The sequence below is a fragment of the Dermacentor albipictus genome, chromosome 9 (genome assembly GCF_038994185.2).
Source record: "Dermacentor albipictus isolate Rhodes 1998 colony chromosome 9, USDA_Dalb.pri_finalv2, whole genome shotgun sequence".
Classification (NCBI taxonomy): domain Eukaryota; kingdom Metazoa; phylum Arthropoda; class Arachnida; order Ixodida; family Ixodidae; genus Dermacentor; species Dermacentor albipictus.
The window spans coordinates 68,237,672-68,309,760 of NC_091829.1; the positions used below are offsets into that span (position 1 = coordinate 68,237,672).

The following is a 72,089-nucleotide window of genomic DNA, read 5'->3' on the forward strand; positions in this document are numbered from 1 at the left end:
TGTATTTTCTTTGTGGCAACTGCTACGATTGGGTGGATGTCTGTTTTTGTCAATTCATATATGATCTTCTAGTACAAATCATTTCCTTGCCGCGCACACGCACAAGCAAAAAAACCACGCCATAACGAACAAACCCGTGGAAGACAACAATAAACAAACCGGCCTCCGAACTCCGCCCGCCATTTTTAAACGCCAGGGCACATGGCACGCTTCCGCACGTCATTTGAACCGCTTTGAGCGGGCGCTCGAGGTCCTGCCTCCGCAAATTTGTTCCTCATAGTGCAGTCGATTTTCCTGTGCCAAAAATGCAAATTGAATTTTTTGAGGGGGTTTGCCCTACCATATACGTCTGTCGAAGTCTTATGTGAGTTCAAGCAAATGTGTGTATCACGACTCTGCTGAATGAAAATAGGAATCATCGATCTCTCGCCGTTTCCTGGGCGTTACGAGTCGTTGCCATGGTTGCGGTGTTTTTCAATTAGGTATTTTTAGCAATTTCTGGGTATTTTGATTACAACCAACGTATCTTCCGGTTTAAACATAATATCCGTACAAAAAGTATACATGTGTGTTCATCAAAGCAATTCATGGCTGTTTTTACAGACCATGGCGTGCAGAACAACGTCCAGATGATTTTGGTTCAGGTGCACGCTAACGACAACAGCACTATGTTGAAGCCTGCAACAGGGGATAGGACAGAAAATATTGGCCAGTGCTGCGGTGGTCATATCGTGTGCACACAGTGAATCAAAGTGCTCGAAAGGAGGTCAAATATAACGCAGCTCTCTAATCGGTGTCGTATACACTGTGCAGTGTCTCTCCTGGACGCCGTCTTTCGGCAACGATAAAGTCAAGACGGTGTGTTGCTGCGTTTCACCGACTCTCACTATCAGGTTTCAATAGGAACGAACAAGAGACGACAGCGATTGGGCGCACGTGGTAGGAGGGATATACTTGAAACTATTAGCGGCCTAAAGCTATAGTGTCTAGAACAAGTCTGCACCGACGTAGTGCCGAGGCCCAGTACCGCGGCAGCGGCATCACAAGCAGGAATGCGTCCGTCACTGATGCTTATAACTGTTTTCGCCATCATTGCAGCTACCGCCGATGCGACACTAAATAAGACCGAGCAATTTAGCCTGTTATCGCTATCAACCCAAAATGCAGATGTCATGCTTGTATCTCTCGAAAAGCGGGGGAACGAAGCAAACACCCAGTTTTCCCGACTACTTGGTGGAACAGTGAGCACGTGGCGTGTCCCAGACGATGAGCTCCTTAAGCAGGCTTCCAGAAACTTCAGACAAGGGAAGCGATCCGTACTGGTTGGCGCAGATCCCACCACGCCTTTCGGAGATATACCGAAGCTTGTGAACGCCACTGGGCTAGACCACCACTGCGTGTCCTGGCTTTTCGTACGACCACGTTCCGAGATCCTGTCGCACCCGCTCAGCCCTTGGCCGCCTGTCTTAGCCTGCCAAGCGGTCGGTCTAATTGCCTCGAACGACACCGTCATACATCAAGCATTGTGGCCTAACACATCGTCTGGTGTTCCAAATCCTCAGCGGAGAGGGGTGCTCCAGGATGCGGAAGCTCATCGAGCAGGAGTAAAACGGCTCGCCGGGCAGAAACTGGCGATAGTGTGCGCCAAGGGCAATTTTTACGGGCACAACCAAGATTCCTACCACCATACATCAGCATGGGCTATTTTTCGGCTGCTCAACGAAAGAAACGTCTCAATAGACTTTCACAAGGTGTCGTCACACGCAGCAATGACGCGCGGAGCATTCACTCACATCTTTGACATGCCGTACGGGTTTATTTACATGCAAGGTTACCACGTCTTCGGGTTTGATTTCCCTTTGATTCAGTTACACCACGAGACATTCTTCTCACGAAAGAGCGCCCATCGTACCGTCACGCTCTCGGAAGTTAGCCGGGAATCTTATAGACTCGTGGTTGCCACGGTGACACTCCTCGGCCTGGTCGCTGCGACCCAGACACTTGTTACGGAAGGAGTACGCCCCAGTGCTCGCTGTGCCGTCGGCACAGTGACGCTTCTACTGGCTGCCGTGCTTGGGACTTCAGCTGCCGAACATGCTGCCAGCACTCGACGTGGCAGAATCGTTCGCAGGGCTTTGCTCGGGCTGTGGTTCGTGGCCATACTGCCTCTTTCGGCCTACTTCCGCAGCGAGCTGACCTCTATTGTGACCCTCAGACGCCCCGTTGACCGCATCGACACGCTGGAGAAGCTGGAAGAAGCCCTCGACAGAGGTGAGGTGGCGCCCTGCGCGTACAAGCATACGGCCGCTCACCAGCAGCTCAATAGTCACGTGGGCGGCGAGGCGCAGGGATCACTGATACGCAAGCTTCGAGCCGCGTTCGTCCGTCACGATCGCGACGGACTAAGCAGGAGAAGCTACCAAGACTGCCTCGCCTGTGCTAACAGAGACGACCGAGTATGTTACACCACGCTTGAGCAACCCTGCGCCCTACGCGAGAAATTTCCGGCCGTTCGAGAGTTCAAAGAGCACTTCAAAATGCTTCTGACCGGGATACGAGTTCGCAAGTCTCTGCCAGCATACGGACCTCTGAGGCGATTCTTTCTTGCCACTGATGAAGGCCGCCTGCTTTGGAGAGATGAGATTGGATGTAGTTACACATCTACGACTGAGACCTTTCAGTTCGACATGAGCAGTTTCTTTATGCAGTATGCCATGTTACAGGCGGCAAGCGGTATCGTTTTGGTGGTTGAAATAATGGTGATGGGATGGTCGCGCTTTACCGAACGCCTCATGAGTGCATATAGATAAAGAGTTTATTACTCAGACCATTCTTTTAAGAAAAAAACTAAATTCACGTTAGAGAAATAGGCTGGATGAGTCGGGCACGAGCCTCTGTTCTTTGCTATAAGCAGAAGTGGTTTGCTGGCAGGTGATAACTGTGATTTCGCTTGTCCTCCGCAATTTACCGCCATCAAGCTGACTTTGACTTGCCAGAATCTGAATGCTGTGTTAGTGCTAGCTCTCTCAGTCCTTTATAGGCAGGTATGATTTATAATACACCATGGTGAATGGCAACACACAACCGCTTCTTACGATCGCCGAGCACTGTTTTCATGCCAGCAGGGCCAGCCTCTTTTTCCTCACGCTAGTGTGTATCTTTTAGTTCCGTGTCTGTATAGGCACCTCAACTACTTCATTTCTGAAGCTGGTTACTTTTCACTGATTTCTGCGAGTCATGACGATACTTATTGGCGCTGCCGCAAGAAATAGTGCTGAAGAAAACCTTGAACTCTTTACACGAGATGTCAAGAATTTTATCTCCTGCAGCAAGTTTAGGAGAGAGGGAACACTCAGGCAGGTTAACGATAATGTCAGCGCTTTCCCACACCGTACGAGTATACAAATGGAGAAACGTGAATCGCGCGCACAAATTAAACGTATTTCCTGTCGCCAGCAGGTGAACGCAGCAAATGGTCTTTGCACGCTGCCACTGCGTGTACGTTGAATATTTTAATCCTACAGTAGCACCTTCATATATTAGGGAATTCCAAAGTTGCGATAATATTTACGCAATTTTCTAAGCATATCAGTTAGAAAATACTGTTTAGCTACTTCTTGTTTTACCGAAACGAAGCGTTACGAGGAAAGCGCTTCTTATAATTTCAACATCTGTCTGCGGGATATTTATTTTAGTGCTCGTAGTTACGAGAAATTTTGCACCACAAGTTACCCTATGGCCGTTAACGGCAGAGTGACTGGAACAGCTGGCTCCACGAGCACACAGTGGGTCAAATGCCTTATGGGGGAGTAGGCACTAGTGAAGGCTATGATGTGGAACGTGTATTCTTCAGTAAGCATGAAGAAAGCGCAATCCTACTTAACTTTTGAATACTTTACACATCTCTACCACTGCGTAAACTTCGTAGACACTCCCTTTTTCCTCAAAATGTGAACCTTTCGCAAGAATCAATAAGTTATATGCCATAGTGGCTGGCGCCTCTTGCTGTTGTGACTGCGCGATGTGTGCACGATTGTGTTCTTTCTCGAAGTCGAAGTGTAACACACTTCCGTTCACTGTTTTTGAAAATAAAAGGTTTCGTCGGTTGCTCGTCCTTTCAGCTCACTGACTATGTTTCGTTGTGTTGCTTGATGCTTGTGATTCAGCAGCCTTTTAAAAGAGAACTTAGATGGACGATTGAAGCTTATGTGTGTGCTACGAGAGTAGCTGGTTGCCCAAAGAGCTTACGGGAAGAAGCCACGGAACAACGGAAGAAAAAGAAAGCAGCGCAAGGGAAACCGACAGAAGATGTAGGCAAAACAAATCAAGCTTTTTTTGTAACGTTTCACCCTTCAAGCGTGCGTTAAGCCCAAGCTCTTTGTGAGAAACCTTGGTATGCTCCCCACGATGACATGTAGTTTACGTGTGAAAACTCAATCGACAGAGAACCTTAACCAGAGGGCCACCAGTACCTGGTGTCAAAGGTTTGCAAACCAAAACCATCCGTGTCCGCAGATGCTATAATTAGAACGCCAGCGCCTCTCATAAGGCCTACAGACGCCAGAATGATAGGATCACCGAAATTTGTTCGGTTGATCCGCTTATAGCTTGCGATTCAGGAGCGCAGAGAGTAAAACAAAACCTGAATTCATTATTTACTTGCCATTAACGAAGGCGAGAATACCACCGTCGGATCAATTCGCACTATATGCGAAGCAATCGATGACGACATGCTCGACAATGCTATTTCTCAGCATGTGCACATAGACTTTATTCGGGTTAACGCTTTTTTAGAACTGTACAATGTGTTACCGTACTTAAGCCACAAAACCCCAGCAGCGTACTGAGCATGCGGGGTGAGGAAAACGCTATTTTGTTGCGTGCGTAAGACGTTTACGTTTATTTATTACGAAAGTACTTCAAATCACTCTAATGGCTTTAGAAGAGACACAAAAGGACTAGCAACAGCAGCACGCAAGAGACGCTTCAAGACAACACTTTCAAGAATACACGTTCTATAAATAAAAGGTTGCGGTGCAGTTTGGTGAACAATATGTAAACTGCACATGATCTGCGCGCTCTCGTCTGTCGTTTAATAAAGAAAAAATATCGATGCTGAAGACGTGACCCTAAGGTTCATTCCCAAAGCTTTCTCCTGGAGACTTTCGCTGTTTAGTTTCGTTACTTGATTGTCGAAAATTGCGTGGACAATATTGCTACGGTGAGAAGCAAGGTTTAAACTATGTTTGCAGGGTATTCACAACGCGTCTACTGGCATACAGGGCGCACAACATGGAAACCAGTCCGCGCGACAGCAGCGAGCGTCGTCGTCTTCTGTACAGTTCTGAGCTTCGTCTCTGGCACTGCTTGGTAAAAATATTTCGACCTCTCGCGAGCAGGTTAACTGACCGTACAAAACCAACTGCATCCATAGTTAAGCTGCAAATGTTGGTTCTGGTGGGAGAACCAGCCCCACCAGCGCGGCTTCACGCGATCTATCACATTACCTCTTTGAATTAATATAGTGTCGCGCAGCTGAGCACCAAGTCGCTGGTGGGAGCGGAATGCAAAAGCGTTCGTGCACCATGCATAGTACGAAAAATATTTTTTTTTCACTGAGCCTTTTCATGAAAACCTATTGTCGTGATTTAAGTATTTCCCTGCGGGATGCTTTTTTAAAAGCTTGTAATTATACCCTTTTCTGCGTCACAACTTTCCTGAGGGTAAGGGTATCAATAAACACTGTATTTCTGAGACCAAGCTGTTGATGCCCGAAGTTAGTCGGCCACCCTATTCCAGGTAGCTGTGGCCCAGTTTGCCTGCCGTAGCTGGTTCGAAGGCTTCAGCTTGTCAGCGGGGCGTCCCGCTGGTCCTCTGTTGGTGCCTGGATAGGCGTTGTTTATGGGTTATTTCTTTAATCCCAGACCATGTGGTAAAGGGTGTCTGGCGTATTGTTTCCTCATAGCAAGAAAATTAAGGAACCCCCTGCGGTCAGGACTGAACCAGAGTCCACCACTACGGCGTGCCTCATAAGCAGGTCATGGTATTGTCAAACAAAGACTCCCGAGTTTAATTAAATTAAAAAGCTTCACAGCAATTTCGAGCGTATCCCATGAAAATGTATTTCTCAATTTCGAATTGAGGTGCAGATTTGACACATTGTGGTAATCGACGTTATGCGAAGAATTTTGAAGGTTGGGCACCGTTTGGAGTGCCACAAAGCGTTACCAATGGTACGAACGCATTTGTGCGATTAGAGTAATTGTGTGTTTAATGTGAGTGCGTGAGTGAGGACACCAGCTTGACGACGACAACAACACTGAGGATTATCGTATGACAGCAATGGCATGATTTCTGCTGTAGCCGTTCGATGTGAGTTTACGACAAGCCGATTGTATGGTTCTGCGTAGGTGGAACCGCGGGTGTAAGATGGAAAATACGCGGATTGCAACATCTTCTTCAAGTAGGCTTTATAAAGTCGTTTGTACCTAGATCTATGCATGTTGAATATGAAGAAACGACGATGGCTTTTGTGCTCCTGTGAAGAAATGTGTGAACATATTGTGTGCCAGCAGCAACATATGTTGCCATAGGTGAGTGCTGTACCTCGACATCTGCGTGCTAGTTCACGCTCTTTTGTCTCGATGGTAACATATATGCTACATCGGCGCTTCGATAGAGTGCACGTAGGTTGTGAACAGTGGCGTAGCTAGGTCGTCTGGCACCCGGGGCCCTTAGCTCTTCTGTCACCCCCCTCTCAGGTGTAGTCGAGGAAGGCGACGATATCGACAGTTTTCGGGTGTCCTCAGACGTATATGACACCCCCCCCCCCTCCTCCTGGCCCTGTGCACCCGGGGCCCACGGCCCCCCGGCCCCCCCTGTTGCTACGCCACTGGTTGTGAAACATAAGGAAGGGTCGTGGTTAGGGTGGTAGAAATTATGGCGCCTGGCAGGGAGCACGTTCTCCCGATATGAGTGGTTTTAGCTCGCATCTTGTTTTATTTCCTCAACGTTTTAGTGTTTGCGCCCACGTTTCGAGAAAGAAACCTCCAAACGAACATTTACGCAGCGTTCTTTATGTAATAGCGCAGTAGCGACTTTTTGGACCCTACTGAATAAAGCAACGTCCACAAATGTTACCACAAAAAGCCGAACATGTCAAGGCGGTTTGTCGAACTCGAAAACATGCGTAGCATCGGCTGCGACGCCAAATAAACAACCAAAATCCAGGAAGCCCTCATGTCAAAGTGAGCTGGTTCATTTTGTTAGCATTCGGAGAACGGCAGTGCTAAGGTCACATTCCAGTGCTACAATAAATATATCCTATTGCGGTCCAACAAATAAAAGAATTAGTAGAAGAGTGTAGTCGCCTTCGCTGTAAAAAAGCAACATGTTTATTCAAAACTTGAGGCTCAACTTCAACGCCTACGAGAGAGTGGGTGGTGCAAACGAAGTGGACTGACTCAAATTCGTTTCTTGTAGAAGAACTGCTTGAAGTTGAAAAAGGTCATTCTCGATATGTTCAACTGCCCGGAGAAAAACTACAAAATTCTCTGATCATGATCATCAGCTTAATATTAACTGCTGCTTGAAGGCCCCACTAAGCGATCTCCAATATTCTGCTGTCTTGCGTCCGCTGACTCCTCCAATTTGCGTCCACCACACGATCTTCTGCTGTCCTCGACGGCGCTTTCTTTCTCATGACAACCAGTTTGTTCTTGAATAAATCCATCATCTGCTCTGTGCATTACATAGCCTGCCCCACTCCATCTTCTCATCTATTCTCAACTTGAATATACTAACAGGAACTGACGTCTGTACATCGCTCAGATATGGTCTAACATGCAAAAAGAGCTTTCAGGGATCTCGACCTGAGGCTGGCTATTGGGTTCACAGAAGCAGGACGCGCCATCGAAATGCAATTCGAGGACGGTGGAGTGTACAAAATTCTAATGCGAAATAGTAGTTTTATCAGCCAAACAAACTTGTAAACATTCGCGCACTAACAAAGTTAACAAGCATGGTGTCATGTGCGCACAAGCAAACATCAACACATCTCACTCGATGAGCGCGTACACTCGCTATAAAAACGCTGAAGTAAGAAAGTGCAGCAACAGTAACGAGCGAACTAACTGTCCTAAATGATGACGTCGTATATGTAATTGGCATAATAAACGAGGTCACCGTAATAGCAACTGCTCCGTCAACGAGACGGTAGTGTTAGACACTGCCAGTTTGTTTGGTCAGCGAATTTACCACATTCTCTTTTCTTTTGTTCTCTAAGGTTACTCCGGTTATTACACCTACAGATGAACTCTGCACGCCTGTGTAGCACGGGTAGAAGGGGGCGAGAACTGACATTTTGCTCGTGCAGTAATAAACCACGCATAACACATTCAATGAGCGCCAGACTCTTGTGTCATTCCAAGCAAGAAATGTCAACCGCGCCGACGTTTTCAAGTGGTTGTCAAGACACTAGTAGGAAAGGTTGCAGTCCTGTAGCGCTTGTTTGCCCCTTTCGCCGGCATCGGCGAGAAACGTTCGATCACTGGCTGTTGTTTTTAGCGTAGGCGGTCGCTTTCGTTACGGATATTCGACCAGCGATTTCAGTTTGCGTCAAAATTTGGAATTCTGAGGCTTTACGTGCTAAAACCACTTTCTGATTATGAGGCATGCCGTAGTGGAGGACTGCGGAAATTTCGACCACCTGGGGTTCTTTAACGTGCACCTAATTCTAAGTACACGGGTGTTTTCGCTTTTCGCCCCCATCGAAATGCGGCCGCCGTGGCCAGGATTCGATCCCGCGACCTCGCGCTCAGCAGCCCAACACCACAGCCACTCAGCAACCACGGTGAGTTTCAGTCGGCGTTCTGCACTGTAAGGGAATACAGGGTTTTCCTCTTCCGTTCATGCTTACCACGCGCGAACTATATATAGCCTTAGCTCGGGACTATTCAAACGCATGTAAAAGGCAGAAATGTTTTTAAGAGACAAGCAGCGCACCGATTTGAATGAGATTTGTTGCATTAGAGAGAGAAAGCTAAATTCTAGTGACTTCATCAAACCATATTTTAGCTGTAGCTCCAACATTCTTTTAAGATTTCTTTAAGTTTACAAATCTCTAACTCTGCACCAAAAGCAGACATCGCAGTCCTGTAAAGCGCAACCATTAGAACTTCTAAAGCCCACAAAACTTTCATATACGAAGTTACAGCTTGCTCAAATTTGCTACAATATCTAGAAGGGGTTCCGGAAAAGTCCCACTCCGATACTGACGGTACATTTGGTACGCTTCAGATTTATTACTAGGTGTAGCTTACAGAATCGTGGTGTCATGTTTCAATGCTGCCCTATCAATTTGTAACCGTGATAGACCACATTTTTTTTTCAATTCTCAGGAACATAAAATAAAAAACTCATGGCGTAAATCAGAAATATACTCGCTACGGACTGTATATTTTATCGCCTTCTTTTAAATGAAATAAACTGCCGCAATTTCTAGGATGCAGTTGCCGAGAAAAAACTATTTCTCTTCTCCCGTTCATTTAGAAAGGAGCACCCGAGCTAAAGCTTCATCTTAAGGCTACACTTAGGAAGAGCACCGGCAGAAGAGCACCGACATTTTTTTGTAACCAGTGAAAGAATAGAATAAAGCTGAGTTGCACTGTAGCAGTGCAAATAGAGCGGACAAAATGCAAGCCGTGCACGCACAAAAAGTAGAATGGAAGTATCCGGAACAGTACCTGTGGCATGCACGTGTTTTACGTATAGTAGGAACGTTTGGCGCTTTTCTTGCCAAAACGTGTCGTAAGAGGGCCATATAATGAGTTCACTGCACACTCTGAAGGCGGTTGCACCTTTTGTGGTGTGCATTTGTGCCAAAACGATAATAGTCGTCTGTCTTGCTTGCGTCTCCTTTCATGAAAAGTCTGCACTCGCAGCTTTCCTGTTAAAAATACTATGTCACCCTGATAACGCACCTGCCCTTCGTGACCTGGAAGTACGCTGCGTTGAAGAAAGGAAAGCGCGCAAGAGGGATGGCGATTGTTGGTATCAGACAAGATAAGCCCCAATGCTGTAAGCTGTCTTCTTTTAATTAGACCACGCATATATATTAGCAGTGTTCTAATCGTAAACTTTGCCAATGATATCGTACTCGAGAAAGGTGACCTTCAAACATCTTATTGAATGCCGAATGTTTCCTCAATTCCAAGCGAAGTGAAATATCAAATCGTGTGGACTCATGTTGGTAAAATAAGTCTTATACTTAAATATTTTTTCACAAATGCACGTAACGGCACCTAAAAGCTTAATACTGGTAGATTGGAGGCCGAAAAATTATCAATAGCTGCTTTCGGTTATCCGATGCATGTCAACCAGATGTACGCTATGTTTGCTGAAGAAAAAAGCGTGATACCACAGCACCGTATATCCTTTTAATGAGATGAAAATTTGGTGAGACTTGCGAAATAATGAATGGTTTTGCCTAAGTACTCGCAAACAGCAAAATCATATGCTTCACAAAAGGAAGACATTCTTATTGAAGAAGATGAAATTATTGTGCAGAAAATAATGGTCTATGGACTCACTCCGAAAAAAAAAGTGTACTTCTGGGCAACAGCCCTCTCCATGCAGCAGATCCATCCGGAAGCAGTCTTTCACGTGCATCTGTATATCTCTCCCGAGACACCAACAAAAAAGTATCATCGCTCATATCTCCATCACAAACGAATATCACACTGCTAATAGTGAATTGCGGAATCAAATCTGAATCAAGTAGCAAGGCCCATTCACTTTCGACAACGATAAAAATACGTTAGTTTTAGTATTCCGGTGGTTGTCTCTGGATCACTGAACCAATGCAGTTCACCGAAATTCGGATTGAAGCAATACCTAATGCCTGCCGCAATGAAAGGTTGTATGCAGACACTGTACGTGCCTTATACCAAAGGTGGGGCCAGCAACGAACCACTCGGCGCCCACTTCATGCCCACGCAGTAGCAACCTGGGTGCCAATGGTATCGCAGCTGTTCATCATAGTATTCACCACACTTTTCGGATTCTTCTGTTTGAATATAAGTGCACGGTAAAGAAACCCCAGGTGGTCAAAATATATGCGGAATCCTCCATCCCCACGCAAAATCACAACTACGGCGTGCCCCCCAAAATCACATCGTGGTTTCGGCACGCAGAGCACCCACGACTGATGAATTTAAATTTGCCGCACGGATACTACGTCTTGTCAAAAGCACAATGACATCAGTATTAATTTTCACAGCGCCATCTCTTCGTCACATTTATTAGTTCACGACGCGACCTCTACTGCTATTTCAGTTACGCATCGGAAGGTACAGTTCCACAGTTCCCCCTTTCTATGTATTCTGTGGTCTGGATTCAAGAACCAGGCTAGTAAAATGTGTTTAGAAAAAGAACATTTGAAGAAGAGAAGATACGAGCACTGAGTCCCAATCACGGCACAATTCCACCAGGACGATAACATATACAAAGCACGAAGCATTGTATACATGGCACGTTTTGAAAGAAGTGTGCGAGTCCGCACTGACTAAGATACATCTACATGGACCCACGGAGACGCACACTTACACATAAACTAATTGTTACTTTACAAAAAATGATGTTCAACATATACAGTGCACGCAATGGTTATGTAGAATGATGATGTGACTTTACATAGTTTTGTAGTGATGCAATGAGAGGTGTATATACAAAGATGATCATGCATATGAGAGTACAGAGAAACCACGCACACCCACATACATGTATATTCAGTTAATACTTCTGATGGCCTGGCTGCAAGAACCAGGCTGGTCGAAAATTGAGCCGTACGCGTCCATAAGCCACTGACAGAAAATGGCATATCCACTGTCGAAGTAACTCCTCTTCCCCAAGAAAGAACAACTCCTCTGACGAAAACGACGACAGTAGCTCAAAGTAGCGACTCTCCAGAAGTGGAAACAGAGCACGGCGACGATGTCCAGCAGCAATTGCCTCGCACTGGTTACACCACAGGCAGAAGGGCCCCGCAGCAATTAAAAGTCCTGCAAAGCGGCAAGGTGAGCAGCGACCATATGTAATAAAGCGGTTAACTCTAAGGGCATGCAAACCAGCATGCTCGGTCCTCCAAAATACTCTAGCAACAGCGCATTGCATCAGAACGTGCTTGTTGGATTCTTATAGGGTGCAACTGGGACACAACGAAGATGGCACTATGCCCCACCGCTCTAGTCATTCACGCATTGGCAGCACTTGCCACTCTAGACGCCAGATGAAGTCGCGTAGGTGGCCAGGCAGAAATAGCGCCATTATCCCACCCCACGACAGAATATTGGAGCGTGTGTGGAGCGCTGGGCAAACTAGAGGAAGCAGTAAGGCTGACATTGCATTCGCACCACGGCTTTCGAAAACGTCTACATCAGGAAATACCTGTTGCACGGGGCAATAAAATGCCACGGCCGTAGAGTAAAATGCAGGTACCTTTAACACTTTTGGTCTAGGATTTAAGTGTACGTCCGGTAGCATGCACCGAAGTTTTGTGCCAAGGAAATAGCAGGCGAGCTCACGCGCGGAACACTGATGACGCTGTAACAGGCGGAGCAGAAATTGCAGAGCAAGCAGCCGGCAGCGGGTAGACGCGGATGGAAACGCGAACCCACCGCGAGAGCGTGCTTGGGCAAGCGCCGCGCGACAGACCAGTTCTGCACTGCCCGACCAGAAGAACGACCCAAGAAGAGACTGCAATGACCTAGCAACCCGTAATGGCGGTGCACGTCTTAAGAATTGTTTGGGAGCCCGAATGTGAAGAGCAGCACTCCTTGGAAGCCATAACGAGGAACCCTCCCACCTGCTCAAGGTATTGTTCTCAATTTCGATCGATCTTTTCTTTACCGTTTGCGACAATTGTTAACCCTGCGTAACATTCCTAACAAATTCATTTAGCGCGCATCTTTTTACTTGTTCAAGACTGCGATCTTGTTGGATACAAGTTATGTAAAATGGTGGGATAATGTTGTGAACAGTGTTCCTTTTTCCAGAGGAATACACAACCACATTTTTTTTGCAGATTTCATTTTTGTGCCGCAACCAGTGGAGTACTAGTTCAAAGAGAATCGTCGCTGTCGATGCAGACTGCCTTAAATGGCGAGCTGCAGGACAGAAACAGCAGGACTGGTGCGCTGCGTGTCTCGGTGGGCTGTACAGTAATCACTGAGCACACGCCGTGGTTGCTCAGTGGCTATGGTGTTAGGCTGCTGAGCACGAGGTCGCGGGATCGAATCCCGGCCACGGCGGCCGCATTTCGATTGGGACGAAATGCGAAAACACCCATGTAGTTAGATTTAGGTGCACGTTAAAGAACTCCAGGTGGTCGAAATTTCCGGAGTCCCCCACTACAGCGTGCCTCATAATCAGAAAGTGGTTTTGGCACGTAAAACCCCATAATTTAATTTTTAGTCATCACTGAGCGTGGTTCGATCCGCCGGTCGCACGCAGACGTAAACATGCAATGGTTGCCCGAACGCTGCAGCATAATCGGCCCGTACAATCTCCGTCTGCCCTGCATTCTTGCACTACGTGACGTGGCAACTCACCGGAGCATCAGAGCCACCGTCACCCTCATCTATGACCCCGATCAAGAAATACGCATTCCAGTGATCTCCGAGCACACTGCATTGGGTTGCTTAAAGAGCTGACAGTTCTACGCTCTCGGATGAGAGGGGGCATCAGCAAAGGAACAAAACAAAGACATCGGCTACGTTTGCGTCGCTACACCATGTGTAGTGGAAAATGCCTGTAGTGTTTTAAAATTTCCAAAGCAAGCACGGGTAGGTTTAGATCCCAGTGACAGGCACCACTAGGCTCACAAAAACAGAAGCATCACGAAAATAGACGGGTAACGCACTAACTTCACAGTCTGGTAACCTTCACCATAGAAGGCCAAGTCACCACAAAAAAAGAATAATAAAGAAAGGGCATCTGGCACTCTCTCAAATCACCCCATTCACACAGCTCGTGTGTCGAGCTAACAGTATCACGACACCATTTCCACAGACTCGTGAGCCAGTAGTGGTATCTGCGACGCACTGGAACTAATTATCAAAAGTTGCACACGCGCAGTATTTCTGCGCCCATCCTCACACGCATTAAGATTTACGTGTATACCCCGCAAAGCTCGAACACAGTGGCGCTCTGCAACTGGGCACAAGCATAACGGTGGCTCGCGTAGACCGAAAGTGCGGTTAATTTAGCACATCGCATCGACACACCTGGAGCTAGCGACAGTGCTCAAAAATTAGCAACGCTATCTACAGAAGGAATTAGCACGCCTTCGTACAAGTTCGATAACCTTGGTTGTCGTAAAAGTTATTAAACACCAAGACACAAATCTTTCGAAACGGAGGGCAAAGTACAAATTAACACGGCCCCAAGACTTCCAAAGAAGTCATGGAACCGTGAAGGGAAACCAAATAGAAAACTGGGGAAAAACTTCCAAGCACATTCTGCCGTTGTCCCAAAGCGCAGCCGTCGTCCCGTCAGTCCAGCTGGTTGCAGAACACCGCTGCTCGCATCGGACTCTCCCTGGCGCAAGCGTAGGCCTCGCTGAAGCCGCTGAGCATTCGGAGCATCTTGTTGCCCTTGGTCAATTCGGCCGAGCCGCAGTGGTGGTACACGGTGGCGAAGAAGAGCAACTGTCCCGGGCTCAGGTCCTCCAGACCGGCCAGGGGCAGCTGCTTCTCGGTGCCGGACGCCTCTCGCATTTGCTCCAGAAACACCCTGTACGCCATGTGGATGCCGGCCGTTGGAACCGCGAGCTCCTTCCCGGCGTTCTGGGCAGCGCACTCCAGGAAGGCGGCAATCGCCGGTGGAGTTGCCACCTTCTGGGCCTCGGCGAAGAAGATCTCGGCTGTGACTGAACCCAATGACGTGCCCAGGGAACCGTACCTGCACCCCGTAAGACCGCTTGAGGGTCGCAAACATCTCACGTGACCCTACTTAGCAAAAGGAGCATGTGACGAAGCAATATAATAATGCAATGGCGCTTTAGCAGTATATATATATGCATGCTCTCTTATCCCCATCTCTATTTCTACCAGGTGACTCACTTCCCCCACATCAGACATATCTATTTTTCCACTTCGACCCGCCACAGTGTTAACGCATTAATAAACGGAATCAGAAACGATCCTTGCAGCAATTGTATGCCAGAAGGAGTTCTGGACATAGGAAGCGGAAGCGGTGCTGTAAAAAGTCGCTATGAAGCGTTCCGTATCTTGTTGAGCAGTACCAAATTTCAGAAAAAGATGTGGGATCCCTGAATTGACGCAGGTATTTTTGCCCCACTCAGCCAGGCATGTTTCTGAGCAAGATTTATTCGTCGCAAGCGCTTATGTGCCACAAACATAATTATGAACGTGAGGCTGGGAACTACAAAACAATAGCCTGCTTTCCAATCACTAGAGTTCACTGTCGTGAAGAGCTTGTCGAAAAAAAAAACGAAAGACTCGATTCTCTTTTGGGAACACCATCAGGTGGGGCCTAAGAACAAACTTTACCGGTATTTCTTATTGCCTAAATTCGTTCTAAATGAAGACTATAGTATGTTGGAACAAGGTCGGCAAAGCCGCAGGGCTGGTACTTGTCCAGTTTTCCCGATACATTTGAATAGAACATAAGCAGATGAAGCGCGCCTACGGTGGTTAGCGTAAATGACGTAATTCCCACCCCGTCGCCTCCCAGATTTTTCCGTGCACCGCGAGCGCCACGCGTTCTCGGAGGTCCCGCCTAGGAGCCGGACTGGTCCTCAGCGTCATTTCCGTCGAGCGGCAATCTCGGCGTTTTTCGTTTTCTTTTTATGCGTTGCATATTGCAATCACTCAGTTCAGCCCTTGGGCGCGGCCGGGCAGCCACCATTGAGGGGATGAGCCATTATGCGTTGCATATTGCAATCACTCAGTTCAGCCCTTGGGCGCGGCCGGGCAGCCACCATTGAGGGTATGAGCCATTGTTCATTGCTGCGCGTCTCATATGTGGGTCTATTCTCTTTTAAGTTTCCTATGTTTGTTATTAAGTTGCTTCTATTTTTATGCGTTGCATATTGCAATCACTCAGTTCAGCCCTTGGGCGCGGCCGGGCACACTCGCGCAATATGCAATGCATTCTTGGCTTAACCAAGCTAAGCCTGGCCATTTTTTTTTCAGTTTTGGTGATATTAAAAAGCTTTTCGTGACGCATTCACTCGTACTTCAAAAATGTAAAATTTTGAACAGAGGTTGCGCCCCACCTCCTCTACATTATCGGTGCCTTTCTACGCGGTCAGACATTTTCATCGCAGTTGGACTTTACAGAAAGGTGGATTTAAGCCCGATCTGTAACCAATATACTGATCATTTTGAAAGCATCGAAAATGTGGTATTGTCCGCAAGAGACCGAGAGAAATCGACAGCAGATGGCATGGGGTTGCTCGATCCTCCTCCATCTGATGACAGGTTGCAAGAGCAGCGCGCATCAGTTGAGGCGCAGGTAGTGGGAGTACGCGTGTCATAATATTTCGTTGCCGGTGCCTATGTACTTTCGCCTTCTCCGCCACGCTTTAACTACGCAAGGGCAATCATCAGGCTATCGTGGAAATTTTTGATGCCGTAGTTATAAGCAGCGTTCATGACAAACTTGTGGACGCTCCGCGAGTAGCACTTTCAAACACAAAGAAAAGGTGCAGTCCAGCGCCCATCGCGTCTGTTTTGTTTCTTTGTGCGCGTGTCTGCTTCAGTTTTGCGCGGTGTATAATAATGAAAGCTCCCGCCACACCAACATTCCTCCTTACCACCGTGACGCCTTTCATTCCCCATTCGCCGCCAACACGGCTTTTTCCGCGGAAGAGTTGGCAATCCTACTGTCGCAGTGATCCTATATACTCCCGTTTTGTCTAAAGCGTTCGTTGAACTAGGACTACGAAAAACTGTTCATACAAGTCAGGTGTCGGCTGTTCAAACTGTTCCATGCAAGTCGGTTGCCCTCTCAGAAACCGGCTTTCGTACTTTGCGAAAAGCACGACACGTGCACCATGCTTCTATATCAAGGTACCTAACATTGAGTGAATGGTAGCCTTCTAAGTACTGCTTACTGACGCTAACATTAAGGCAAAGTTGGAGCAGCAGATTGATCATGGTGGTATCATGAAGATGGGAACATGACATGAACAACAGCATTTCGAAACCACCAAAAGAAACATTAGGTTCGATCATTCCATGGGTGCATGGCTTCTATTATAGAAAACAAAGAGCTTCGACGAAATTTATTGTCTTTCAATAGAATCGGGTGCCCAATACGCGTCTGTCTCCACGGTAACGTGGAGCAGCTACTTTCAGTCACGTAATTTACTTGTTAAAACTAAATTCTTGGGTTTTAAGTGCCAAAACAAGGATTGGCAATCATGGGGCACGTCGTAGTGGGAGACGGCGGAATAATTTTGACCACCTCGTATCGTTTAAAGTTTACCCAATGTACTGTACACGGGTGTTTATGCGTTTAACCACCGTCGTAATATATAATAATACTGGAATACTGGGACCGTATTGTAGTACGGTGGGAAAGAAGCACAGGTACGTACACTTAAGATAAATTGGGCGTACTAAAGAAATAGCTGTAATAAATGGACATTGTCAACATATTTCATAGAATATATGTGTTATCAGGGCAAGAGTTCAGCTTGTAAAACTGTGCCTTGTGGGATTCCTCGAGGTTCCATTATACGGCCATCTTTATTTATATGGCACATAAACGACATAGTTAACATTCGAAGTACTCCTTCGGTTGTATCATATGCTCAACACACTTCCCTATTCTTTTTTTTCTTGGTGCAAATCTTTGAGATGTATTTGCGCATGCAAACACATGGTTTCATAAACTGTCCTGCCGGTTATATGCAAATGAACTGTAAAGAAACAGTCGCAAAACAGAACGTGCCATATTCCGGCCAAAACAAAGTATAAGTCGATACCTAACAGTTCAGAACTGAAATATTGCTAAGCGCGTAGCTTAAATGAAATTTCGAGCTATTTCTTCTCACGGGAACTTAAACTTGTCTAGCCGCGTTGAACTCATTCGCAAGGATATTAGTAAGACAACAGGAATAATTAACATGGCACAAATGTATGATTCGATAAGTTTTAAAAGACAGTTACAATCTTGCGTGCATTACTGTTTTCCCCTTTGGGGTAGTGTATGTTAAAAAGTATACCTTACGCTCTTATTAACATCACTTAAAGGACTATACGGTCTATAACTTGTACTTTCGTGAACACACGAAACCTTGCTTTATAAAACTACGCATACTGCCCAGTTAACAATTGTTTAACTACATGTCTCGCCCTTGCGGCTTTCCGGCTGCGATATTTGAATCGCGAGCGATTCGATGTTACTGACTGCGAAAAATGAGGCAGACAAAATTCGAGACAAGATTGACCCCGCGACCTTGCGCAACCCTAGGGAACGCAAACTTTACTCTCTCAAATTAGTTCTTTATTAAGCAGTAATTTCTGTCCTACTGAAGAAACTGAACGCCATTTCGTCGGATGGGCTCCACATCTGCTCCGCACAGAAGCTACATTTTCGGCGAAATCACCTCCGCATCCAGATTCTACGTAATCATCGTGTGCCTGAAGTCAGCCCGAGCACGTCAACACCAAACTTGAGGGTGTAAGTGCTATATTTTGCATTTTACGGCCACATCAAGTTTCGAAGCGGGGCCGCCCCGCTAAACCTACTTCGCTAGTGGCGAGGCCTAGCAAAGGCTTCGGCCGCCGCACCGCTGCAGATGGCGAACGCGCTGCTCAATGCCGACGCCGACAAAGCCCACCAATCGTCTACCGGGGCCCCGGAGGACGAGGACATGGAAATTCGCGAATCCCAAGGACTTCTTCCGGCCGCTGAGGAGAACAAAGAAGACAATGAGCCTTGGATCAATGTTACCAGTCGTGCCCGTCGCCGTCGGCTGCAGACACGCTCGACCACGCCCCAACTTTCCCGAACGCCACCGAAGCCCGTTCTCCGCCACAGCCGACCGGCGATTCGCAAGCCCCGACAACCCCCCCCCCCCTTCCTGCCGATGATTACAAGTTGGCGGTTCGTCCACGGAACGGCCTGCAGCTCAACAAGGTGAGCCCAGGGAAGTTGGTGGACGCCATCACAAATGCCGCAAAGCTGCAAATCGGCTCCACCGGATTCAAAGTACGCATCGACGAAGACCAAAACATCCTTGTTCTGAGCACTGCCTCAGAAGCTACGGCCTCGGCACTAAGCAAGATGCAAAAAATTACAATTGATGCAACAACATATGATATTGCATCATACGGAATTTCCCCCGATAACTCTTGCAAAGGGGTAATACACAACATCGATCACGACACCACGCCCGAAATGTTACTTAAACGCATTGAATCTCCCGGATACGAGGCGCTAACATGTAGAAGACTGGGAAACACAACCACCATGGTGATCACATTCTTGGGAAAAACAGTGCCATATTACATCGAATTTTCCGGCCTTCTTCTGCGGTGCTACCTCTACAAGAGAACCGTGCCACATTGCCGAACCTGCAACGAGACAGGCCACAGAGAGGACGTCTGCCCGCGGCCACCCGCCACACCCAAGTGCAGAGAGTGCGGCACTTCGCTAGCAACGGAGCAGCACGAGTGCCACCCTCGGTGCTCTCTGTGCGGCGGGGATCACCCGACAGCAGCGAAAGCCTGCCCCAACAGGTTCCTGCCGCCCGTCAACCACCGGAGACCGCAGCAGACCCCGAGAGCAGGCTCCTCGTCTCCGAGGCCGCGTGGCGAGCACTCAGCATCCCGCAAGTCGCGGTCCCCGAAACGACGCGGAGCTGTCCAGGGGAGGAGCAGTTCCAGGCCGCGTTCCGGTTCCAGGCGTAGGACCTCATCGCGACGACGGACGCCATCCCATGGCAGGACCTCGAGCCGTGGTCGTTCCTCAAGCGGCAGGAGGGGAAGCAAGGGAGCAGCGCAGGTCACGCAGCAGGTGAGCTGGGCACAGGTTGTTTCTCCCAAAGCTCGTCCCCCCCCCCCCCTGTTGACACAGAGCTGGCACAGGCACATGCCCAGATTAGGCGTCTCACTGAAGAAAACGCAAAACTCAAATCAGAAATCACTAGCGTACATGCAGAATTCGTAGCACTTAAAGATGAATTACTTGGAAGAAATAGCACTACCCATACACAAAACACTTCAACCCCACCCCCGGAGAAGCGGAAACGGGAAGAACAGCCAGCTCAAAAAGTCACTTCAAACCCGACACCGCAACGAGCAACCGCGCAGCCTACTGCACCGCAGGGAGTCATACCCGTCCAATACGCCACTCTCCAGAAGGTAGAAGAGGTAGTAGCAAAAGCTATTCAGAGCCTTCAGACATCCCTACAAGCTACCATGCAGCAACAACTCACAGCTATACAACAGTCAGCGGCACAACAACAACAATACGCAACTCAACAACAACACTCTAACACTCAGTTGGCGGAACGCATCATGAGGCTAGAGGAACGCATACTAGCACTGGAAGCTCGTCAGAGCCGGCGCCCCAAGAAAACAGCTCATCAGACCCTACCAGAATTGCCAGATTCTCTGGGCTCCCCAGAACCCCATCTTGTGCATGCATCACCACCCCTTGATAACCAAGATGGCTCCGCCTCAACATATATGCAGTAAGCGCGGGGGCTCCTCAGGCGAAACCACGGTGTGGCAGTGGAATTGCCGGGGCTACAAGAACAAGTATGGATCACTGATACAATACATCGCTACATCAACAAGACCACCCGAAATCATCGCACTGCAAGAAACGAACACACACGTCCGCCTACCCGGATACGTCACTTATGGCACCGATTCAGGCAGCAGCCTTCACACCCTGGTCAGTAAGAAGCTAGTGGCCGTTCAACACCATCTCCAGCAATCCGACCCGCTTGCCATTCTGCTCGAAATTATCCCACAGGCAACAAAGAAGAAGAGTCCCATGTTTGTTCTAAACGTCTACTGTCGGCCGAAAAGCGCGCCATCGGTCCTCAAACTGGTTTTGGAGCAAGCCACGCACGCAGCACGCAACCATCCGCTTCTAATTGTGGGCGACTTCAATGCAGCCCACCCCCTCTGGGGTTATACGTACACCAACCCCAGGGGAAACATGCTTCACAAAGTTATTGAGGACATGGATCTCACACTCGTCACCGATCCAAAGAATAGCACGAGGCTCGGCACAAGTGTTCAAAGAGACACGAACCCCGACTTAACCCTCACCAGAAATATCCCCCAAGCTTGCTGGACCAATCTGGAGGAGTACCTAGGCAGCGACCACGCGCTGCTAGCCACCACTCTCCATGGGCTCGAATACAAAGCCAGGATAGGCACGGCTCGCCTCACGGATTGGACCAAGCTGCGGGAGATAAGAGAAGAAAGAGCTGCGAACGAACAGAGCCAACAGCTTCCGTCAATTAAGGACTGGATCACTCAGCTTCAGAAGGATGTGAAGGCGCACACCAAAATGCTTGAAACATCCACCACCACTCCAAGCATCGACGCTCGCTTGCTCCACATGTGGGAAGCCCGGCGTAGCCTGCTGAAGCGTTGGAAAAGGCAAAGTTTAAATCGCAAGCTCAAGAGGCGAATAGCACTACTCACACAAGAGGCTGCGGAATACGCTACCACACTATGCCGAGAGAATTGGCTATCCCTCTGCGACAGCTTGAGAGGAAGACTGAGTACTTCCAAGACGTGGAAGTTATTGAGGTATTTAACCAACCCGGCCAGCAGCAAAACGGAATCCCACCACAATATGGCCCGAGTAATTCACCAATTTCCTGCAAATGAGGCGGACCTCCTTTTGGCTCTCAAAGCCCAGTACTTCCCCACACAGCCATCGGAGCCTCTGCCACCCTACACCGGCACCCCTAACGAGCTCCTAGATGAGGACATTCATCTACATGAAGTAACAGCGGCGATAATGGGCTTGAGACGCCACACAGCCCCGGGAATGGACCAAATTACCAATAAGGCACTCGTAAATCTTGACAGCCCCTCGCTACTAGAGCTTACCGCTCATCTTAATGAAGTATGGAGGAAAGGAAACCTTCCCGAGGACTGGAAAATAGCCGAGGTTCGTCTGATACTGAAGCCAGGCAAGCCACCAGCCATTGAGAACCTACGACCGATCTCCCTCACTTCGTGTGTAGGAAAGCTCCTAGAGCACATCGTTCTCAATCGGTTACAACCATTCCTGGAGGACTCGGGGAAACTTCCAACAACGATGATAGGATTCCGTCCACACCTCTCAACTCAAGACATCCTACTTCAGCTGAAAGAGGAGGTGATTGTACCAGCGACACGCAACTCCCCCACGGCTATCCTCGCCTTAGATCTTAAAGGGGCGTTCGATAACGTCAAGCACACAGCAATCTTACAGAAGCTAAACGCGCTGGGCTGTGGGGCCAGGACGTACTCCTATATCAGAGATTTCCTCTCAGATAGAAAAGCCATCCTAAAGGTCGGGGACAAAGCCACAAACCCCTTCCTACTGGGCGGGCGCGGCACACCACAGGGCGCAGTGTTATCCCCTCTCCTTTTCAATATCGCCCTAATAGGCCTACCGCCGCTCCTCGATAACATCCCAGGGATCCGGCATGGCCTATATGCTGACGACATTACCATCTGGTCGTCCACAGGGTCCATCGGGGAAATGGAGAACCGCTTGCAGGAAGCTGCAGACGTGGTGAGCGACTATGCTAAGTCATGCGGGCTCAGCTGCGCCCCCCAAAAGTCGGAGCTACTCCTGGTCTCACCGCGAAAGAAGCACAGATGCGACTCGCCCACTATCACCATACAGCTGGAGGAACACACCATCGTTCCGTCTCGGAGCGTAAAGATATTGGGAATGGTTTTCCAGTCGGATCGCACCAATACAATATTAATTCAAAAGCTTAAGACTACAACAGCCCAAGTTACGCACATGATCCGGCGAATAACAACCAAGACAAGAGGCATGGGGGAGGCGGACACGCTTCGGCTTGTCCAAGCCTTCGTCGTGTCTCGAATAACTTACGCTATTCCGTACGCACTACTCAACGAGACGGAACTCAAGAAAATCAACACAATGATCAGAAAGGCATATAAGCAGGCGATGGGTCTGCCAATCAGTACGTCCACAGAACGCCTACTACGACTAGGTGTGCACAACACGGCCGAGGAGCTGATCGAGGCACATTTATCCAGTCAGAGAACAAGGCTGGCGATTACGGAAGCAGGGAGGTCCATTCTCTTACGCCTGGGGCTCTCTGCCCCTATGAGCCATCCGACGCCTCAGACTGTGAACTTACCCCATGCCATCCGGAGAAAAATCACCGTACGTCCTCTGCCTCGCAACATGCACCCAGTGCACCACGCAGAGCGAAGGGAGGCCCGCGCCCTGGCCATACACAAGCGATACGGAACTTTACCCTCTACAGCCTACACTGACGCGGCTTCTTACTCCAGACGCGCAGCCACAACAGCCACCGTAGTCGTCAACACAGAACATCGGAGCAGCATTTCTCTCACACGAAACAATCCCTTCAAAGCCGAGGAAGCGGCCATAGCCCTCGCTCTCTCCCAAACAGAGGTTGAAGTCATAGTGACAGACTCCCAACAGGCGTGCCGCAACTTTGCTAGCGGCAGAATTCATGCCACTACACTCCGGATCATCAATCAAAAGCCGCCAACGAGATCAGTCATGATCATCTGGGCGCCAGCTCATCAAGGCATTCCTGGCAACGAGGTCGCCAACCACGTGGCTCGAGATCTGACCCACCGAGCCAACGCCGAGGAATCTGAACCCGAGCGCATGCACCCTCTAGTCTCTTACCAAGACTCAAGATGCGTCACAACACTACAAGCTAACCCGCAGAACATATGCACCCCCACACAAGTCACTACCTAGAGAGCAGGAGCGATTCCTCCGAGCTCTACAGATCAATACATTCCCCCACCCAACCAGGAATCACCTCATAGACCCTACAAAATTCTCTCCGCAATGCCGCTTCTGCGCAGAGCCCGGGTCCCTCAGGCACATAGTAGGAGGTTGCAGAGCGGCACCATTAAATCATCCGAACCCTTACCCCACTAACGAGCTTTGGGAGAGAGCCTTGGCCAGCTCCGACCTCGAGGATCAGCAACGGCTGATTGCGAGGGCCCAGGACGCGGCCCGAGCTCAAGGCATTCTGGACTGAGGACGCCTCTCCCTAGCTGCTTCACCTAATAAAAATGTTTATTCTCTCTCTCTCTCTCGTCAGCTTGCGCCTTTAAAAGGTCAGCAAGCAGAATCTTACCGGGCAACCTGCAACTTGCGCTAAACACGCAAGCGTCATGTTAACAACTTAAATTATTCATCTCTTTATTTTGTGAGCAGGACATGCGCGCTGCTCTAAAATGCTGACGGTATTTGTATAACCGCTGTACTTTCCATTCTGCAGATGCTTCAGCGTTGCTATTGCCTGCGTTTGTAATCGTAATTTTTCTACACAATTTTGCATGTTTGTATTGTGTACAATCTTTTGTAAAAGTACAGACTTTTACCTCTTTCGTCGGGCACAGTCTGAAATGTATGTAGGTGATGTAGCCCAGTCAAGTACATCGATACCATTAGCCGCGTGTCTCCTCAGAATGCTCAAATGCCTAGATTAAAAAATATAAAGAAAAGCAGCATTGCCTACGTTGTGTGTGTGTGTGTGTTACAAAAACCCTTGAAGCGGCCAATTTACTGTCTAGCTCATGAACATTTATAAACTGCTGACGTATCACATAGTAAGGCAAGGAAGCGTACAGAAGCCTATATAGTGATATACATCGAAGCGTTACTGAAGATTATTTGGAACACGACACATGCTAGCTAAAGCATGTGGGGTTCTCCTCCGTGCTCTTGGGACAAAGGAACGACAACACACAGTAGTGCAAACAATCACAAGGGCATTTATTGCACCTTTCATAGCAATGCCTTCTAGCCGAGTTGCTATCCACAAAACATGCCGATGGGGCGCGCGACAAATCTAGAAGTCCGACTCACCGCGACCGGAAGCGAGCGAATATGTTCGCCCCATGCTGGATCCCAACGCCTGGTCATTCGCGTGTACGGTCACGCGAATCGTGGCGCGTTCAAAGGCGGCCACGCGAGGCGGTCTCGCAGAAGCATGGGTCGCCGCGCGCGCGCGGTATGTCCACGCGGTTCGCCGACCCGCCGGGAAAGAGACAGCCCATTCTGCCCTGCGCCCCCAAGTAACCCTGCCGTGAGACGGCGTTAGCAGCGCAACACTCGCGCCATCTCTCGCGCTGCGCCCCAACCACATCGACCGCCGCGGGCATCATGCAGGACACGAGGCAAAGCCGCATTACAGGAGACGCGCTATGCGGGAAAAACATCGGGACGCGCGAGAGTCGCGCATCCCCACAAGCATTCACTCGGACACCGCCACCTGGAGCAGTCACTATGCCGACTTTTAGTAATAATAGAAGAGGAAACAAAATGGATAACGAGCAGGGATGGTTGCGTAATTCAGTCCTATAGTTGGCAGGCGCATTTCGCGGGGCCTTCTCCTTTCCGCATGTGCGAATGCAGTTCGCACGCCTCGTACTAGCCTTTCGTGCTCCGCTGCATTCGGCTTCTCCCCGTTTCATCCTTCAAAGTGAGTGCTTACCTTGGACTTCCTGCGTAGTTGCTGCAGGTCCATATCGGGAGGTTTTCTCGGAGGCCACAGCAGTCGAGAAGAAGCGTCCAACCGATACGAGCACTACTCGCGGTTCCACTTATCTTCTTCACTGGGATCGAGCTCGCGTTCTCGGGCCTCGTGGCCTTTCTTTTATGCGAAGCTTATTACGAGAGCTCAACCCAGCTCCTCAGGCGCGGCGGTGTCGCCTTCAATACCACGTGACACCGTGACGTCACGACAGAGGAGAAACGGGGCTCCAACTCGCGGCGTCGCGGCGGTATATAAGCAGCTGCGCTTCCCTCTGCTAGACACTCACGAGGTGAGATGCCTCCTGGAGACAGAGCTGCTCGTTGGAATGAGAAGCGAAGGTTGTGGCGTGCTACAGAGACTGACTTTCTAGGTGGCTTTGGCTCAACTCTTGCAAGATGGGCTGGGTGGGAATCGAACCAGGGTCTCCGGAGTGTGAGACGGAGACGCTGCCACTGAGCCACGAGTACGATGCTTCAAAGCGGTACAAAAGCGCCTCTAGTGAATGCGGTGTTGCCTTAGAAACAAGCTGTTTCTAAGGCTCAGGTGTGCGTCGCTTGCTCAGGCGCACATTTCGTTGCCGCGCCGAAGGCTGCGTTGCTCGACGCTCACCGCGTCCAATGCGGGGCGCGTAGTCGCTGCGCCGTAGCCCATTGTCTTACACCCCTTGGCGGGTCGACGGGAACGCTGTCGCGTTCCACTCTTGAAGGCGAAGCAGAGTAACGCATGAGTTGTTTCTTCGTCTAGCCGAACCAAATATAGCCAAGCAACAGCAGTTCACCAGGCTAAACAGTGGTGCAACAACTAAAATAAAGGCTAGTATGCTTCGCATCCTGGGCTTAACCTTAGCTAAGCCACAGCCATTTTTCCTTTATTCTCATCTTCCTCTCTTTTTATTACTTCATAAGTAGAAACATGGGAGGGTAGCCTCGTGCTTTCTTACTCGTCTTCCTTTCTTTATATATGTAGAAACATGGGAAGGTGGGCTACGTTAAAGCCGGCTATGCCAAAATCTCAGAATCATTACCTAAGGAAAGCAACACGAATAACGGCTCGTTGTTGTTGTTGTTGTTGTTGTTGTTGTTGTTGTTGTTGTTGTTGTCTCTTGAATATGGAACGTGCCCGCAAAAACTGATTGTCGAAAGTTGGAATTAGAAGAAATGCGCTCTGATTTGTTTGTCGACTGGCACGGGGTTAAGTATTATCAACTTTAAGAAGAAAGGAACGTAAACATGGCCATGGAATCCTGGACCTAGAATGCCGGCCACCTTAGGACGACATGCAGAAGATCGCCGGCTCTTATTCTTTATTTTTATAAGGTTTACTTCTTTATCTTCATCACTGTAAACAGTAAAAGCAGCTTCAATTTTCTCGGGTTGCAGTGTTTTTGTATTCCCTTTCTTTTATCGCGAACTCAAATTTTAAGCTACGAAATGAAGAACGATCCTGTATGTTTGTCAGTCCATTCGCCACGCCCTATTTTACGTCGTCATCCTCGTTCTCTTGCGGCGGCGGGTCAATGGGGGCGCGTGATAGGCCATCGGCATCAGGGTGTTTTCGTCGGGACTTGTAGATTACAGGGCTATCGTATTCTTGCAGTCTATGACGCGCTGAAACGTTGCAGGCGCCGAGCACAGCATAATCGATGTTGAAACGTAAGGTCTGTCCTTTTTTTCACCAAGACAATAGGGGATGCGCACGGGCTTTTCGATGGCTGGATGATGTCGTCGCGCAGCATTTCGTCGACTTGTTCTCCTATGGCTTCACGTTCTGGCGTTGGAACTCGGTAAATGCTCTGGCGGAGTGGTCAAGCGCATTCTTCAGTGATTTTGCGATGCTTTGCCACTGGTGTTTGTCAAATCCTCGATGACGTCAAAAAGCAGTCTTCGTGTCGTCGAAGCAGACTTCTTAGCTGTTGCTGCTGATTCATGGGGAGACTTGGATTCATGTCGAAGTCTGGTTCGGGAACTATGGTCGTCGGGCTAGATGCGGCAGAATCCGAGAGGACAAACGCATTTCTAGTTTCCAGAATTTCCTCGATGTACACGATCGCCGTGCCCTTGTCGATGTGCTTGAACTGCTGGCTGAAGTTTGTCAGCAACACTTTCGTTTTTCCTCCGTGCAGTCAAGCGATACCTCTTGCGATGCAAATATCACGGTCTAGCAGGAGACGTTGGTCACCCTCGATGGCGCCTTTTACATCGCAGGTATTTTCGTGCCGATGACAATGACAATGCTGGAGCAGGGCGCGATGCTGACTTGACTTTCGAGCACGCTCAAGGTATGGTGACTGCGGGAGCTCTTCGGCGGTATCGCTCCATCTTGCGACAGCGTTATCGACTTCGACTTCAGGTCGATGACTGTGCCGTGTTGGTTCAGGAAGTCCATTCCGAGAATAACGTCTCGTGAACACTGTTGGAGCACAACGAAGGTTGCAGAGTAAGTCCGGTCGGTCATGAACGGTAATCCTTGCCTTGCACATTCCAGTCGGCGTATAGAGGTGTCCTCCAGCTGTCCGAATTTGAGGGCCTTCCCATGCAGTCTTAACTTCAACTGGGCCGTGATGAGTCCACTCATGACGGAGTGATCGGCTCCTGTGTCTACTAACGCAGGGACTGCGTGGCTGGCGAGAAACACGTCGAGGTCGGTAGTTCTTTGTCTTGCGTTACAGTTAGGTCTTGGCTTCGGATCACGGCTGCACCACGTTGACCTGTGGCTGGAACGTCGTGTCGTCAGGTTGCCTTTCATCTGCGTATTTTTTGCTGCCAGACTTCGTCGGGACGGCGGCGTGTAGTCATTCTTATGCGGTCGAGATAGTCTCTTCGGCGTCTTCATCGACGGCGGAGGATTTTCGTTAGTTCGACGAACAGCAACCGCACCTCCATCGGTTGCTGCTTTTAGTTTTCAGGATATGGGCACGCAGAGCGGCCCCGAGCTGGGGCAGTGTATGGTCGGCGCTGCGGCGATAGAGAGCGGCCTGGTGATGGTGAAGGGGGGAGGGGGGGGGTCGTGGAGTAGCGGCGAGGTAGTCGGCGATGTCACGCAAGCACTTTCCAAGCTGTGGACGAGGCGCACTGACGGCGAACCCTCGCAGTCCCAAGTCGCGGTATGGGCATCGCCGGTACACGTCGCCGGCTTCTCCGTAGTAATAGCAGAGTGGGCGATGGTCGGGGACTCGCCAAATATCCGTCTTCCTCGCGAAGCTGCGCTGGCCGACTGGTGGGCGTGCTGGCTACGGTGGCGGTGGACGACGCAATAGCGACGCTACAGGGCCCTGGCGTGGTTGTGGAGGAGGGCCTTGACGGCGGGTGCCACCAGCGTAAACCATCACTTCCGGCTGGGGTTGCGGGGATTGTGATTGAACCTCAGGAACTCCCAGCGATCGCTGAACCTCCTGTTTGACGATTTCGGTGAGTGAATCCACTTGAGACTGCGACCTTGGATAGAACTTCTGCAACTTTTCCCGTACGACCGCTCTGATAGTCTCACGTAGATCGTCGGTGGCCAGTGATTAAATTCAAGCGTAATATGTAGAGCTCGTGCGGTGACAGAATTCCCGGTTCGCATCTCAAGTGTCCTTTCGATGCTGGTGGCCTCGCGAAAAAACTCGTGGATGGTCTTCGGCGGGGTTTTGGCCATTCCGGCGAAAAGCTCCTCCTTCACACCACGCATGAGTAAGCGGAAGTTTTTCTCTTCAGACATTTCCGGGTCGGCGTGGCGCAATAGAGGGCTCAATTCCTCCGTGAAGATCGTAGCGGTCTCATAAGGCAGCTGCATCCGGGTTTCTATGAGCGCTTCAAATCGTTCTCGGCGTACGACGCTTGTGAATGTCTGCAGGAAGCCGCTTCGGAACATGTCCCAATCATTAAGGTGGCTTATCGGTTCTCGAATCACGTCCTGGCGGCGTCTTCCAATGCGAAAAATACATGTCGCTGTTTGTTGTCACAGTTCCAGCTGTTAAATGCAGCGTCCCTCTCATACGTCTCAACCAGCTTTCCGGGTCCTGGAAAGTTGAACCGCGGAACGTTGAAGTCTCCCTGGGCTGCTGCAGTACGATGGGGAACGCTGGGGCTGCCATTGGGGTTCACTTGGTGACAATCTTCCAGCTCGTCTCAGTTAAAAGTCCGTGCTCCGTGGGCAGTCCTTGCCGCGTGCGTCTACCGCGCTAGTTTTTGTTGGCGTTGGTGATGTCTTCCGCGTTCGGGCTTGGATCACGGCTTTGTGGGGTCGCCCGGTAGTGTCACGTAGTAGTGACAGTGAGGAAAGCAGCAATACTAGAAATGACAAAAATAGCGTTTTACTGGCCGAACCTGTGCCCTCAAGACACACGCTACACACAAAGAACGGCGACAGTGGCGAACACAGTCGGCGATCGTCGAAAATTTGATCAGTGACTCAAGCCCGTCAGCTTTTCATCAGTCGTCGAACGTTGCAGAGTAATTGCGGGGACCCGCGTGTTATTTACAAAGTTCTACATTATTCGCGTCACACATACATACAATAAGATTATGCAAGATTCGGTCACAGACAGTGAATGGAACCATCGATAGCATTCCAGAAATTTCCTATTGACGCAGGTGCATCCTGCGCTGTGCGATAACCTTCGTTATGCGGTGAGCCAAAGGGAGGGGCGGGGGAGGGGGGAGGGGTTTACTACTGTGACATTTTTTTTTCCAGCGTTAGAATTCACATCATCAGAGATTATCTTTTACTTCAGTATATTTATGCCACGTTGTAGTGCATGTGTACAAAGTCCAACTGGTATATAAAGACTACTATCTCAGAAACATTATATTGCATTCGAGATATTCATAGGCAACGCAATTTGTGACAAATGAAGTTTTATGTGCGCATACCACTTGTGGATGCTCAATATTCCCCAGGAGAATACATTTCACTGCTTACTTTCTTGCAGGTGTCTCTAAAACCCTTCTTAGTGTTCCTTTTTATCCATCGTCCTTCCTTGCTCTTGGCAAAGTCGTAGAATTCTGCCCTGTCAACACGCTTTTTAACCATCCTGTTGAGGGCGATATTACAAAACGCACCTGGAACAATTCCAAGGGCCTCCAGAACCACTTTCGTGCAAAACTACCATAATTGGAGAAGGCTACAGCATTGTTGCCTACTAGATGAATTGGTCAACAGCCTAAACAAAAGCAAGAGTTTAACCTAATAGTTCTTTTCTACGAAGGACTATTACGTTAAACATGTCTTTGCTTCGAGCTGTTGACAAATGCGACTTCGCCTTGCCATCTGCTAGCCGCCTGGTTGGCTCGAATGGTAAAGCGGCTGACCCGGAAAGGCAGTGGGCTCAGCTTCGAATCCCGGACTTGGACGAATTTTTCTTCAACTGCGAGGCTTTTCTTTCGAAAGCCCGTCTCGATTTCCTTTGTGGCAACTGCTACGATCGGGTGGATGTCGCCTTTTTTCAAAAATTGCATGATCTTTTAGTACAAATCTTTCCTAGCCACACAGACACACATGAGCAAAAAACCACGCCATAACGAACAAAAGCGCGAACGAAAGCAATAAATAAACCAACGTCCGGACTCCGCCCGCCATTTTGGAACGCCAGGGCACATGGCACACTTCGGCACGTCATTAGAACCGGTTTGAGCTGGCGCTCGACGTCCTGCTTCCGCAGAATTGTTCTTCATAGTACAGTCGATTTTTCTGTGCCAAAATTGCAAATTCGATTTTTGGGGGGTTTACCTTACCATGCTTCTGTCGAAGTCTGATGAGAGTGCAAACAAAGGTGTGTATCACGACTCTGCAGGATGAAAACAGGAATCATCGATCTTACGCCATTTACTGGGCGTCACGAGTGGATGTCATGGTTGCAGTGTTTTTCAATTAGGTATGTTTTGCAATTTCTTGGTATTTTTATTACAACCAACGTATCTTCCAGTTTACGCTTAACATCCGTACATAAAATATGCATGTGTGTTCATCACACCACATCGTGGCTGTGTTTACACACCATGGTGTGCAGAACAAGGTCCAGATGATTTTGGGTGAGGTGTACGCCAACGACAACAGCACTATTTTGAAGCCTGCAACAGGGGATAGGACATAAATTATTGGCCAGTGCTGCGGTGCTCATTTCAGGTGCACACAGTGAATCAAAGTTCTCGAAAAAAGCTCAAATAAAACGCACTTTTCTAATCGGTGCCGTATACGCTGTGCAGTATCTCTCCTGGACGCCGTCTTTCGGCAACGATAGAGTCAAGGTGGCGTATTGCTGGGTTTCACTGACTCTCACTATCAGTTTTCAATAAGAACGAACACGAGGCTGCAGTGATTCGGCGCACGTGGTAGGAGTGATATCTCTGACGTCCATTAGCGGCCTAAAGCTACAGTGGCTTGCACAAGTCTGCACCGGCGTTCCGGCGAGCCCCAGCCCAGCGGAGGGGCATACCGAGCAGGAATGTCTCCGTCACTGATGCTTATAACTGTTTTCGCCAGCCTTGGAGCTACCACCGAAGCGACGCTCAATGTGACCAAGCAATTTTGCCTGTCATCACTGTCAACCCGATATGCAGATGTCATGCTTGTTTCTCTCGAAAAGCACGGGAGCGAAGCGAAAGCCCTGTTTGCCCGGCAGCTCGGTGGAACAGTGACTACGTGGCGCCTCCCAGACGACCGGCTCCTTAAGCAGGTTTCCAGAAACTTCATACAAGGCAAGAGATCCGTGCTGGTTTGCGCAGATCCCACCACGCCTCTCGAAGATCTACCAAAACTTGTGAATGCCACGGGACTCGACCATCACTGCGTGTCCTGGCTTTTCGTTCGACCTCGTTCCGAGATCCTCTCGCACCCGCTCAGCCCTTGGCCGCCTGTCTTAGCCTGCCAAGCGGTCGGTCTAATTGCCCCGAACGACACCGTCATACATCAAGCATTGTTGCCTAATACATCGTCTGCTGTTTTAAATCCTCAGTGGAGAGGTGTGCTCCAGGATACAGAAGCTCATCGAGCAGGAGTAAAACGGCTCGCCGGGAAGAAACTGGCAGTGGCGTGCGCCAAGCACTTTTTACGGGCACAACCAAGATTCGTGCTACCACCCGTCAGCATGGACTATTTTTCGGCTGCTCAACGAGAGAAACATTTCAATAGACTTTCACAAGGTGTCGTCGCCCGAAGGAATGGTGCACGGAACGTTCACTCACAGGTTTGACATGGCGTACGTCCTTGCGCTCATGAGAGAGATCGAAGTATTTGGCTTTGATTTCCCCTTCGTCGTTTTAGACCACGAAACATTCTTCTCGCGAAAAAGCGCGCATCGCACTGTCACGCTCTGGGAAGTTGGCCGGGAATCCTGGAGACTCGTGGCCGTCACGGTGACACTTCTTGGCCTGGTCGCTGCGACCCAGATACTCGTAACGGAAGGAGTACGCCCCAGTGCTCGCTGTGCCGTCGGCACGGTGGCGCTTCTACTGGCTGCCGTGCTTGGGACTTCGGCTGTCGAACCTGCTGCCAGCACTCGGCGTGGCAGATTCCTTCGCAGGGCGTTGTTCGGGCTGTGGTTCGCAGCTATACTGCCTCTTTCGGCCTACTTCCGCAGCGAGCTGACCTCGATCGTGACCCTCAGACGCCCCGCTGACCGCATCGACACGCTGGAAAAGCTGGAAGACGCCCTCGACAGAGGTGCGGTGGCGCCATGCGCATGCGTGAACACGGCCGCTCACGTGCAACTCACTGAGTACCTGGGCGGCGAGTCGCAGGGACCACTGATACGCAAGCTTCGAGCAGCTTTCGTGCTTCACGATCGCGAGGAACTAAGCACGAGAAGCGATCAAGACTGCCTCGCATGTGCTCACAGAGAGGACCGAGTATGTTACACCACGTTTGAACAACCCTGCGACGTACTCGAGCGATTTCCAGGCGTTCGGGAGTTCAGACAGCACTTCAAGATGCTTCTGAGCGGGTTGCGAGTTCGCAAGTCTCTGCCGGCATACAGACCTCTGAGGAGATTCTTTCTTTCCACTCAAGAAGGCCGGCTGCTTTCGGTAAATGGTGTTGAATGTAGTTACGCTGCTGCAGCTGACTCCTTTCAGTTCGACTTGAACGGTTTATTTATGCAGCACGCCATGTTACAGGCGGCAAGCGTTATCGTTTTGGTGGTTGAAATATTGGTGATGGGATGGTCCCGCTTTACCGAAAGTCTCACGGGTACGTATAGATGGTGTTTAGTACTCGGCTTATTCTTCTAAGAAAAAAATGCATTCACGTTAGGGAAATAAGCTGGATAAGTTGGGCACGGGCATCTGTTCTTCGCTATAAGTAGAAGTCGGTTACTGGTGGGTAATAACTGCGCTTTCACTGTCCTCGGCCATTTTCCACCATGAGTCGGACATTGACTTGCTAGAATCTGAAGGCTGTGTTAGTGCTAGCTTTCTCAGTCCTTTATAGAGCAGTATGACTTATAGTGCACTCTTGTGAATGTCAGCACACAACCGCTTCCTACGATTGCCCTATTTTCATGCTAGCAGAGTCAGCCTCTTTTTTCTAACGCCAGTGTGTATCTTTTAGTCACCGTGTCTCTATAGGTAGCTCAACTGATTTCTTGTCACTCAGCTGGTTTCTTGTCACTCATTTCTGCGAGTCATAAGTATACGACTTATTTCCTGGTGCTAACGCAAGAAATGGTGCCAAGGAAACGCTTTCACTCTATACAAAATATGCCAAGAGTTTTATCTTCTGCAGCAACATTAGAAGAGAATGAGACATCCAGAAAGATTAACGAGAAAAGTTAGCGCTTTCCTACACAGTTCGAGTAGACAAATGGAGACACGTGAATCGTGTACACAAATTAAAAGTGTTTTTCCTCTCACCAGTAAGTCAACGCAGCAAGTGGTCCTTGCGCGGTGCCATTGTGTGTACGCTGAACATTTTATTCCTACACTAGCATCCTCATATCTTAGGCAATGCGAAAGTTGCGGTAACGTTTACACATATTTTCCAGAGACACCTGTCCGTTAGGAAATGTTTACCTGCTTCTTGTTTTACCGAAACGAAGCGTTGCAAGCAAAACTTTTCTTATAATTTGGACATCTGTCTGCGGGATATTTATTTTAGTGCTCGTAGTTACGAGAAATTTTGCATCACAAGTTACCCTATGGCCGCTAAGGCCAGAGTGACTGGAACAGCTGGCTCCACGAGCACACAGTGGGTCACATGTCTTATGGGGGAGTAGGCACTAGTGAAGGCTTTGACGTGGAACGTGTTTCCTTAAGTAAGCATACGGAAAGCGCGATTCTTCCTAACTTTTGAATACTTTATACATCTCTACCGCTGCGTAAAATTCGTAGACACTCCCTTTTTCTTCCAAATGTGAGCCTTTCACTAGAATCGTGGGTAACATTGACTTGGCCGCTTTCAGCCTTTTGAGATATTGTCATGAATGGTACTGCTCCGTGAGCCTGTTCCTTGCGGCCAGACGACTGAGAACTTATATTCACAATGTTTTTTTCCAAAAACAAGCCGTTTAAAGTTGAAACGTCAATGTAGAAGTGAACGTGCGCTGTCGAAAGCTTGCTTCGTCAAGGAAACGATACACGATTGCATGATAGTGCAGATTTAGCGCGTCATTGCGATCAAGACATTGTGTTGCCACCGACGAAAGAAGGTAACGAAGTGGAACCGCTTGGCAGCTTCTCACGCGGCCGTACCAGCCAAGGGCGGAAAGACTGATGTCACAGTCGCTTTCTTTTTGTCGGTTTCGCTTTCAAAAAGAGATAATGCTACAGATGCCGTGTCATTCTTTGTTGTCTCGAGGATTTAAATAGTGGTTTTAATGGTCTCCGCATCGCTTTTGTTTCCAAGAGTAGGTGTAAGCAATAAAATGTTCGTTAACACGCGCAAACACATAAACACCCTCGCACGCACGCACACACGCACTCTCTTTCCCTTGCACGATCACACACTCTCTTCCTCACACGCGCTCACATACATTCTCTGCATCGCACGCACAGATATCCATGCGTACACAAACATGCACGCTTTCGTCCCCAGGCATCCAAGCTGCAATTCAAACACGCACGGTCGCACGCGTGCGCATTCACACGCCGCCATGCAAGCGCCGTAAGCACGCATGCGCACACACACATGCACTAACGCGCGCGCGCACGTTCATGCACGCCTAGATGCAGGCATGCACACACGCAACGAACGCTCACCTACGCATATGCAAGTACGGAGGCACTCACACGCGCTTAATCTCTGTCTCTCGCTCGCACCCACACACACACACCCACACACACGCTTTCTCTCCTTCGCGCACCCACTCTCTCTGCCTCCCTCCCGCACAAATACACTCTCCCTCACACGCACGTACTCTCTCTCTCTCTATTCGTCGTACGCATTCGCACACGCACACACATAATGCGCATGTGCAGATATCCATGCGCACACAAACACGCACATATTTGTTCTCAATCATGCATTCTGAAACTCGAAAACATACGTTCCCACGAACCCACGCATGCACTCGCTCGCATGCAAATGCAAATACCGAGGCACACGCCCGCACACACATACACAGACAGCACATGCGCACGCAACCATAGCCAGGCACGCTCAACACATGCACACGCATACCTCCTCTATACCATCTCAGCTGCCTCTCAAAAACCTGCCACGTGCTAATAGAATTCATAACACTCGCTCTACCATAACAGTCTCAATGCTAACTGAAAAAAAAATCGCTTCATGGTTTTAATTCGGCGCTTCTTCAAATAAATGTGCCCTCTGCAGGGAGGGTGCAAAGCGATTTGCTCTTGTCGTGGGGCTTCACTGCCCCTGTCTGACCTGCTTTATCTGCTTTAACGCACCGCCAATGTTCCGACCAAGTGCCAAAATGTGCATGTTGTTCGAAGAGACTGCCGTCTTGCTGTAAATACTTTTTCACCCTTGGCTGATATTCTGAAATATAACTTTGAAAAAAAATTTTCCCATTGAATAACACTTTTGCATTCCTGTGAAGTTTCGAAGGAGAATTTCCAGAATTCGTGGTGATTTGAAAAATGAAGTTTCATGTGCGAATACTGCTTGTGGATCCTCAAACTGCTCCAGGAGAATACATTTCACGGCTGACTTTCTTGCAGGCGTCTCCAAAAGCCTTCTTAGTGTTCCTTTTTATCCGTCGTCCCTCCTTGCTCTTGGCAGAGTCATACAATTCTGCCTGTCAACACGCTCTTTGTCCATCCTGTCGAGGGCAATATTACAAAACACACCTGGAACAATTCCAAGGGCCTCCAGAACAGTTTTAGTGCAAAATTACCATTATTGTACTAGGCTACAGCATTGTTAGTTGCATTCTTCAATGTCTAAGCACTGATAAATGTTGGTTTAGGGCAGTGGCGCCAGATGAGTAGGTTGAGCGACTCATTAGTGTTCTGTGCTCATCAATGAAGGCATTTGCTCAGAATACCGATTACCGTTGAAAGTTCTCTTTCTGCTCGATTTGCTGGACCATCGCACCATCTTCTGGGCAAGTTATACGTTTGAAACACGAAACAGACTTGACCACGACAGTAACGTGGGAAAAATAACAAAAAGAAAACATGCCACAAGACCACCACTACCCGCACATCTGGTCTAAAAGGAACACTTTCAACAATATTTGATCTCGACGTTATAGTTCTCTACACCCGCAAGGTGTAGAGACGTCATTAAGATAGAGACATCCACATAATCGTGTCGATTGTTACAAAGGAAACCCACACGGGTTCCTCGAAAGAAAAATTTCGCAGTTGAAGAAAAATTCGTCCCGGAATCGAACCCAGGACCGCCGACTTTCCGCGGCGGCCGCACTACCATCTGAGCTAACCAGGCTGCTAGCAGTTGGCGACGCGAAGTTGAATTGTTCAACAACCCGAAGCAAAGCCAAGAGTTTCCTCTAATAGTCATTTTCTACAAAGGACTACGTGAAACTCATGCCTTTGCTTCGAGTTGTTGACAAGTTCGACTTCGCTCTGCCATCAGCTAGCCGCCTGGTTGGCTCATATGGTGGAGCGGCTGCCCCACAACGGCAGCGGTCCCACCTTCGAATCCTGGAGTTGGACAAATTTTTCTTCATCTGCGAGGCTTTTTTTTTTCGAGAAACTTTTTTTTTCGAGATTTTCTTTGTGGCAACTGCTACGATTGGGTGGATGTCTCTCTTTTTTCAATTCATATATAATCTTTTAGTACAAATCATTTCCTTGCCGCGCACGCGCACAAGCAAAAAAACTACGCCATAACGAACAAACCCACGAAGGACAACAATAAACAAACCGGCCTCCGAACTCCGCCCGCCATCTTTAAACACCAGGGCACATGGCGCACTTCCGTACGTCATTTGAACCGCTTTGAGCGGGCGCTCGAGGTCCTGCTTCCGCAAATTTGTTCCTCATAGTGGAGTCAATTTCCCTGTGCTGAAAATGCAAATTGGATTTTTTGAGGGGTTTGCCCTACCATACGTCTGTCGAAGTCTTATGAGAGCGCAAGCAAATGTGTGTATCACCACTCTGCTGAATGAAAATAGGAATCATCGATCTCTCGCCGTTTCCTGGGCGTTACGAGTCGTTGTCATGGTTGCAGTGTTTTTCAATTAGGTATTTTTAGCAATTTCTCGGTATTTTGATTACAACCAAGGTATCTTCCGGTTTAAGCATAATATCCGTACAAAAAGTATACGTGTGTGTTCATCACAGCACCTCATGGCTGTTTTTACAGACCATGGCGTGCAGAACAACATCCAGATGATATTGGTTCAGGTGCACGCTAACGACAACAGCACTATGTTGAAGCCTGCAACAGAGGATAGGACAGAAAGTATTGACCAGTGCTGCGGTGCTCATATCAAGTGCACACAGTGAATCAAAGTGCTCGAAAGGAGCTCAAATGTAACGCAGTTCTCTAATCGGTGTCGTATAGACTGTGCAGTGTCTCTCCTGGATGCCGTCTTTCGGCAACGATAAAGTCAAGACGGTGTGTTGCTGGGTTTCACCGACTCTCACTATCAGGTTTCAATGAGAACGAACAAGAGACGACAGCGATTCGGCGCACGCGATAGGAGTGATATGCTTGACGTCTATTAGCGGCTTAAAGCTATAGTGTCTAGCACAAATCTGCACCGACGTAGTGCCGAGCCCGAGCCCGGCGGCAGGGGCATCACAAGCAGGAATGTGTCCGTCACTGATGCTTATAACTGTTTTCGCCAGCATTGCAGCTACCGCCGATGCGGCACTAAATAAGACCGAGCAATTTAGCCTGTTAACACTATCAGCCCAAAATGCAGATGTCATGATTGTATCTCTCGAAAAGCGCGGGAACGAAGCAAACGCCCAGTTTTCCCGACTACTCGGTGGAACAGTGACCACGTGGCGTGTCCCAGACGATGAGCTCCTTAAGCAGGTTTCCAGAAACTTCAGACGAGGCAAGAGATCCGTGCTGGTTTGCGCAGATCCCACCACGCCTTTCGGAGATATACCAAAGCTTGTGAACGCCACTGGGCTAGACCATCACTGCGTGTCCTGGCTTTTCGTTCGACCTCGTTCCGAGATCCTCTCGCACCCGCTCAGCCCTTGGCCGCCTGTCTTAGCCTGCCAAGCGGTTGGTCTAATTGCCCCAAACGACACCGTCATACATCAAGCATTGTGGCCTAACACATCGTCTGGTGTTCCAAATCCTCAGTGGAGAGGGGTGCTCCAGGATACGGAAGCTCATCGAGCAGGAGTAAAACGGCTCGCTGGGCAGAAACTGGCAATAGCGTGCGCCAAGGGCAATTTTTACGGGCACAATCAAGATTCCTGCCACCATACGTCAGCATGGGCTATTTTTCGGCTGCTCAACGAAAGAAACGTTTCAATAGACTTTCACAAGGTGTCGTCACACGCAGCAACGACGCGCGGAGCACTCACTCACATCTTTGACATGCCGTACGGGTTTATTTACATGCAAGGTCACCACGTCTTTGGATTTGATTTCCCTTTGATTCAGTTACACCATGAGACATTCTTCTCACGAAAGAGCGCCCATCGTACCGTCACGCTCTCGGAAGTTAGCCGGGAATCTTATAGACTCGTGGTTGCCACGGTGACACTCCTCGGCCTGGTCGCTGCGACCCAGACACTTGTTACGGAAGGAGTACGCCCCAGTGCTCGCAGTGCCGTCGGCACAGTGATGCTTCTACTGGCTGCCGTGCTTGGGACTTCGGCTGCCGAACCTGCTGCCAGCACTCGACGTGGCAGAATCGTTCGCAGGGCTTTGCTCGGGCTGTGGTTCGTGGCTATACTGCCTCTTTCGGCCTACTTCCGCAGCGAGCTGACCTCTATTGTGACCCTCAGACGCCCCGCTGACCGCATCGACACGCTGGAGAAGCTGGAAGAAGCCCTCGACAGAGGTGAGGTGGCGCCCTGCGCGTACAAGCATACGGCCGCTCACCAGCAGCTCAATAGTCACGTGGGCGGCGAGGCGCAGGGATCACTGATACGCAAGCTTCGAGCCGCGTATTTGCATCACGATCGCGACGGACTCAGAACGAGAAGCTACCTAGACTGCCTCGCCTGTGCTAACAGAGACGACCGAGTATGTTACACCACGCTTGAGCAACCCTTTGCAAGACGCAAGAAATTTCCGGCCGTTCGAGAGTTCAAAGAGCACTTCAAAATGCTTTTGACCGGGTTACGAGTTCGCAAGTCTCTGCCAGCATACGGTCCTCTGAGGCGATTCTTTCTTGCCACTGATGAAGGCCGGCTGTTTTTGAGAAATGAGGTTGAATATAGTTACACAGCTACGATTGAGACCTTTCAGTTCGACATGAGCAGTTTCTTTATGCAGTATGCCATGTTACAGGCGGCAAGCGGTATCGTTTTGGTGGTTGAAATAATGGTGGTGGGATGGTCGCGCTTTACCGAACGCCTCATGAGTGCATATAGATAGAGTTTATTACTCAGACCATTCTTCTAAGAAAAAAACTGAATTCACGTTAGAGAAATGAGCTGGATGAGTCGGGCACGAGCCTCTGTTCTTTGCTATAAGCAGAAGTGGTTTGCTGGCAGGTAATAACTGTGATTTCGCTTGTCCTCCGCAATTTACCGCCATCAAACTGACTTTGACTTTCCAGAATCTGAATGCTGTCTTAGTGCTAGCTCTCTCAGTTCTTTATAGGGAGGTATGATTTATAATACACCATGGTGAATGGCAACACACAACCGCTTCTTACGATCGCCGAGCTCTGTTTTCATGCCAGCAGGGCCAGCCTCTTTTTCCTCAGGCTAGTGCGTATCTTTTAGTTCCGTGTCTGTATAGGTACCTCAACTAATTCATTTCTGAAGCTGGTTACTTTTCACTGATTTCTGCGAGTCATGACGGTACTACTTATTTATTGGCGCTGCCGCAAGAAATAGTGCTGAAGAAATGCTTGCACTCTTTACACGAGACGTCAAGAATTTTATCTCCTGCAGCAAGTTTAGGAGTGAGGGGACACTCAGTAAGATTGACAAGAAAAGTTCGCGCTTTCCTACACCGTACGAGCATACAAATGGAGAAACGTGAATCGCGCGCACAAATTAAAGGTATTTCCTGTCGCCAGCAGCTGAACGCAGCAAGTGGTCCGTGTGCACGTTGAACATTTTAATCCTACAGTAGCACCTTCATATTTAAGGGAATTCCAAAGTTGCGATAATATTTACGCAATTTTCCAAGGATATCAGTTAGAAAATACTGTTTAGCTACTTCTTGTTTTACTGAAACGAAGCGTTACGAGGAAAACTCTTCTTATAATTTCAACATCTGTCTGCGGGATATTTATTTTAGTGCTCGTAGTTACGAGCAATTTTGCACCACAAGTTACCCTATGGCCGTTAACGGCAGAGTGACTGGAACTGCTGGCTCCACGAGCACACAGTGGGTCACATGCCTTATGGGGGAGTAGACACTAGTGAAGGCTATGACGTGGAACGTGTTTTCTTCAGTAAGCATGAAGAAAGCGCAATCCTACCTAACTTTTGAATACCTTACACATCTCTACCACTGCGTAAAATTCGTAGACACTCCCTTTTTCCTCAAAATATGAACCTTTCACAAGGATCAATAAGTTATAAGCCATAGTGGCTGGCGCCTCTTGCTGTTGTGACTCCGCGTTGTGTGCACGATTGTGTTCTTTTTTGAAGTCGAAGTGTAACACACTTCCGTTCACTGTTTTTGAAAATAAAAGGTTTCGTCGGTTGCTCGTCCTTTCAGCTGACTGACTATGTTTCGTTGTGTTGCTTGATGCTTGTGATTCGGCAGCCTTTTAAAGGAGAACTTAGACGGGCGGTTGAAGCTTATGTGTGTGCTACGAGAGCAGCTGGTTGCCCAAAGAGATTACGGGAAGAAGCCAGGGAACAACGGAAGAAAGAGAAAGCAGCGCACGGGAAACCGACAGAAGATGTAGGCAAAACAAATCAAGCATTTTTATAATGTTTCACCCTTAAAGCATGCGTTAGGCCCAAGCTCTTTGTGAGAAACCTTGGTGTGCTCCCCACGATGACATGCAGTTTACGTGTGAAAACGCAATCGTCAGAGAACCTTAACCAGAGGGCCACCTAGTGCTTTGAGTCAAAAGTTTGCAAACCAAAACCATCCGTGTGCGCAGATGCTATCATTAGAACGCCAGCGCCTCTCATATGGCCTACAGACGCCAGAATCAAAGGATCGCCGAAATTTGTTCGGTGGATCCGCTTATAGCTTGCGATTCAGGAGGGCAGAGAGTAAAACAAAAGCTGAATTCATTATTTACTTGCGATTAACGAAGGCGAGAATACAGCCGTCGGATCGATTCGCACTATATGTGAAGCAATCGTTGACGAAATGCTCGACAATGCTATTTCTCAGCGTGTGCACATAGACTTTATTCGGGTTAACGTTTTTTTAGAAGTGTACAATGTGTCACCGTACTTAAGCCACAAAACCCCAGCAGCGTGCTAAGCATGCGGGGTGAGGAATACGCTATTTTATTACGTGCGTAAGGCGTTTACGTTTATTTATTACGAAGGTATTTCAAATAACTCTAATGGCTTTAGAAGAGACACAAACGGACTAGCAACAGCAGCACGGAACAGACGCTTCAAGACAACACTTTCAAGAATACACGTTCTATAAATAAAAGGTTGCGGTGCAGTTTGGTGAACAATATGTAAACTGCACATGATCTGCGCGTTCTCGTCTGTCGTTTAATAAAGAAAAAATATCGATGCTGAAGACGTGACCCTAAGGTTCATTCCCAAAGCTTTCTCCTGGAGACTTTCGCTGTTTAGTTTCATTACTTGATCGTCGAAAATGGCGGGGACAACATTGCTACGGGGAGAAGCGAGGTTTAACTTATATTTGCAGGGTATACTCACAACGCGTCCACTGGCATACAGGGCGCACAACATGGAAACCAGTCCGCACTACATCAGCCAGCGTCGTCGTCTTCTGTTCAGTTCTGAGCTTCGTCTCTGGCAATGCTTGGTAAAAATATTTCGACCTCTCGCGAGCAGGTTAACTGACCATACAAAACCAACTGCATCCATAGTTGAGCTGCACCTGTTGGTTCTGGTGGGAGCACCAGCCTTAGCAGCGCAGCTTCAAGCGATCTATCACATTACCTCTTTGAATTAATATAATGTCGCGCAGCTGAGCACCAAGTCGCTGGTGGGAGCGCAATGCAAAAGCGTTCGTGCGTCATGCATAGTATGAAAGATATTTTTTTTTCACTGAGTCTTTTCATGGAAACCTATTGTCGTGATTTAAGTATTTCCCAGCGGGATGCTTTTTTAAGGGCTTGTAATTATGCCATTCTGAGACCAAGCTGTTGATGCCCGAAGTTAGTCGGCCACCCTATTCCGGGTAGCTGTGGCCCTGTTTGCCAGCCGTAGCTGGTCCGCAAGGCTTCAGCTTGTCAGCGGGGCGTCCCGCTGGTCTTCTGTTGGTGCCTGGATGAGCGTTGTCTATGGGTTATTTCGTCAATCCCAGACCATGTGGTAAAGGGTGTCTGGCGTATTGTTTTCTCATAGCAAGAAAATTAAGGAACCCCCTGCGGTCAGGACTGACCCAGAGTCCACCACTACGGCGTGCCTCATAAGCAGGTCATGGTATTGTCAAACAAAGACTCCCGAGTTTAATTAAATTAAGAAGCTTCACAGCAATTTAGAGCGTATCCCATGGAAATTTATTTCTCAATTTCGAATTGAGGTGCAGATTTGACACATTGTGGTAATCGACGTTATACGAAGAATTTTGAAGGTTTGGCACCGTTTGGAGTGCCACAAAGCGTTACCAATGGTACGAGCGCGTTTGTGCGATTAGAGTAGCTGTGTGTTTGATGTGAGTGCGTGAGTGAGGACACCAGCTTGACGACGACAACAACAGTGAGGATTATCGTATGACAGCAATGGCATGATTTCTGCTGTGGCCGTTCGAGGTGAGTTAACGACAAGCCGATTGTATGGTTCTGCGTATGCGGGACCACGGGTGTAAGATGGAAAATACACGGATTGCAACATCGTCTTCAAGTCGTTTGTACCTACATCTATGCATGTTGTATATAAAGAAACGACGATGGCTTTTGTGCTCCTGTGAAGAAATGTGTGAACATTTTGTGTGCCAGCAGCAACATATGTTGCCACAGGTGAGTGCTGTACCTCGACATCTGCGTGCTAGTTCACGCTCTTTTGTCTCGATGGTAACATATGTGCTACATCGGCGCTTCGATAGAGTGCACGTAGGTTGTGAAACATAAGGAAGGGTCGTGGTTAGGGTGGTAGAAATTATGGCGCCTGGCAGGGAGCACGTTCTCCAGATATGGGTGGTTTTAGCTCGCATTTTGTTTTATTTCCTCAACGTTTTAGTGTTTGTGCCCACGTTTCGAGAAAGAAACCTCCAAACGAACATTTACGCAGCGTTTTTCATGTAATAGCACAGTAGCGACTTTTTGGACCCTACTGAATAAAGCAACGCCCACAAATGTTACGACAAAAGCCCGAGTATGTCAAGGCGGTTAGTCGAACTCGAAAACATGCGCAGCATCGGCTGCGACGCAAAATAAACAACCAAAATCCAGGAAGCCCTCATGTCTAAGAGAGCTGGTTCATTTTCTTAGTATTCGGAGAACCGCAGTGCTATGGTCACATTCCAGTGCTACAATAAATATATCCTACTTCGGTCCAACAGATAAATAAAAATCAGTAGAAGAGTGTAGTCGCCTTCGCTGTAAAAAAAGCAACATGTTTATACAAAACCTGAGGCTCAACTTCAACGCCTACGAGAGAGTGGGTGGTGCAAACCAAGTGGACTGACTCAAATTCGTTTCTTGTAGAAGAACTGCTTGAAGTTGAAAAAGGTTATTCTCGATATGTTTAACTGCCCGGAGGAAAACTACAAAATTCTCTCGTGATGATCATCAGCTTAATATTAACTGCTCGTTGAAGACCTCACCAAGCGATCTCCAATATTAATTCTCCTGTCTTGCGTCAGCTGACTCCTCCAATTCGCTTCCACCACACGATCCTCTGCTGTCCTCGAGGGCGCTTTCTTTCTCATGACAACCAGTTTGTTCTTGAATAAATCCCAGTTATCTGCTCTATGCATTACTTGGCCTGCCGCACTCCATCTTGTCATCAATTGTTGACTTGTATATACTAACTGGAACTGACGTCTGTACATAGCTGAAATATGGTCTTACATGCAAACTGAGCTTGCTGTGATCACGACCTGAGGATGGCTATTGGGCTCACAAAAGCAGAACGCTCCATCGAAATGCAATTCGAAGACTGTGGAGTGTACAAAACTGTGGCACCAAAGAGTAGTTTTATCAGCCGCACAAACTTGTAAACATTCGTGCACTAACCAAAATAACAAGCATTGTGTCGTGTGCGCACAAGCAAACATGAACACATCTCACTCGATGACTACCATTAGCTCCGGACTATTTAAACACATGTAAAGGGCAGAAATGCTTTTAAGAGACACGCACCGGACCGATTTGAATGATATTTGTTGCATTAGAAAGAAAAAGCTAAATTCTAGTGATTTCGTCAAACCATATTTCAGTTGCAGCTCGAACTCTTTTTTCCAAGATAGTTCCAAGATAGGTGTTCCAAGATAGGTGTACCAAGTTTACAAATCTGGAACTCGACACCATAAGCAGTTGTCGCAGTTTTGTAAAGTGCCACCGTTACAATATCTAAAGAGCGCAAAACCTTCATATGTGAATTTACAGCTTGCGCGAATTTGTTACAATGTTTACAAAGGGATTCGCGAAAGTCCCATGCCGAAGCTGATGTTTGAGACCATATTATAATACATCAATTTGGTGCGCGTCAGATGTATTACTAGGTGTAGTTTACGGAATCGTGATGTCATGTTTCAATGCTGACTTATCAAGTTGTAAACGTGATAGACCAGATGTTTGTTTTTTTTCAGTTCACAGGAACATTAAATAAAAAGTCATGGCCTAAATCAGAAATATACTCGCTACGGACTATACGCAACGGACACATTTTAATGCGTTCTTTTAAACAAACTAAATTGGCCCCATTTCGGAGCTGCGGTTGCCGCGAAAAAAACTATTTCTCCTTTCCCGTTCAATTAGAAAGGAGCACCCGAGCTAAAACTTCATCTTAAGGCTACACTGTGAATAAAGTTTACAACCTTTAAGGTGCATATCACTCCCAAACACTTACATTTATCCCCTCCCTGCTTGCCCACCCACGGAGACGCACAGCTACACATAAAGTAATTTTTACGTTACACAAAATGATGTTTAAAATATACAGTGTACACAATGGTTATGTACAATGATGATTTGACTTTACATACTTTTGTAGCGATGCTATGAGAGGTGTATACACAATGATGATTGCGCATACGAGGGCACACAGAAATCGCGCGCTCCCACACACATGTATATTCATTAAACACGTTTGATAGCCTGGCGACAAGTACCAGGCTAGTCTAATATTAAGCCATACGTGTTCATCGGCCACCGACAGGAAACGGCATGACCACTGTCGAAGAAATTCCTCTTCCCCGAGGGAGAACAACTCCTCTGACAGAAACGACAGTAGCTCATAGTAGAGCCTCTCCACAAGTGGAAACACAGCGCGGCGACGATGTCCCGCGGCAACGGCCTCGCACCGGTTACGCCACAGACAAAAAGCGCCCGCAGCAAAAGTCACGCAAAGTGGCAACGTGAGCAGCGGCCAGATTTAATAAAGCGGTTAACTCCAAGGCTACGGAAACGAGCATGGACGGTCCTCCAAAATACTCTAGCAACAATGCATTGCAGCAGCACATGCTTGTTGGATTCTTGAAGGGGGCATCTAAGGCACCGCAAAGATGAGACTATGCCCCACCGCTCTAGTCTGTCACGCGTTGGCAGCACTTGCCACCTTAGACGCCACATGAAGTCGCGTAGGTGGCCAGGCAGAAATGACGCCGGTATTGCATCCCACGACCCATTATCGGAACGTGCGTGGCGCGCTGGAAGAACTAGAGAAGAAATAGAAAAGAACTAGAAAAGAACTAGAGAAGAACTAGAGAAGAACTAGCGAATAACTAGAAGAACATTCTTGCAGTGTGACGTGGCAACTCCCCCGGAGCATCACCACCACCGTCACCCTCATCTGTGGCCCCGGACAAGATATACGCATTTCAGTGATCTCCAAGCACACTGTATTGCGTTGCTTAAAGAGCTGACAGTTCTACCCTCTCAAGTGACAGGGAGCGTCTGCGAAGGAACAAAGCAAGGACATCCGCTACGTCCGTGTCGCTTCACCATGTGTAGTGGAAAATGCCTGTAGTGTTATGAAATTCGCAGACCAAGCACGTGTAAGTTTAGATCACAGTGAAAGCCACCACTAGACTCTCAAAACAGAAGCATCACGAAAATACACGCGTAACGCACAAACTTGATAGTCTGATAACCTTCCCCATAGGAGACCAAGTCACCACGAAAAAAAGAGTAATAAAGAAAGGGCATGTGGTGTGCTGTCTTCGTTTGAAGAAATACTTACGCACAGCTCGTGTGTCGAGCTAATAGTGTCAGGACACCATTTCCACAGACCCGAGAGCCCGTAGTGGCACCTGTGACACACTCGAGCTGATTGTCAAAAGTGTTCACCTCAGTAGTATTTCTGCGCAGATCCTGAGGCGCATTAAGTTTTACATGTATACCCCGTAAAGCTCGAACGCGGTGGCAGTCTGAAACTTGGCACAAGCATAGCGGAGGCTCACGTCGGCCGAGAGTGCAGTAATTTAAGCAAATCACTTCGACACGTCCGGTGCTAGCGACAGTAACAAAAATGAGCAACACTATCTACACAAGGAATTAACACGTCTTCTTACAAGTTCGATAGCGGAGCTTGTCGTACAAGTTACTGAGCACCAAGACCTAATTCTTCGGAAACGCAGGCTAAAGCACAAATTAACACGGCCACAAGACTTCCAAAGACGTCACGGAACGGCGAAGGAAGACGAAACAGAAAAACTCGGGAAAAACGTCCGAGCAGAATCTGCCTGTGTCCTACAAGCGCGGCCGTCGTCCCGTCAGTCCAGCTGGTCGCAGAACACCGCCGCTCGCATCGGACCCTCCTTGGCGCAGGCGTAGGCCTCGCTGAAGCCGCTGAGCAGTCGCAGCATCTTGTTGCCCTTGGTCAATTCGTCCGAGCCGCAGTGGTGGTACACGGTGGCGAAGAAGAACAACTGTCCCGGGCTCAGGTCCTCCACACCGGCCGGGGGCAGCTGCTTCTCGGTGCCGGACGCCTCTCGCATTTCCTCGAGAAACACCCTGTGTGCCATGTGGATGCCGGCCATTGGAACCGCGAGCTGCTTCCCGGCGTTCTGGGCAGCGCACTCCAGGAAGGCGGCAATCGCCGGTGGAGCGGCCACCTCCTGGGCCTCGGCGAAGAAGATCTCGGCTGTGACTGAACCCAATGACGTGCCCAGGGAACCGTACCTGCACCCCGTAAGACCGCTTGAGGGTCGCAAACATCTCACGTCACCCTGCTTAGCAAAAGGAGCATGTGACGGAGCAATATAATAATGCATATATACATATATATATATATACATATATAATATATATATATATATATATATATATATATATATATATATATATATATATATATATATATATATATATATATATATATATGCATGCTCTCTTATCCCCATCTCTACTTTTCCACTTCGACCCGCCACAGTGTTAACGCATTAATAAACGGAATCAGAAACTATCCTTGCAGCAATTGTATACCAGAAGGAGTTCTGAACATAGAAAGCGGCAACGGTGCTGTAAAAAGTCGCTATGAAGCGTTCCGTATCTTGTTGAGCAGTACCAAATTTCAGAAAAAGATGTCGGATCCCTGAATTGACGCAGGTATTTGTGCCCCACTCAGCCAGGCATGTTTCTGAGCAAGATTTATTCATCGCAACCGCTTATGTGCCACAAACATAATTATGAACGTGAGGCTGGGAACTACAAAACAATAGCCTGCTTTCTATTCACTAGAGTTCACTGTCGGGAAGAGCTTGTCGAAAAAAAACGAAAGACTCGAATCTCTTTTGGGAACACCATCAGGTGGGGCCTAAGAACAAACTGCAATGGTATTTCTTATTGCCTAAATTCGTTCTAAATGAAGACTATAGTATGTTGGAACAAGGTCGGCAAAGCCGCAGGGCTGATACTTGTCCAGTTTTCCAGAAACATTTGAGTAGAACATAAGCGGACGAAGCACGCATACGGTGGTTAGCGGAAATGACGTAATTCCCACCACGTCGCCTCCCAGATTTTTCCGTGCACCGCGGGCGCCACGCGTTCTCGGGGGTCCCGCCTAGGAGCCGGACTGGTCTTCAGCGTCATTTCCGTCGAGCGGCAATCTCGGCGTTTTTTGTTTTCTTTTTTTCAGTTTTGGTGATATTAAAGAGCTTTTTGTGACGCATTCACTCGTACTTCAAAAATGTAAAATTTTGAACGGAGGTTGCGCCCCACCTCCTCTACATGAGCTTTGCCGTTCTACACGGTCGAACATTTTCATCGCAGTTGGACTTTACGGAAAAGGAGGATTTAAGCCCGTTCTGTAACCAATATACTCATCATTTTGGAAGCATCGAAAATGTGGTATTGTCAGCAAGAGACCGAGAGAAATCGACAGCAGATGGCATGGGGCTGCTCGATCCTTTTCCATCTGATGACAGGTTGCAAGGGCACCACGCATCAGTTGCGGCGCAAGTAGTGGGAGTACACGTGTCATAACATTTCGTTGCCGGTGCCTATGTACTTTCGCCTTCTCCGCCACGCTTTAACTACGCAAGGACAATCATCAGGCTATCGTGGAAATTTTTGATGCCGAAGTTATAAGCAGCGTTCATGACAAATTTGTGGACGCTCCGTGAGTAGCACTTTCACACACACACAAAAAAAGCTGCAGTCCAGCGCCCATCGCGTCTAGTTTGTTTCTTTCTGGGCGTGTCTGCTACAGTTTTGCGCGGTGTATAATAATTAAAGCTCCCGCCACACCAACATTCCTCCTTACCACCGTGACGCCTTTCATTCCCCATTCGCCGCCAACACGGCTTTTTCCGCGGAAGAGTTGGCAATCCTACTCTCGCAGTGATCCTATATACTCCCGTTTTGTCTAAAGCGTTCGTTGAACTAGGACTACGAAAAACTGTTCATACAAGTCAGTTTCCGGCTGTTCAAACTGTTCCATGCAAGTCGGTTGCCCTCTCAGAAACCGGCTTTCGTACTTTGCGAAAAGCATGACACGTGCACCATACTTCTATATCAAGTACCTAACACTTACTGAATGGTAGCCTTCTAAGTACTGCTTACTGACGCTAACATTAAGGCAAAGTTGGAGCAGCAGATTGAATACGGTGGTATCATGAAGATGGCAACATGACATGAACAACAGCATTTCAAAACCGCCAAAAGAAACATTAGATTCGATCATTCGATGGATGCATGGCTTCTATTATAGAAAACAAAGAGCTTCGACGAAATTTATTACCTTTCATAAGAATCGGGTGCCCGATACGCGTCTATCTCCACGGTAACGTGGAGCAGCTACTTTCAGACACGTAATTTACTTGTTAAAACTAAATAATTGGGTTTTAAGTGCCAGGACAAGGATTGGCAATCATGGGGCACGTCGTAGTGGGAGACGGCGGAATAATTTTGACCACCTCGTATCGTTTAAAGTTTACCCAATGTACTGTACACGGGTGTTTATGCGTTTAACCACCGTCGTAATATATATTAATACTGGAATACTGGGACCGTATTGTAGTACGGTGGGAAAGAAGTACAGGTACGTACACTTAAGATAAATTGGGCGTACTAAAGAAATAGCTGTAATAAATGGACATTGTCAACATATTTTATAGAATATATGTGTTATCAGGGCGAGAGTTCAGCTTGTAAAACTGTGCCTTGTGGGATTCCTCAAGGTTCCATTATACGCCCATCTTTATTTATATGGCACATAAACGACATAGCTAACATCCGAAGTACTCCTTCGGTTGTATCATATGCTCAAGACACTTCCCTATTCTTTTTTTTCTTGGCGCAAATCTTTGTGATGTATTTGCGCATGCAAACAAATGGTTTCATAAACTGTCCTGCCGGTTATATGCAAATGAACTGTAAATAAACAGTCGCAAAACAGAACGTGCCATATTCCGGCCAAAACAAAGAATAAGTCGATACCTAACAGTTCAGAACTGAAATTTAGAACTGAAATATTGCTAAGCGCGTAGCTTAAATGAAATTTCGAGCTATTTCTTCTCACGGGAACTTGAACTTGTCGAGCCGCGTTGAACTCATTCGCAAGGACATTAGTAAGACAACAGGAATAATTAACATGGCACAAATTTATGATTCGATAAGTTTTAAAAGACAGTTACAATCTTGCGTGCATTATTGTTTTCCCCTTTGGGGTAGTGTATGTTAAAAAGTATACCTTACGCTCTTATTAACATCACTGAAAGGTCTATACGGTCTATTTCTAACTTGTACTTTCTTGACCACACGAAACCTTCCTTTATAAAACTACGTATACTGCCCAGTTAACAATTGTTTAACTACATGTCTCGCCCTTGCGGCTTTCCGGCTGCGATATTTGAATCGTGAGCGATTCGATGTTACTGACTGCGAAAAATGAGGCAGACAAAATTCGAGACAAGATTGACCCCGCGACCTTGCGCAACCCTAGGGAACGCAAACTTTACTCTCTCAAATTAGCTCTTTATTAAGCAGTAATTTCTGTCCTACTGAAGAAACTGAACGCCATTTCGTCAGCTTGCGCCTTTAAAAGGTCAGCAAGCAAAATCTTACCGGGCAACCTGCAACTTGCGCTAAACACGCAAGCGTCATGTTAACAACTTAAATTATTTATCTATTTTGTGAGCAGGACATGCGCGCTGCTCTAAAATGCTGATGGTATTTGTATAACCGCTTTACTTTCCATTCTGCAGATGCTTCAGCGTTGCTATTGCCTGCGTTTGTAATCGTAATTTTTCTACACAATTTTACATTTTTGTATACTCTACAATCTTTTGTAAAGCTACAGACTTTTACCCCTTTCGTCGGGCATAGTCTGAAATGTATGTGGGTGATGTAGCCCAGTCAAGTACATCGATACCATTTGACGCGCGTCTCCTCAGAATGCTCAAATGTCTCAATTATAAATTTAAAGAAAAGCAGCATTGCCTACGTTGTGTGTGTGTGAAGGCGGACGAGTTACAAAAACCCTTGAAGCGGCCAATTTACTGTCTAGCTCATGAACATTTATAAATTGCTGATGTATCACATAGTAGGGCAAGGAAGTGTACAGAAGCCTATATAGTGATATACATCGAAGCGTTACTGAAGATTATTTGGAACACGACACATGCTAGCTAAAGCATTCACTCGGACGCCGCCACGACTCCGTCATCACCTGGAGCAGTCACTCTGCCGACTTTTAGTAATAACAAAAGAGGAAACAAAATGGATAACGAACAGGGATGGTTGCGTAATTCAGTCCTATAGTTGGCAGGCGCCTTTCGCGGGGCCTCCTCTTTTCCGCATGTGCGAATGCAGTTCGCACGCCTCGTACTAGCCTTTCGTGCTCCGCCGTATTCGGCTTCTCCCCGTTACATCATTCAAAGTGAGTGCTTACCTTGGACTTCCTGCGTAGTTGCTGCAGGTCCATATCGGGAGGTTTTCTCGGAGACCACAGCAGTCGAGAAGAAGCGTCCAACCGGTATGAGCACTACTCGCGGTTGCACGATCTTCTTCACTGGGCTCGACCTCGCGTTCTCGGGCGTCGTGGCCTTTCTTTTTCTTTATTCTCATCTTCCTCTCTTTTGATTACTTCATATGTAGAAGCATGGGAGGGTAGCCTCGTGCTTTCTTACTCGTCTTCCTTTTTTTATATATGTAGAAGCATGGGAGGGTAGCCTCGTGCTTTCTTACTCGTCTTCCTTTTTTTATATATGTAGAAGCATGGGAGGGTAGCCTCGTGCTTTCTTACTCGTCTTCCTTTTTTTATATATGTAGAAGCATGGGAGGGTAGCCTCGTGCTTTCTTACTCGTCTTCCTTTTTTTATATATGTAGAAGCATGGGAGGGTAGCCTCGTGCTTTCTTACTCGTCTTCCTTTTTTTATATATGTAGAAGCATGGGAAGGTGGGCTACGTTAGAGCCGGCTATGCCAAAATCTCAGAATCATTACCTAAGGAAAGCTACACGAATAACGGCGCGTTTGTTGTTGTTGTTGCTGTTGTTGTCTCTTAAATATGGAACGTGCCCGCAAAAACTGATTGTCGAAAGTTCGAATTAGAAGAAATGCGCTCTGAATTGGTTGTCGACTGGCATGGGGTTAGGTATTATCAACTTTAAGAAGAAAGCAACGTAAACATGGCCATGGAATCCTGGCCCTAGACGTTGTGTCGGCAGCGGCAGGCAAGCGGGGGGCCTCGACCAGCGAACGCGCGGCTAACGCCGGCGCAGTAAAGGAGACGCGGAGCGAACTGCTCCCGTTGAAAACCGGAACGAAGACTCGACCGACCCTCGGCCGTTTATTCTTAAAAAGGCTTCACACGCCAGATGACACCTCCCGATTGGTCCAATGTTCGTCACATGACAGAAGGGGGGTGCGCCATCTAGCTAAACAACTACAACACATACATGTGCGATGACACACAGATCTGACAGGGGGCGACACTATACTACATCATCCCCCCCTGGAAACAAAGTAAACATACAGTGAAACGCGCACACAAGACGCGCACTTAAGTCCACAACAAATTCAATCCGTCCCCGCCCAAATTCACATACGCGCGCACCAGTCTTGGGCACCAAAACACAAGCAGTCACTCAAACAAAGTCCAACAAGGAATACGGCACACAACTCACTGCACCGCAACAAGGAGCACTTTATACCTGTGTTTATGAAACATGTGGATTGTCCTAAATGTGACAGCGAGGCCCCTAGCCGTGGCATTTCGAAGACGGCAATGCGCTCTACACTACATAAACAAAATCGAGCCACGGAGGCCGTTTTATTGATATTTGGGGTTTTACGTGCCAAAACCACTTTCTGATTATGAGGCACGCCGTAGTGGAGGACTCCGGAAATTTTGACCACCTGGGGTTCTTTAACGTGCACCTAAATCTAAGCACACGGGTGTTTTCGCATTTCGCCCCCATCGAAATGCGGCCGCCGTGGCCGGGATTCGATCCCGCGACCTCGTGCTCAGCAGCCCAACACCATAGCCACTGAGCAACCACGGCGGGTCCGAGGCCGTTTTCTGTTACGATGAGGACGCGTGCGTACCTCAGAAGAACTTTCGGGTTTGCGACGCGTTTCGGTCGACTTTAAAGACCCAGTCGTCCCACTATTTCCCTCCCCCTGGTTGGAAAACTGAATGTGGTTGTCACTCAAAGCTGGAGAGGGTTGCCCAGGAAGCTCCTCTCGACGTCCCAACAAGTCCTGGGAGGCTACCGATTCCCACACGGAATCAGAGACGACTGCTGACTGTGCAGACTCGGAAGTAATACAGTCAGATGCACTACTTAAGCGATGCCTATGAAAGGACGATGTCACGCCAGAAGAGTCGTCGGAATGACTATCCAGGTTTGAATACGAGTACAAAAAATCTTTATCAGTCGTGGCCAATGTACTATGGTTTGAGGTATCTACTACTGTGGTTAACTTACACGCATGCCACGTCTTCCCATCACTGAGTAGAAAAGTAGATGGTCCTATCTGGGCCTTGACCTTACGAGGTTTACTGTACTTAAAAAATCCTTTCCTGTTAAATCTAATTCTGACAGTGTCTCCCACCTTGACACGAGTTGCCTGAGCACCTCTACGTTTGTCTACGTACTGTTTAGTCTGCCACTGTTTCTGCAAGACCCTTTCTTGAACTTGAGACACAATACTGTCCTGTTCCCGTGAATCTACACAGAGCCGCATGGTTCCATCCTTCTTGTGCACCACCACGAGTGGAGATACCCACTCAGAAGCCTCGACGCGCTCGATGACGTCGCAGTCCTCGAGACGTCGCAGTTCATTTGTCACCTGGTCACGGAGAGCCAGGGGTAGTCTGCGCAACTTTGACGATACTGGTTTCATACCTTGCCGTCGATGTATTCGGTGCACGAAGTTTTTGACGAGGCCCAACTCGCCACTGAAGAGGTGATCAAAACCCGGAGGCACACCTGTGGGGCTCTGTACTGGAGGAAGCATAGCCAGGCAGCATGTCAGCGACGTACCGTCGATTTGTATTCCCAAGCGCTGGATGGCGTCAAGACCCAGCAGTGATGTTCCTGTAGACGTTACATGGAACGTGACTGAGCACGACCTTTGAAGAAACTGGACAGTGGCTTGGAAAAGGCCTTGAATGTCGATGCGTTGCCTGGAGAAATTCCTCAAGTCCACTGCTGTTTTTGACAGTCTGTGCTGTCGACCAAAGTGCTTCCCAAAATCCTCAGCAGTCATCAATGAGACAGACGCTCCTGTGTCCACGAGCAGCTGCATGGCGACGTCGTTAACCGCGACCGGGACTTGTAAATCCCTTTTAGCTTCCAAAGTGCTCACCGTCAAGACAGACGCGGACGGCTGTCCTGCGGAAGTTGAAGACAGCGTCTCTGCGGAAGAGACGTGCTGAACAGTACGGGTTTTTCGGCATACGGATGCAAAATGGCCCAACGTGTGGCAGGCGTTGCACGGCCGGTTCCTTGCGGGACAGTTCCTGTATGTGGCAATATGCTTCGTGCTGCCACACCGGTCGCATGTACTGCGGTCGAAATTAGGGTCCTTTGCATCCTGTGCTTCATTGCGGGTCCCGGAGGAGCCTCGCGGAAAATGTTGATAATCTGGACGGCCTCTTGGAAGACGTCGGCCATCTTGGCGGCTCCTCGGAAAAAGTCGGCCATCTTCATGGCCTCCCGGACTGCGTCGGCCATCTTCATGGCCTCCCGGACTACGTCGGCCATCTTGGCGGCTCCCCGGAAGAAGTCGGCCATCTTGGCTCGTCGACGGAACGCGAAGTTGCGATGCCTCGATTCTTCGTACATTTTCGGAGCCGAACGCGCGGTTCGCTCGATGCAAGGCTTCTAACGAGCGTCCAATTTCTTCTGCCTTGTCCAGGGACAGGGTTTCGCCATGGGCCAGCAACTTTTCGCGAACGCTGGCCTTCGCTACCCCATGTATGATTTGGTCTCGGACGCGCTCGCCATATCTTGTGCCGAAGTTGCACTGTACCGCCTTCTCCTTCAATGCGGTCACGAATTCCAGGAATCCTTCTCCTTCAAACTGCTTTCGGCTGGTGAATTCGTGCCGTTCCGCCAGGACATTTGTTGACGCGGCGAACAGCCGGTCAAGCCGCTGTAAGAGTCTCGGAAACTCTGACGCTGGCGGGACCGCATCACTTGACGTTGACGCTGCGCCGGTCGACTGCCTTTCCGCTTCGCATGAAGCTGACGCTGCGCTGGTTAACTGCCTTGCTGCTTCCTGCTCCTCGGCTGCAAAGTGCTTCCGTTGTCCCTCATGCCCGAGAGCGCTGACGAGCGAAGACGCTCGTCGCGCGTCCGTCCAGTCGCCGCCGCCGGCCGCTTCGAGGTGGGCCTGAAAAATTTTTTTCCAGCGGTACCAGGGAATTAACGGAGGGCCGGGCACTTCAAGAAAAACGGGAAGGTTCGCCGTAAATGCCATGCCGGGTAGCGTGCAGGAGGCAAGCCGGAGCTCGCCGCAGGAATAGGCAAGGAAGAGCAAGGGGGAGAGTAGGCCTAGGCTCGGAAGCCTCGCGACGCCAAGTGCGTCGGCGGCGTTTGCCGGCCGTGCAGACACGGAAGGGACGCTTCACTCACGAAGCTCGTTCGTTTCCAGGGGCTTCGGTCGGAACCGTTGCGGGAATCCCATCCTCGTCGCCAAAAGATGTTGTGTCGGCAGCGGCAGGCAAGTGGGGGGCCTCGACCAGCGAACGCGCGGCTAACGCCGGCGCAGTAAAGGAGACGCGGAGCGAACTGCTCCCGTTGAAAACCGGAACGAAGACTCGACCGACCCTCGGCCGTTTATTCATAGAGAAAGATATTTCAACAAGAGCGGACACTCCCATAGAGCCCAGCGGCCGAATTGACTGCAGCACCCCAAGCGGATGTTGTTGACTTCTTCCGGTTTCGGTTTTGGGCGCGCGCGTTTTGAACACCAGTTGGTACCCGCCGCGCTGGCTCCGCTGCTCAGCGCGGCATTCATTTTTTTTTTCGCTTCTGCTGAACCTCGCGTGGCCTTGGCGTGGAGTCGTTTCATTAACAAGTAGAAATGATTGCGATTGACCTTTACAAGACTGCGCCGAATGTGTCACGTGCAATTTAATAAAGAAAACGAAAGACGTCTTCTGAAATAATGAAATGTTTATTTTGCTCTATATAAATGCTCGTTCCGGGCTTCTTCTGCACTCATCCAAAGTTGTGGCACCAGGTAAGCAGCAGTCGTTGCCGTACGATGCTCCACCGGATGCCATCAGCTGAAAGAAAGTAAATTACAAGCATGTATCATTTCGGTATATTGACCTAACAGGAGTATTGCGTGTAGAGGCGAAACGTGCGTAAGTGGTGAATGAGCGGCATTATAGATAAATTCACTTTTACGTACATTTCGCAGCAAAAACAATGCCATAAAATCTGAACATGCGATTTTCAAGCACCCCTCCTTTCTCGGGCATTATTTCCTGCACTTTAAGTGCACAAATACACGGGTGACTGCGCGTTTCCAAAACAACTTGGCCTCAGTCGACACGATGGTACGCCAAGTACACAAAGGTGGCTACAACACAGGCTCAGCCAGACCATGTTACACGCTCGCAGAATGCCTTCTAATCGCACTCAAGTCAGACTCGTAGGTGCAAAGGCTGTTTTCTGTCGTTCAGAACACATAAATGGCATGTTCTTGAGCTCCTCCGTGTTATCTTTTAGGCGTCCTGCCGGCGCATGCAACACTCCCGTGTTATCACTCTCGGCAATCGCTCGTCGCGTTTTCGAGAAGCGTGAGTACCGAAATAAGGTATATGTTGTTGCAGGGCTATAAAATGCGTCACAAACTTGTCCCACTAAAATTCAGTACACGCAAAACTAACTCACTACGGCCGGCTTGCTTTTTTGCTAACAGCTTCACAACCCCAGGCGCGGCGAGAAAGCCTCAAGAGATCCCAAAAAGTTACCAAATAAATTACAATACTTTCGGGTCAGAGAATGCGTCACGAACTTCTACCAGTAAGATTCAGTACACGCGAAACTAACTGCGGCACACAGCCGAGCTGCTTTTTGCTAACTGCGTCAATAAGCCGGGCGCGGCAACCGTGCTTCTAAACTGCCCCAAATATAACGACGCTAGTTACAATAATGTTGGGGACCACAGAATGCGCGAAAACTTGTCTGTCTTAGGCGCTACGACGTAGTACACGCATGTACACGCGCAAATGCGTCACACGGCCGAGCCGGTTTTCGCTTACTGCGTCAATAAGCCGGGCGCGGCAAGCGTGCCCAAAAACTACCGAAATAAGTTACAGTAATGTTGGGGCTCATAGAAAGCGTCGCAAACATCTCCCAGGACGAGGCATTAACTCAAATTAACTGCGTCAGGATGGCGGAGCTGTTTTTCGCTAACTGCGCCACTCGAACTAAGCCTAAATGTGCTTAAAATACGCCGCACACTGTCAAACACAATTTCTCACCTTGCCGTAGTGCAGTGGTGCCGTGTTGAAATGCAGACGATACGCAAGAAAAGCATAGAGAAGGCCGGGAGCCCAAAACAAATGGGCTATATCCAAAACAGACGGGTCGCCGAGCACGCGAGCTTCGCACGTACGACCGGCCTCGCTCACTCCTGCGGCTTGTCTGGCGCATGACGTATGCGCGCGTCTGGCGTGCCGCTAGCTTGTTGCTAGGCAACGCACCAAAAAGTTGCAAAGTATAAGTTCATTTACACGCAAAGCTTTTTCACTTTTAGTGGGAAGGAATAAAAAAAATAAAACGTTGGCTGGAAGTTTATTTCACATTCTTTTTTTCTGATGTTCGCGTCAACTAACGGATGTTGTTGAAACTAGGCGTGACGTGTTTCCTGTTGCCAGTTTTTGAAGAGTGTCCCCTCTTGTTGAATTTCTTTCTCTATGGTTTATTCTTAAAAAGGCCTCACACGCCAGATGACACCTCCCGATTGGTCCAATGTTCGTCACATGACAGAAGGGGGGTGCGCCATCTAGCTAAACAACTACAACACATACATGTGCGATGACACACAGATCTGACAGGGGGCGACACTATACTACAGTGGCCACCTCAGGATGACATGCAGAAGATCGCCGGCTCTTTTTCTTTATTTTTATAAAGTTTATTTCTTTATCATCATCATTGTAAACAGTAAAAACAGCTCCAATTTTCCTGGGTTGCAGTGGTTTTGTATTCCCTTTCTTTTATCGCGAACTCAAATTTAGGCTACGAAATGAAGAACGATCCTGTATGTTTGTCAGTCCATTCGCCACGCCATATTTTACGTCGTCATCCTCGTTCTCTTGCGGGGGCGGGTCAATGGGGGCGCGTGATAGGCCATCGGCATCAGGGTGTTTTCGTCGGGACTTCTAGAACACAGTGATGTCGTATTCTTGCAGTCTGAGACTTCACCATGCCAGCCATCCTGAAGGGTCCTTTAAATTAGCTTTAAATGGTCGCTGATGACTCTGAATGACCTGCCATATAGGTAAGGGCGGAAATTTGCTGTAGCCCTAATGGTGGCGAGCAATTACTTCTCAGTCGTAGAACAATTGCCTTCGGCTTTCGACAGCGACCAGCTAGCGTAAGCTATTACCCGTTCAAGCCTGTTTTCCCTCATGACTAGGACGCCATCGAGGCCTAGGCTGCTGGCATCAGTGCAGATTTCGGTGTCGGCGTCCTCGTCGAAGTGCGCAAGTACCGGTGGCGACTGCATGCGTGTTTTGAGTTCTTTAAATGCGTTATCCTGCGGCGTCTCCCACTTGAACTCGACATCATATTTGGTTAGATGTGTCAGTGGCCCAGCGATGCGTGAGAAGTCCTTTACAAAGCGCCTGTAGTGGGCACACATGCCAACGGCTCTACGTATTGCCTTCTTGTCGATGGGCTGCGGGAACTTAGCGATGGCAGCTGTCTTTTGTGGGTCGGGGCGGACACCAGATTTGTTGATTACGTGGCCTAGAAACCGAAGCTCATCGTAAGCGAAGCAGCACTTTTAAGGTTTCAGTGTGAGCCTTGATGACTTGATGGCCGCTAGTGCTGTCGCAAGCCGCCTAAGCTGATCGTCAAAATTTCCGGCGAAGGTGACGTCGTCATCCAAGTAAACAAGACAGCTCTGTCACTTTAATCCTACTAACACCATGTCCATGACGCGCTGAAACATAGCAGGCGCCGAACACAGCATAATTGACGTTGAAACGTAAGGTTCCGTCCTTTTTTTCACCAAGACAATAGGGGATGCGCACGGGCTTTTCGATGGCTGGATGATGTCGTCGCGCAGCATTTCGTCGACTTGTTCTCCTATGGCTTCACGTTCTGGCTTCGAAACTCGGTAGATGCTCTGGCGGAGTGGTCAAGCGCATTATTCGGTGATTTTGCGATGCTTTGCCACTGGTGTTTGTCAAATCCTCGATGACGTCAAAAAGCAGTCTTCGTGTCGTCGAAGCAGACTTCTTAGCTGCTGCTGCTTAATCATGGGGAGACTTGGATTTATGTCGAAGTCTGGTTCGGGAACTATGGTCGTCGGGCTAGATGCGGCAGAATCTGAGAGGACAAACGCAATTCTAGTTTCCAGAATTTCCTCGATGTGCACGATCGTCGTGCCCTTGTCGATGTGCTTGAACTGCTGGCTGAAGTTTGTCAGCAACACTCTCGTGTTTCCTCCTTGCAGTCAAGCGATGCCTCTTGCGATGCAAATGTCACGGTCTAGCAGTAGACGTTGGTCACCCTCGATGGCGCCTTCTACATCGCAGGTATTTTGGTGCCGATGGCAATGACAATGCGGGAGCAGGGCGCGATGCTGACTTGACTTTCGAGCACGCTCTAGGTATGGTGACTGCGGGAGCTCTTCGGCGGTATCGCTCCATCTTGCGACAGCGTTATCGACTTCGACTTCAGGTCGATGACTGTGCCGTGTTGGTTCAGGAAGTCCATTCCGAAAATAACGTCTCGTGAATGCTGTTGGAGCATAACGAAGGTGGCAGGGTAAGTCCGGTTGGTCATGAACGCTAATCCTTGCCTTGCAGATTCCTGTCGGCGCAATGAGGTGTCCTCCAGCTGTCCGAATTTGAGGGCCTTCCTATGCAGTCTTAACTTTCTTCAATTGGGCCGCGATGAGTCCACTCATGACGGAGTGATCGGCTCCTCTGTCTACAAACGCAGGGACTGCGTGGCTGGCGAGAAACACGTCGAGGTTGGTAGTTCTTTGTCTTGCGTTATAGTTGGGTCTTGGCTTCGGATCACGGCTGCAACGCGTTCACCTGTGGCTGGAACGTCGTGTCGTCAGGTTGCCTTTCATCTGCGTATTTTTTGCTGCCAGACTTTGTCGGGATGGCGGCGGGTAGTCATTGTTATGCGGTCGAGATAGTCTCTTCGGCGTCTTCATCGACGGCGGGGGATTTTCGTCAGTTCAACGAACGGCAACCGCAGCTCCATCGGTTGCTGCTTTTAGTTTTCAGGATATGGGCACGCAGAGCGGCCCGGAGCTGGGGCAGTGTATGGTCGGCGCTGCGGCGATAGATAGCGGCCTGGTGATGGCGAACGGTGGGGTCGTGGAGTAGCGCCGAGGTAGTCAGCGATGTCACGCAAGCACTTTCCAAGCTGTGGACAAGGCGCACTGACGGCGAACCCTCACAGTCCCAAGTCGCGGTATGGGCATCGCCGGTACACGTGGCCGGCTTCTCCGTAGTAATAGCAGAGTGGGCGATGGTCGGGGGCTCGCCAAATATCCGTCTTCCTCGCGAAGCTGCGCTGGGCGACTGGTGGGCGTGCTGGCTACGGCGGCGGTGGACGACGCAATAGCGGCGCTACAGGGCCCTGGCGTGGTTGTGGAGGAGGGCCTTGACGGTGGGTGCCGCCAGCGTAAATCATCGCTTCCGGCTGGTGTTGCGGGGATTGTGATTGAGCCTCAGGACCTCCCAGCGATCGCTGAACCTCCTCTTTGACGATTTCGGCGATTGAATGCACTTGAGACTGCGACCTTGGATAGAACTTCTGAAACTCCTCCCGTACGACCGCTCTGATAGTCTCACGCAGATCGTCGGTGGCCAGTGATTAAACTCAAGCGTAATATGTAGAGTTCGTGTGGCGACAGAATTGCCGGTTCGCATATCAAGTGTCCTTTCGATGCTGGTGGCCTCGCGAAGAAACTCGTGGACGGTCTTCGGCGAAGTTCGGGCCATTCTGGCGAAAAGCTCCTCCTTCACACCACGCATCAGTAAGCGGACGTTCTTCTCTTCAGACATTTCCGGGTCGGCGTGGCGCAATAGAGGGCTCAATTCCTCCGTGAAGATCATAGCGGTCTCATAAGGCAGCTGCATCCGGGTTTCTATGAGCGCTTCGGCTCGTTCTTGGCGTACGACGCTTGTGAATGTCTGCAGGAAGCCGCTTCGGAACATGTCCCAAGTCATTAAGGTGGCTTCTCGGTTCTCGAATCACGTCCTGGCGGCGTCTTACAATGCGAAAAAGACATGTCGCTGTTCATCGTCACAGTTCCAGATGTTAAATGCAGCGCCCCTCTCATAGGTCTCAAGCCAGCTTTCCGGGTCCTGGAAAGTTGAACCGCGGAACGTTGGAGTCTCCCTGGGCTGCTGCAGCACGATGGGGAACGCTGGGGCTGCCATTGGGGTTCACTTGGTGACAATCTTCGAGCTCGTCTCAGTTAAAAGTCCGTGCTCCGTGGGCAGTCCTTGCCGCGTGCGGCTACCGCGCTGGTTTCTGTTGACGTTGGTGTTGTCTTCCGCGTTCGGGCTTGGATCACGGCTTTGTGGGGTCGCCCGGTAGTGTCACGTAGTAGCGACAGTGAGGAAAGCAGCAATACTAGAAATGACGAAACTAGCGTTTTACTGGCCGAACCTGTGCCCTCAAGACACACGCTATACACAAAGAACGGCGACAGTGGCGAACACAGTCGGCGATCGTCGCAAATTTGATCAGTGACTCAAGCGCGTCAGCTTTTCATCAGTCGTCGAACGTTGCAGAGTAATTGCGGGGACCCGCGTGTTATTTACAAAGTTCTACATTATTCGCGTCACACATACATACAATAAGATTATGCAAGATGCGGTCACAGACAGTGAATGGAATCATCGATAGCATTCCAGAAATTTCGTATAGAAGCAGGCGCATCCTGCGCTGTGCGATAACCATCGTTATGCGGTGAGCCAAAGGGAGGGGTTTCCTACTGTGACATTTTTTTTTCCAGCGTTAGAATTCACATCATCAGAGATTATCTTTTACTTCAGGATATTTATGCCACCTTGTAGTGCATGTGTACAAAGTCCAACTGGAATATAAAGAATACTATCTCAGAAACATTATATTGCATTCGAGATATTCATAGGCAACGCAATTTGTGACAAATGAAGTTTTATGTGCGCATACCACTTGGGGATGCTCAATATTCCCCAGGAGAATACATTTCACTGCTTACTTTCTTGCAGGTGTCTCTAAAACCCTTCTTAGTGTTCCTTTTTATCCATCGTCCTTCCTTGCTCTTGGCAAAGTCGTAGAATTCTGCCCTGTCAACACGCCTTTTAACCATCCTGTTGAGGGCGATATTCAAAACGCACCTGGAACAATTCCAAGGGCCTCCAGAACCACTTTCGTGCAAAAGTACCATAATTGGAGAAGGCTACAGCATTGTTGCCTACTAGATGAATTGGTCAACAGCCTAAACAAAAGCAAGAGTTTAACCTAATAGTTCTTTTCTACAAAGGACTATTACGTTAAACATGTCTTTGCTTCGAGTTGTTGACAAATGCGACTTCGCCTTGCCATCTGCTAGCCGCCTGGTTGGCTCGCGGTTGACCCGGAAAGGCAGTGGACTCAGCTTCGAATCCCGGACTTGGCCGAATTTTTCTTCAACTGCGAGGCTTTTCTTTCGAAAGCCCGTCTCGATTTCCTTTGTGGCAACTGCTACGATCGGGTGGATGTGAGTGAGTGAGTGAGTGAAACAACTTTATTTTGTCCACTATAGACGTAAGTAAACTCCACGCCACCTGGCTAGGCCCACTCGGGGACCATCAGGTGGAACCTGACGGCCCTGTCGCGAGCCCTCTGGACTGCCAGGATTTGAGAGGTCGGATGCTGGGCCCTAATTAGCTTCATCATTTCCTCGTGAGTGAAAGGGGGACCGGCAGAGGCGCAGCCCCACAGGACATGTTCGAAGTCCGCATAATCACCACACAGAGGGCAGCCAGGGCTTGGGAACCGTTCGGGGTACATTGTGTGCAGCGCCGCGGGGCTCGGGTAAGTGCTTGTTTGCAGAAGTCTGAGAGTGATTGCCTGGGCCCTGCACAGCGAGGAGTGCGGCGAAGGTAGCTCCCTTCTTGACAGATAATTGTATTTGCAGATTTCGTTGTACGATCAGAGAGGCTCGGGTCGCCCAGGAGAGGACGCGTTGCCCTGCGCACGGTCAGTCAAACCTCGTGCAGCCGAGTGCGCCTCCTCGTTTAGGTTGATCGAGGCACCCTCAATTGTTCCAAGGTGCGCAGGGAACCAGGCCAAAGAGTGATGTTTCATGTCTTTGGCACTTCGGATGATACGTAGGGCCTGGGGAGCCACCATGCCCATCTGAAAGGCCCTGACAGCGGCCTTGGAATCCGAATAAATCGTGTCATGTACACTGTCCGTCAATGCAAGAGCAATAGCAACTTGCTCTGCAACGCTGGAATTAGAAGTGCGGACGGTAGCGCAGCTAAGGATTTTAGAATCACAGTCGATGACCACTGAGGAGAAGGCCTCTTCTTGAACGTACGAAGCAGCGTCTACGAAGCATGTTCGGTCCTTGTTCAAGCGGGCACTGGCGAGCAGAGCTTTACCCCTGGCTCGTCTTCGTCCTTTGTTGTTGTTGTCGCCTTTTTTCAAAAATTGCATGATCTTTTAGTACAAATCTTTCCTAGCTACACAGACACACATGAGCAAAAAAAACACGCCATAACGAACAAAAGCGCGAACGACAGCAATAAATAAACCAACGTCTGGACTCCGCCCGCCATTTTGGAACGCCAGGGCACATGGCACACTTCGGCACGTCATTAGAAACGGTTTGAGTGGGCGCTCGACGTCCTGCTTCCGCAGAATTGTTCTTCATAGTACAGTCGATTTTTTGTGCCAAAATTGCAAATTCGATTTTAGGGGGGTTTACCTTACCATGCTTCTGTCTAAGTCTGATGAGAGTGCAAACAAAGGTGTGTATCACGACTCTGCAGGATGAAAACAGGAATCATCGATCTTACGCCATTTACTGGGCCTCACGAGTGGATGTCATGGTTGCAGTGTTTCTCAATTAGGTATGTTTTGCAATTTCTTGGTATTTTTATTACAACCAACGTATATTCCAGTTTACGCTTAACATCCGTACATAACATATGCATGTGTGTTCATCACAGCACATCGTGGCTGTGTTTACACACCATGGCGTGCAGAACAAGGTCCAGATGATTTTGGGTCAGGTGTACGCCAACGACAACAGCACTATTTTGAAGACTGCAACAGGGGATAGGACATAAATTATTGGCCAGTGCTGCGGTGCTCATTTCAGGTGCACACAGTGAATCAAAGTTCTCGAAAAAAGCTCAAATAAAACGCACTTTTCTAATCGGTGCCGCATACGCTGTGCAGTATCTCTCCTGGACGCCGTCTCTCGGCAACGATACAGTCAAGGTGGCGTATTGCTGGGTTTCACTGACTCTCACTATCAGTTTTCAATAAGAACGAACACGAGGCTGCAGTGATTCGACGCACGTGGTGGGAGTGATATCTCTGACGTCCATTAGCGGCCTAAAGCTACAGTGGCTTGCACAAGTCTGCACCGGCGTTGCGGCGAGCCCCAGCCCAGCGGCAGGGGCGTACCGAGCAGGAATCTCTCCGTCACTGATGCTTATAACTGTTTTCGCCAGCCTTGGAGCTACCACCTAAGTGACGCTAAATGTGACTAAGCAATTTAGCCTGTCATCACTGTCAACCCGATATGCAGATGTCATGCTTGTTTCTCTCGAAAAGCACGGGAGCGAAGCGAAAGCCCTGTTTGCCCGGCAGCTCGGTGGAACAGTGACTACGTGGCGCCTCCCAGACGACCGGCTCCTTAAGCAGGTTTCCAGAAACTTCATACAAGGCAAGACATCCGTGCTGGTTAGCGCAGATCCCATCACGCCTCTCGAACATCTACCAAAGCTTGTGTACGCCACGAGACTCGACCGTCACTGCGTGTCCTGGCTTTTCGTTCGACCTCGTTCCGAGATCCTTTCGCACCCGCTCAGCCCTTGGCTGCCTCTCTTAGCCTGCCAAGCGGTCGGTCTAATTGCCGCGAACGACACCGTCATACATCAAGCATTGTTGCCTAATACATCGTCTGCTGTTCCAAATCCTCAGTGGAGGGGTGTGCTCCAGGATACGGAAGCTCATCGAGCAGGAGTAAAACGGCTCGCCGGGCAGAAACTGGCAGTGGCGTGCGCCAAGGGCAATTTTTACGGGCACAACCAAGATTCCTGCTACCACCCGTCAGCATGGACTATTTTTCGGCTGCTCAACGAGAGAAACGTTTCAATAGACTTTCACAAGGTGTCGTCGCCCGAAGGAATGGTGCACGGAACGTTCACTCACAGGTTTGACATGGCGTACGTCCTTGCGCTCATGAGAGAGATCGAAGTATTTGGCTTTGATTTCCCCTTCGTCGTTTTAGACCACGAAACATTCTTCTCGCGAAAAAGCCCCCATCGTACTGTCACGCTCTGGGAAGTTGGCCGGGAATCGTGGAGACTCGTGGCCGCCACGGTGACACTTCTCGGCCTGGTCGCTGCAATCCAGATACTCGTAACGGAAGGAGTACGCCCCAGTGCTCGCTGTGCCGTCGGCACGGTGGCGCTTCTACTGGCTGCCGTGCTAGGGACTTCGGCTGCCGAACCTGCTGCCAGCACTCGGCGTGGCAGATTCGTTGGCAGGGCATTGTTCGGGCTGTGGTTCTTGGCCATACTCCCTCTTTCGGCCTACTTCCGCAGCGAGCTGACCTCGATCGTGACCCTCAGACGTCCCGCTGACCGCATCGACACGCCCGAGAAGCTGGAAGATGCCCTCGACAGAGGTGCGGTGGCGCCGTGCGCATGCGTGAACACGGCCGCTCACGTGCAACTCACTGAGTACGTGGGCGGCGAGTCGCAGGGATCACTGATACGCAAACTTCGAGCAGCTTTCGTGCTTCACGATCGCGAGGAACTAAGCACGAGAAGCGATCAAGACTGCCTCACCTGTGCACACAGAGTAGACAGAGTATGTTACACCACGTTTGAACAACCCTGCCACGTACTCGAGCAATTTCCGGGCGTTCGATAGTTCAGACAGCACTTCAAGATGCTTCTGAGCGGGTTGCGAGTTCGCAAGTCTCTGCCGGCATACAGACCTCTGAGGAGATTCTTTCTTGCCACTCAAGAAGGCCGGCTGCTTTCGGTAAATAGTTTTGAATGCAGTTACGCTGCTGCAGCTGACACCTTTCAGTTCGACCTGAACGGTTTGTTTATGCAGCACGCCATTTTACTGGCGGCAAGCGGTACCGTTTTGGTGGTTGAACTAATGGTGATGGGATGGTCGCGCTTTACGGAACCTCTCATGGGTGCATTTAGATAAAGTATTTATTACTCAGATTATTCTTCTAAGAAAATATGCATTCACGTTAGAGAAGTAAGCTGGATAAGTTGGGCGCAGGCCTCTGTTCACTGCTATAAGTAGAAGTCGGTTAGTGGCATGTAATAACTGTGCCTTCACTGTCCTCGGCGATTTACTGCCTTCACTCGGACTTTGACTTGCCCAAATCTGGATGCTGTGTTACTGCTAGCTTTCTCAGTCCTTTATAGAGGGGTGTTATTTATGATACGCCATGGTGAATGGCAACATACAACCGCTTCCTAATATCTGCGAGCACTGTTTTCATGCTAGGAGGGTCAGTGTTTCTTTTCTCAAGCCAGTGTGTATCTTTTAGTCACCGTGTCTGTATAAGTACCTCAACTAATTCCTTAGTGGAGCTGGGTTTCTTTCACTGGTTTCTGCTGATCATGAGGATACTACTTATTTCTTAGGGCTAACACAAGAAATAGTGCTAAAGAAAGCTTGCTCTCTTTACACGAGATGCCAAGAATTTTATCTTCTACGGCAACATTAGGAGAAAGGGAGACACCCAGAAATTATAAAGAAAAAGTTTGCGCGTTCCTACACCGAACGAGCAGGCATATGGAGAAACGTGAATCGCGTGCACAAATTAAGTGTTTCCTGTCGCAAGCGGGTGAATAGAGAAACAGGTCTTTGCATGCGCCATTGTGTGTACGTTGAACATGTTAATCCTACAGTAGCATCTTCATATCTTAGGCAATGCCAAGTTTGCGGTAACATTTACACAATTTTCCAAAGAAATCTGTCAGTTAGGAAATGCTGTTTACCTTCTTTTTTTGCCGAAACGAAGCGTTACAAGCAAATCTCTTATAATTTCAACGTCTGTCTGCGGGATAATCATTTTAGTGCTCGTAGTTACGAGGAACTTTGAATCACAAGTTACCCTACTGCTGCTAACGGCGGAGTGAATGGAACAGATTCCTGCGCGAGCACACATCCGGTCAGATGCCTTGTGGGGAAGTATATCACTAGTGAAGGCTTTGACGTGGAACGTGTCTTCTTCAGTAAGCATATGGAAAGCGCAATCCTACCTTACTTTTGAATTTTTGACACATTTCTACCGCTGCATGAATTTCGAAGACCCCCGTTTCCGTTAAAGCGTCAGCCTTTCAAAGGAATCGGTAAGTTATATGCCACTGTGCCGGGCGTCTCTAGCTGTTTCGACTCCGTCTCGTGTGCACGATTGTGTTTTTCTTTATGTCGATGTGTCACACACTTCCGTTCACTATTCTTGAAAATAAAAAGTTTCATTGGTTGCTTGTCCATTCGGCTCAGTGGCTATGCTTCGTTCTCCTGCAAGAGATTCAGCAGCCTTTTAAAGGAGAACTTGTACGGGCGAGTGAAGCTTCTGTGGGTGCTACGTGAGCAAGCAGGTCGCTTGATGAAATTACGGGATAAAGCCACGGAAAAACAGAAGAAAAAGAAAGCAGCACGCGGGAAACCGACAGAAGATATAGGCAAAACAAATAAAGCTTGTTTCTTTCGATAACGTTTCACCCTTAAAGCGTGCGTCAAGCCCAAGATCTTTGTGAGGAACCGTGGTGTGCTCCCCACGATGGCATTTAGTTTAATGTGCGCAAAAGTAATCATCGGAGAACCTTAACTAGTGCGCCATCTGGCGCCTAGTGTCAAACGTTTGCAAACCAAGACCATCCGTGTCCATAGACGGTACCATTCCTACGCCGGGGCCACTCATAGGAGCTACGGACGCCAGAATCGCCAAAGGATCGCAGAAATCTGTTTGGCGGATACGCTTATAGCTTGCGATTCCGGAGAGCAGAGAGTAAAACAAAAGCTCTATTCACTATTTATTGCGATCCCAGACCATGTGGTAAAGGGGGTTTCGCGTATTGTTTTCTCATAACAACTAAAGTAAGGAACCCCCTGCGGTCGAAATAATTCCAGCGTACACCACTACGGCGTGTCTTGTAAGCAGGTCAATTTATTGTGGAGGAAAAACTCCCGAGTTAATTGAAATTTTGGAGCTTCACAGCAATTTAGAGAATATCCCATGAAAATTATTTCTCAATTTCGGATTGAGGTACAGATTTCAAGCATTGTAGAAATCGATATTATGCGAAGTATTTTGAAGGTTCAGCACCGTTTGGAATGCCGCTAAGCTTTGCCCAGGGTACGAGCACCTTTGAGCTAGAAGCACAGTTGTGCCTTTGACGCCAGTGCGTGCGTGAGGACACCAGCAAGACGACGACAACAACAGTGAGAATTATCGTATGACATCAACGGCATGATTCCTACTGTGGCCTTTCGCCATGAGTTAACGACAAACCGATTGTTTGGTTCTGCGTAGGTAGAAACACGGGGGTAAGATGGAAAATGCGCGTATTGTAGCATCGTCTTCAAGTTGATGTTATAAATTAGTTTGTACGCACATTTATGCATGTTGTCTCTGAAAAAAGGACGATGGCATTATTGCTCCTGTGAAGGGATGTGGGAACACATTGTATGCCAGCTGCAGTATATGTTGCTAGAAGTCAGAGCTTTGCCACAATGTCTGCATGCCAGTTTGAGCTCTTTTGTCTCGATGGTGTAACACACATGCTACATGGGCGCTTGGATAGAGCCTACGTAGACTGTAAAACGTAAGGAAAGGTCGTGGTTAGGGCGAAAGTAATTTGAACGTGTGGCAGGGAGCACGTTCCCCAGATATGGGCAGCTTTAGCTCGCATTATGTTTTATTTCATCAACGTTTTAGTTTTTTTTTTGCCCATGTTTCGAGAAACAACGTCCAAAGGTGCATTTACACTGCGTTTTCGATGCAATAGCGCAGTAGCAATTTTTTTAACCCTGCTTAAAAATGCAATATCCACAAATGTTGCCATAAAAAGCTGGACATGTGAAATTGGTTAGCCCAACTCAAAGACTTACGCAGCATCGGCTGCGACGCAAAATGAACAACCAAAATCTCGCAATGCATCAAGCCTAAGAGACTTCGCTCATTTTGTTAGCATTCGGAAAACGATGGTGCTATGGCCACATTCCATTTCTTCAATGAAGATGTTCTGCCAAGGTTCAATAGACAAGCCAACAAGTTCATTCAAAACCTGAGGCTCAACTTCAACGCCTACGAGGTGGTGTAAACCGATTGGACTGACTCAAATTCGTATCTTGTAGAGGAACTGCTTGAAATTGAAAAAGGTCATTCTCTATATGTTTAACCTCACAGAGAGAACTGCAGATTTTCTCATCATAATCATCAGCTTAATATTCACCGCTCGTTGAAGGCCTCACCAAGCGATCTCCAAATTGCGGAGTCTCGCGTCTGCTGCTACCGACCTGAGAGTGGTTGTTCGGCTCACAAAAGCAGATCACGCCATCGAAATGCAATTCGAAGACTGTGGAGTGTGCTCTATTGTGGTACCAAATAGTAGTTTTATCTGGCGCAGAAACTTCTAAACATTCGCGTGAACATACATACATGAACAAACATGAACACATCTCACTCGATGACCGCGTACACTCGCTGTGAAAACACTGGAGTGAGAAAGCGTGGCAGCAGTAGCGAGCGAGTTGACCGCGCTGCCTCTCGCTTCAATGTGAGCTAAGCCGCGAGGACATAGCGTACAGGAAGCTGTGAGCTATCGGCGCATCGCAGATCGCTTTCAAGATAGAGCCCGCGCGGCCACGCCATAGGCAGCCGCTGCCGGAGTAGATCGCTCCCTCCCTCCCCTCCACCCGTTGCCTTGCGTGCGACGGGAAACAGCGCGCTTCCTCTCCACTTTCTTCCCTTGCGCGCGAGGTTGAGCTTCCATCATCGGCTCACCCTCGGACTCTTGCCCTCGCACATGCAGCATACGGTGCGCTGCGCCAATGTTATCACCCATTCACTTTACAGTTATATCATGGTGACGGTGACGCACAAGTGGTCTTGCAG

The 72,089-nt window shown here is 48.8% G+C and overlaps 2 protein-coding genes across 3 annotated transcripts; both read right to left on the reverse strand.

Annotated features, from left to right (window-relative positions):
• Window positions 1-11,946: 11,946 nt before the first annotated feature.
• LOC139050116 (uncharacterized) lies at window positions 11,947-43,185 on the reverse strand. 2 transcript variants are annotated; one of them, XM_070526331.1, is made up of 3 exons: window positions 43,144-43,185; window positions 14,514-14,958; window positions 11,947-12,059 (listed from the first exon to the last, which is right to left on the reverse strand). In XM_070526331.1, the coding sequence occupies exons 1-2, from the start codon at window positions 43,158-43,160 to the stop codon at window positions 14,550-14,552; spliced, it is 426 nt and encodes a 141-aa protein (XP_070382432.1). In that variant the 5' UTR covers window positions 43,161-43,185; the 3' UTR covers window positions 11,947-12,059; window positions 14,514-14,549. The 2 variants fall into 2 exon arrangements, 1 of the variants encoding a protein (XP_070382432.1); XR_011508795.1 differs by lacking the exons at window positions 11,947-12,059; window positions 43,144-43,185 and adding an exon at window positions 25,739-25,847 and having other exon boundaries at window positions 14,520-14,958.
• Window positions 43,186-46,969: 3,784 nt separating this feature from the next.
• LOC139049759 (uncharacterized) lies at window positions 46,970-53,150 on the reverse strand. Its single transcript, XM_070525560.1, has 2 exons — window positions 52,948-53,150; window positions 46,970-48,737 (listed from the first exon to the last, which is right to left on the reverse strand). The coding sequence occupies exons 1-2, from the start codon at window positions 53,121-53,123 to the stop codon at window positions 48,329-48,331; spliced, it is 585 nt and encodes a 194-aa protein (XP_070381661.1). The 5' UTR covers window positions 53,124-53,150; the 3' UTR covers window positions 46,970-48,328.
• Between the last annotated feature and the right edge of the window lie 18,939 nt (window positions 53,151-72,089).

Excerpts from the sequence above, each read along its gene's own strand:
- LOC139049759 (XM_070525560.1), bottom strand. The coding sequence starts at position 53,123 with ATGAGAATAAAGAAAAAGAAAGGCCACGACGCCCGAGAACGCGAGGTC. Across the intron at positions 48,738-52,947 it reads AACTACGCAGGAAGTCCAAG|GTACGGTTCCCTGGGCACGT; the intron begins GTAAGCACTCAC and ends TACGGGGTGCAG.